Source organism: Buteo buteo, chromosome 1 (genome assembly GCF_964188355.1).
Source record: "Buteo buteo chromosome 1, bButBut1.hap1.1, whole genome shotgun sequence".
NCBI lineage: Eukaryota > Metazoa > Chordata > Aves > Accipitriformes > Accipitridae > Buteo > Buteo buteo.
In genome coordinates this window covers 28,581,261-28,642,208 of record NC_134171.1, presented here as the reverse complement: position 1 = coordinate 28,642,208, position 60,948 = coordinate 28,581,261, and the positions used below count along the sequence as shown (strand labels likewise).

General features: G+C 39.5%; 1 protein-coding gene across 1 annotated transcript; it reads left to right on the top strand.

The window, feature by feature from the left end:
• The first annotated feature begins 1,016 nt into the window (after positions 1-1,016).
• Positions 1,017-59,192, top strand: GABRG1 (gamma-aminobutyric acid type A receptor subunit gamma1). The gene is made up of 9 exons (XM_075041354.1): positions 1,017-1,324; positions 18,504-18,652; positions 27,903-27,970; positions 44,988-45,208; positions 48,045-48,127; positions 49,415-49,552; positions 49,678-49,830; positions 53,733-53,944; positions 58,899-59,192. Exons 1-9 carry the CDS (start codon positions 1,017-1,019, stop codon positions 59,175-59,177), a joined length of 1,611 nt encoding a protein of 536 aa, XP_074897455.1. The 3' UTR covers positions 59,178-59,192.
• The last annotated feature ends 1,756 nt before the right edge of the window (positions 59,193-60,948 follow it).

The following is a 60,948-nucleotide window of genomic DNA, read 5'->3' as shown; positions in this document are numbered from 1 at the left end:
ATTAGGGTGGGCAGAGATTCAGGGGTCATCCAGCCCTGGAGCCGTGCAAAGAAACAACGCTTTATTTAAGCGCTACTCCGGCCGGGACGTTACCGCCTGTCCCCGCGGCCGGCGGAGGGGGCTGCAAAGCGCGGAACCACCGGCGCGTCTCCGCCACCGCGGTCGCTTTTCCTGCCTCAGGTTTGGTTTTGGGGGGAGAGGGGGAGTTGGCTGTTTTCCCCCGGAGATCTCCCGAGAGAGGCAGGAGGAGCGAGCAGCAGAGGGGAGAACGCAGGCGGGAGGGGAAAAAAAAAGCCCAAACCAAAAAACCTCCAAAGCGTTTTTTTGCACGTCGTAGCAAGCCCCGGCGCATTTTATAGCGCAGCACCGCGCATCGCCCGCTTTCCTCCCCCTTCCCCCCCGGGGGCGCTCCGCGGCCGCGCAGAGCCGCCTGCAGCCTCCGGGCTTGCGCGACTCCCGTTTCTTGGGTGCGCGGAGTTCCCGCGGTTGCCCTTGGGCGCCGAGCCTCCGGCACGGCTTTAGGGACCGCGCTCGGAGTGGGGGGGGGCCTTCTCCTGGGGACGGACGAGGGGCCGAAGGACAGCCCCCCCTTCCCCGCGGCTCCCCAAAATCGCGGTCGTGCCGGACGCGGGGCCGCGCAGTCCCCGCGGGTGTCCGCGCACATCCGCCGGCGCTTCTGCTCCCGGCTGCGGGTCTCCGCTTGGCAGGGCCGAGGGGCTGCCTCTCACATTGCAAGCCGCCCTCTGAGTAGCTTTAAAAGGAAAAAGATTTAAATGTATATGTATGTGTAGCTTTAAATATATATTTGGCATTTTATATGTTATGTGTATATATGTGTTATGTGTGTGTGTGTATATATATATATGTAAAATCTATTTTATTTCCCTCTTCGGAGAAAATAGCAAATCACTGCCACCCTTTCTCCCAAGCATGTTTCCCTTCTAGTAAAGGAGGCTCCACCTCTGCTAGGGATTGATTCGCCCAGCAGTTTTTAGGATAATTTATGGAGCAACCTGATGAGCCTATTGGGCGAGTTGCTCGGTCCTTGTAGAGTGGGTTCCTACCTGTTTGGGTGTTTTATTATTTTTTTTTTTCCCCTTTCCTTCCCTTCCCCTCCCCTCCCTCTGCCTGCCGGGTGCCGGGGGGGGGGGAAGCACGGTGGGATTGGCAGGGTCGCTATTCCCCAGCCTCTCCGGAGAAAACTCGGGGAAAGGGAGAGCGCCTTCACGCTCATGGATGCGTGGGGGGGACCCGCGCCCCGCTGGAGCCGCCGCCGCGGGGCCCGCCTGCTGCTGCTGCTGCTGACCGTGCGGCTGGGGAGCGGGTGAGTACGGCGGGGACCCCCGCACCGGACCCGGCCGCCCGCACCCTCCCGCCGGGGCTCGGCTACCGCCGAGCCCCGGCGGGAGGGTGCGGGCGGCCGGGGGGGAGGGGGCGAGGGGGGAAGGCGGCGTGCTACGCGCCGCGAAACTTAGAAAAAGAAAGAAAAAAAAAAAAAAAAAAGAGGTAAGGTCCCGGTGCTGCGGCGGCGGCTCCCGCGGGGGGCTGCGGGGGGAACCGGCACCGGCAAAGTAAAACTTCGGCCGCATCCCACTTGTTCGCTGAGCGAGTTGGTGAGTGCGGGCTCAGCTCGGTGCTGGGAGAAGCGCGGCGTGCCCCCCACCTCCCACCCAGGAGGGCGGCGGGGCCCCGCGGTCCGCTCCGCTCCGGTCCGGTCCGGGGCAGCCCCGCGGCCCGAGGCGGGGCGGCGGTGGGGGCTGCCGCCCGGGGCGAGGAGCTCCCCCGCAGCGCCGGCACCTCCCCGCCGCCGCGCCCACCCGTCCCCGCTCGGTCGCCGGCTGGTGCTGGGAGCGGAGGCTGGAGTTGGGCTGGCGAGCGGCTGAGGCGCTGGTGGCTCCTTTGGAAGAGGCTGGTCCGGCGGTACCGGTTGGTTTTTGACGGTGCTGCCCGCGCAGCGGGGCATCCTGCGCGGCGCCGGCTTGTGCCTCGGCAGCCCTCGGGAGGGGGATCGGGCCCCGGCGTGGGATGATGCCGGGCAGCTGCTCAAGTCCCCGAAGTTGGAAACGTGCGTTTTAAGGGGGAGTTATAAAATTGATCGGAAGGGCTCTGAAGAAACAACAGGTACTGGTACTGCTGGGCAAATGTGTTGTTAGTGCCCGGCACAACTTAACGAAAAGCAGTCTGATCCTTCAACTCCATTAATAATTCGGAGCTAATGCGAACCATTCCACAGGTTATACTCTCATAAAAATCACAAAGCAGTGCTGAAAGGGTGTTCGACTGCTGCCCGGTGTGTCTGTCTTTTTCATGATAGACCGAATCACCATTCTAAGAGGGTATACCAAATGTGTAGTATAAAGGCTGGCACCCCCCCTCCCCTGCCCCCCAAACAACTGTTAGACATTTTTTTAACTCTGTCAGACTCTAGACCCCTTCCCCATACCGAATGATGATTTATCAGTCTGTGTGAAGCGTGTTGATCTCAGCTCATCTCTCATCTTCAGAAGGCTGCTGTGTTATCCTAGTCAGAAACACCCCTGGTTATACTTTTCTTAATCTGTGTCTTTTAAAACCTTGGTATATTATGGAAATATTTTTTCAAAAGCGTCGATGGAAATTATACCAGTGCAGCTGTGCATCTTCAGAGTGTTTCTTAATGAACATATTGTACCTGAGGTATGAAAGAAATTATCAAGTGGTTTGAGAGAAAAGAATATGCATGCTAATTTATCAGTTCAAAGGCTTAGTTACAAAGGAGGAGGACTAGCTAAAAAAATGTATAAATTTTTTTTTGTTTGTCAAAGTGGGGTTGTGATTACAGGACTGGGCGTAGATTATTACATATACATCTCATTAACAGTAGCATTTATAAAAATAAGTTGATAATAAGAAGTCTTCAGTGAGAAAAAGATGTAACTTGCATTATTTTATTTTGTGTTCCAGAACATCTCAGATAAAATGGAACCTTTGGTATAAATATCCATGTATCTGAATCAACTATTTCCAAGCTTGCCTTTCATTCAGAGGCTACAAGGGAAAATTATGATTGAGAGATTTTTCTTTTTTTTTTTTTTTTTTTTTTAAGTGACTACAAATGGACATGTTTTTCAGATTGTGATTCTCTGGTATGTAGTGCATTACAACTCAGGGGTGTTTGCAGAGATCTCAGGAGCTCTGGCGCCCTTTAGCAGCCTGCCGCGAAGTGGGATGGAAATACAGTTTTTCTGCTTCTTTGGATGCCTTTCTGTAGTTTCAGCCCAAGCTTTTCCTTGAAGTTCAAAGTCAAACACAGAAGTAATGCTTTTCTCAAGAATAGACCAGGTTGCACCAATTCTGGCTGTTTTCCTAAAAACATCTTGCAGGAGCCAACCTACATTTTCAACACATACTTGTAGAAGATTGCAAATTGCATCACTTAGAGTATGCATTTATACACAAAGTACTTTGTGTTGAGTGTGAGTAAAGTTACTTCAGGCATAACAAATGGAGCTAAAGCCTAAGCAAGGACACTGGAAGTTGAGTCCAACCAAGAGTTTATCCTTTCACTGTACTGCCCCAAAAGCTGTAGTGTGACATTAGACTGAACTTCCTTCACCAAAGGGATTCATTGCAGTTGAACTCTAACCCATAAAACAGTTGTTTTTCCCCAGTTCTGTACATGCGGCACAAAGAGACAAGAATGGTCAATGCACTTGATGTAGCTTCATGAGTCAGTATTTTGAAGGACTATTTTTGTCAACCACTGACATCTCTTCTGTAGTAGAAATTAGGCTGCGAGCCTTTCTATAAGGTATGTGCAGGAAAAGATTAGTTACCCAGCAGGCACTGCGGTCCTAAATGTTCGGCAAACCCATTATTCTTGTTGAACTCAAATAAATAGATAATTCATAGGGAGAGCATAAGAGCTGACAATATAATTAATATTATTTCCTTTGTTCTAGCCATACAGGTGCAGCATAACTGTAACATTTCTTTTAATTTATACTGCTTTAAATGGTATGTGCTGGTCAGCATCCCTGACAGTATATTGTAAGCTTAACTTAATTTTGGCCATATCTTCCCTTCAGCTTTGTAACCTGATGTTCCAAAAAGCAGTTCTAAATGCTCCATTGCAATGTAACTGTCAGCAGGTGCAAATGTCAACTAATCTTTTCTTTTCCATTTCAAAATATCTCTTAGGAAAACACTTATATAATACGACCTACGTTTTCCTCTCATATAAATTCCTGGATCAGAGTTAAGCCCGTCATAACAACATGGGTTTCTTGATAATAGTGATTTACTGTTTCATTTGAACATCTGTGATGTTTATTCATTATTATCCTCACTCTTATGTGCTTTGTTCATGATGTGACAGTGAAGAACTTGTTATTTAGCAGTCCCAGTGGTTTATTTTGTTAAAATGTGGGAAACGTTTTATTTTATGGTTTATTTTATTAAAAGTTTATTAATATTTTCTTTTGTTACTATAAGTTTAATGAGACATAAATATTGAGAAATACTTGTATTCTTTGCACATAATTTTCTTACAATGGGTTTAAAGAAAACCTTCAAACTATGGCAATCCATTAAAAAAAGAAAGGCTTTCCTAGCAAATTGAAGTACAATTTAAATTACTTTTAACTTTCGGTTTGTTAAATATGCCTGATGTTAAATAAGAGCACCCTTGCTACCAATTGAAGCCTTTCTGAGCTGGATAGAAAAGGTTACAGGTAAGCACCTGTTGACCTTGGTCAACTTTTTTCTGGATCCATAAGTCTGGCCACAGAGTAAATTACAAGGGTGTCAGGGGACCTGTGGTTTTTCTTTGACGCTGTAGAGGAATTGTAATAATCTGGGTTCAATACAACACCTAGTTTCTATGGCCAGTAGGTAGGACTACTTAAATGGACTTGGCATATGCACTATTTGAAAGTGAGTTGCTTTGGTTTGTGCCATTATATATATATACACACACACACATATATATATACACACATATATATATACTAAAAAAGTCATGTATGTTGAACTCGCAGAAAAACAAAGGTGAGTATCTACCAAGATGGGTAAAGAGCCATTTTTGTAGTACCATTTATGAGAGAAGAGTACTAGGGCTTTTTTAATTACCTGCATAGCCCTTTCTTGCACTGCTTATTAAATTGAGTGTGTACTTAGGTAAAATAACAATATCATAACTTATTTGGTAAAGAGCAGCAGAGCGAAGTGATAATTATAAATGACAGTATGTAGCACACTGACAGGAACCTTTCAAAGAGTGGTGGATGACAGTGTCATTAACTTTTATTTCTTAACAATTTCTCTGAATGGTAATAATTTGTAAGGAGTAATTCAGATGCAATTGAATTAACCTGGAGATGACATGGAAGTCCCGATGTTGCATTTTTACACATGTGAACATTTTTAATAAGGCTGAAAATAAGTGTGGTGAGTTCAGTGGCCTACCAGCCCATGTAAAAACTTGCTTCTACGTATCTAAACTTAAAATGGTAAATCATGCAACAACACTGAGCTAATGGAGGTAACTGGAGAGACTAGAAAGGTCATGAGGAGTTGACGTGAACAGAACTTACTTCAAAGAAGAGGGAAATATCAGCGATATGGCAAAGATGGAAAGAAATAGTTTCCAAAATATGCTTTCACTGTTGGATGTTCAAGTCGGTAGGACCTGTTGTGATAATCCAGTCTGATATCAGAATAAACAAAACTGGAGAATCTATCCTGGCTTCTGCATCAGGTTTGCTGCTTCAATGTAACTGTTCTAAGTCCATGCATAAAGATTTGATGAGGAGGAATCCAATGAAGTATTGTACAGTACTTCTAGTCTGATGTTTCTCTGGCTTCCAGCCAGGGGATCTCCTGCCTTCTTCTGCCAGCTGAAAAAGCCTGATTTTTTTCCCAGTACCACCTGCCACAGCTGGCTCAGCCACTGGACCCTACGTCCATGTCTTTGTGGGGAGATCCAGGTTGTGGTTCATCCCTCCAGTTGTGGAGGGCAAGCTCAGGGTGCAGACCCATAGCTGCAACTGCTCTTCAGAAACAGAGTGTGGTCTACAGCCGTCTGCTCTTCAACAGGGAAACCAGATCTCCCTTGCCCTGTGTGCCCAAGTTTTGCCTTGACAAGAACTCAGAGCTCCTCAAATGAATCCTGAAAATTCTTAAAGGAATCAGCATTTTGGTCAGAAAACATCCTGCCATCTTTCTCTTTCCAGCCTAGTCTTTCATGATATGTTGTAGATCATTTGCTGAGAGAAACCTCCTCACCTCTCAGAGATAAGAAGCTGCAGTGCAGTTATATGCCAAGCAGTCGTTGCAGGATGAAGGATCTAGTCCAAAATGAAAGTTTTACACAAATGCGTTGCAATTGGAGATAGGCTACGCGGAGTGGAAATTTCCATTGAATTGGATTTATCCATGCTACAGTCATACTAACTACTGTTAGAAGTATTTCCCTGGTATATGTAGTTTAAGAGACAACTTGATAGCAGCTTACATTTTCCTCTCAGATAAGTAAACTGAGCTACTTACATTTCTTCAGAAAATGTTAAATTGTTTGTTTAACCATTTTGTAAACCCTTTCCATTTTTTCTTTGAAGAACAGACCTCAAAAATGGGTAGATTATATAAATATTAGCCTCATTAATAGCAGATACACACAAACTACTTCATACTGCTGAGATACTCTATCCCAGGATTAGCTCCAGTACTGCTCCGGTGTACCTCATGTTCTTTTTGCTTTCTTCCTTGATCCTCAAATCCTCTTCCCGTGTCACTGCATTCATCTCTGATAAGGTGTGAATGGCTGATTCTGTGTTTCTAAATTCATATGCAGTTACTTTTTTTATTTTCAGGAAGACAGACAGACATAGTGAATAGGAAAGACCTGAGGTAACATAAGATACGTCCCCTTTGGATTAAATTATTTGAGGTCTTAAATAGATTGTTAGTTCTTTCATTTAATATGGTTTTCTTCTTATTTAAGGCAGTGTACCATGAGGGATTAAGTCTTATTATTATTAATGTAATATTATGGTCCAATTTATCTTTCAGAATAAAGTTCAGCTGGATGGAATTTATATTAGGAAAAAGTTGCACTATTAAGTATTAATTTAGGTGGCTAACTCTGTCACTGTAAGTCATGACAAATTTTTTTTCTTCATTGTCTGATGCCATATTTACATGGCAGAATAAATTATGTAGATGTTTTTAAAAATGAAGTACCCTCAGTGTTTTCCCTGAGGGAGAAAGGTACTTGATCTCACCAGCATACAGCCATCGATATGTAGTGGATTGTATCAGACCTGCTGCAGGTGAGCTGTGGACGTGTACCTTAGGTTCTTGCTCTGTCAGTGAGAGCCATCCAGCTGATGATGGCCTGCAGGTTGCATCCAGAAGGGGACAACTCTGACAGCCGTAAATTTTAGTCACCATCTGACAAGAGGTGTAATACTCCTGTTGTAAAAGATATGTGTTATATTCAATATACAGTAAATTACAGTGGAGAAGACATGATTTTGCTTGCAGAGAGAGAGTGCAAACTTTTTATTACATGGTTTAGCTATTTACACTAGCCCTTATGGAATATATTCACCTCTTTGTACATTTATTCATTAATTTCATTGACCTTTGGATTAGTCCATAATTGCCTAATGACAGTTACACTAAAATTTCAGTAGAACCCATTCACTGTATTTCTCTTGGGGACATGTTGTCATTGCCTAGTTATTGTAGTTGTATGGCTTTTTCTATGATGTTAAGCCAGATTCACCTATATGCCACAATTATGGTGCACAGTTCAGTGCAAGTCTCTGGTTCTGTTGCTACTTCAGTCTATACATATTTCTTTACCTCCTGTGGGAGGAGACTGATAGCTGCTCACACGTGTACCAGAACTTGGAAGTATTTCAAATAAGCTTGTTTTTTGTGAAGACTGTAGTAGATTCCTAGTTACCTCAAGATTTTGCAGGAAATATGCAATGAGTTGTGTTAGGGCGAATGTTCACCTGAACATGTTGAAATATCGGCACCTTATGTGACTGAAAATGCCTTAAAAAGGAGAGCTCTTTTTATATATTTCTTAAGATGCTGGTGACATTTTAAAGTAGAAATCTAACAAAGTTGACTTTGCAATTTGATGAATGTTATAGTGGCTGTGTGATGGCATTTAATTAGGGTAACTGCTTCTTATTGAGGTTATGGTTCTCAGCATTCATTTATGTTAGGTTTGTTTTAAGTCTATTTTGACGCTATGGAAAGTGTTTCTTGGATCAAGGCACTTAACCCATCAACAATATATCAGTTCATTCTGAACTTGATGACAATTAACCTTTCATCAGTCAAGCGTAGATGGATATCTGCAGTCTCCTGAACGGGGTGGTGACATGTGGCACATGGATTTATTTGTGTCTGTCTTTGCGTGATGGTTCTAGCCTGAAACTCCCAGGAGATCTGATACTGCTGTGGTTAGTACACGTTTCAGATATCCAAAGAGGTGATGCCTTTTCATCACCATGTCCTTCCTTAGCAGCCTGGGGATATTTTGTCCTTTATTTAACACTATTTGTCCCTTTTCAGTTCTATCTGCTTAAGCTCTGTAATTTACTGTTGTTGTCCTTTTATCTTCTGTTCTCTGAATCTTCATTTATTCCCTGCTGTTTGGTCTGGATGAACAGTAGAATATGGCTGTTTACATTTTAATTATTTGATTGCATGATCTGGCCAAAACCCACAAAGAAGGTAAAACTTACCAGCTGAGAAAGTAAGACTTACCAATTTACATTTCTAGGTTTCATTCAAATCCATCTGAAATAAATGTCCCTAAGAATTTTAGTAGGTTGAGACTTCAGTTTCAGTCAAGGCAGTACAGATTATCCTAAGGCCTACTTTATCTGCCTGATAAATTTTATGTTTTGTTGCATGCAATGGCTGGAAGGCTTTTCTTAGAAGACATTTTGTAGAGGAAGTTGCATATATATTTGTCTAAAAATTTTACAATGACAAAATGCTCTTGATCTCTTAAGTTAAAATATAATTGGCATAAGGGCCCCTACTAATTTTTCAGCTAGCATTAGAAATGTTTGTACTAGAAAAAAAGGAAGGACCTACTTGCTGAAGATAATGGGTACTTTCAAGTACTTTCCTAGGCAAAGAACAGCTTTAAGATATTGTAGTAATGATTTTCTCAGAACAGAGGAAGAAGTGTACTTACACTGCGAGTGGGGGTGTTACGATCAGTAAGTTACCCAGTTTTTGTAAGCCAAAACAAAACACAGAACAGATTCTGAAAGTCTGTAATCAGAAAGTGGAATAATTGATGTGCGGAAGGAGAAGTGACCTTGCTTGTCTGGGGTGGAACAAGAACTGCTCAGAGCATCAGGAATGACGCTATCAGCATAGCCTTTCCTGGAGATAATTTTTTTTTTCCTGTGTTGAAAGATTGTTTTTACCAAATTCATATGTTTGGGGGCAGGGCTGCTGTTCAGAGGGAGCTGGAGAGGCTGGGAGAATGGGTTGACAGGAGCATTATAAAATTCATCAAGGATGAGTGCTAAGTCCTGCACCTGCGTGGGAGGCACCCCTCAGCAGGACAGGCTGGGGACTGGGGGGCTGAGAAGCAGCTCTGCCAAAAAGGACCTGGAGTTCCTGGGGGACAGCATGGCGCCTTGGCCGCAGAGAGGGCCAGCAGCCTCCTGGGCTGCTCAGGAGGTGGGGGAAGTGGTTGTCTCCCTCTGCTCAGCACTTGTGAAACCGCGTCTGGATACTGCATCCCGTTTCGGGTTTAAACTGGAGGAAGCTCAGCAGAGGGATACCAGCCTGGTCGGGCAGGAGCACTTGCCCTGTGAGGAGGGGGCTGTTCAGCCTGGAGAAGAGATGGGTTTGGGGGGACCCAACAGCAGCCCCCCAGAACTTACAGGGAGGTGATCGAGAAGACAGAGGTAGGCTCTTCACAGTGGTGCATGGTAAGAGGATGAGCAACAATGGCAATGAATTGCAACAGGGGAAATCCCAACTAGGTATAAAGAAAAAAATTCACCGTGAGGATAATTAAACAGTGGAACTAGCTGTCCAGTGAGGTTGTGGGATCTCTGTCCATTGAATTTTCAAGGACCCGACCGGGCAAAGTTCTAAGCATCATGGTCTGAATTCAGTATTTGCCCTTCTTTGAGTAGAAGTCAACTTCCAAAGATCCCTTCTAAATGACATGATTCTGTGGAAAATTGCAGGAATCGGCTTGGAGGTTTTTTTTGTTGGTTTGTTTTTTGTTTTTTGTTTAGTATAGTTTGCTATCTTGTGCAAGGTTCTTGCTCTCTATTGTGTAGCGTAAAAGGGAGGGATGCAGAAACAAGTAGTTGTCTCCCTGAGGTCTACAAAACGGAAGACTATTTTTGTGACTGCATATGGAAGTAAAGAGCTATTTTTACTAAGATGGTAAAAGTGAGATTGCTATACTAATCAAGCTGAATATGTTTGAGAATCCAGCAGCTCTGAATTGGCACAGAGAATTACCTGTACTTGGATAGATAGATGTGAGGAAAATTTTCAATTGATTTCTGGACTGCAACTTGGTAAAAGTAGAGGTGGCAGTTATACTGGTCTGAGCATATCAATATTTGGATGACCTTTAAGGTGAGGAATTTAACTCTGTATTGTATGAGAAGACTGACTGATAAAGAATATCTGTGATGCTTTGAGTCCAGATGATAATTTTTTTGAGATCTTTAAAAGCCATTTGAATTAATAACAAATTTGACCAGTGTCATTTCAACTAGTATGTAGCATTATCTGAGAAGTGATTTGGAGGAGAGCAATTTATGTGGATCTCAGAACAAAATTGTTCTTCTGGAACGCATCTTTAATAATACCTGTTGTTCTTAATGTTAAAAATTCACATTTCTATAAATGTTCTTTACAGTCAGATTGTGGCTTTATTAAGTGTTCAGAGTTAAGTCTGGTTGTATTGTTCAGTAATTTCTGTTTGGATTATTTTTTGTTCTATTCGTATCACAGAGATGTTGAAGATCATTTTATAGAAATGTGATAATGCTTTTAAGTGAAGGTCTTGCTGGGACTAAAATTAATTGTACTGAAGTTAGTGTGTGTGGGAGAAAATGTTTCATGTCTTTCAGAGATGTACTTCAAAGCTGTAATGACTCAAAAGAGCTTGATCATCTGATGCTTGTGATATGTATTAAGATATCACAAGTTTGATAGTCTAAACACTCAAATATGTAGGCAACACTTTTCATTACAGGGAATGAACAGCAGAGGTACCTACTTTTATTCTGGTAGTGCTATGATTGTTCTTTTTTTTTTTTTTTTTTCCCAAACAAAGCTTTACTCATTTAGTATGAAGTGAACTTCTTTATGTAGCTTATCCTAAAAATCTAATGTTTATTTCTGTATAATAATTTCTAATATTTTTTTCCCCACACTTTTCCATGATAATTTTACTGCTGACTTAAGGTCCATCCCCTCAATAAAAACTCAGGAAGGAGAAGGGAAGGAAGAAACAGGGCAGGAAATTATAAATAGCCAGGCAAATATGAGATTAGAGAAGGCGAAGAGCACAAGATAGTATGTGTATCCAGAAGAAGAATCAACTTAACAGTATGTGGTAGGTATACCGGAAAAAAGATGTAGGGAATAAGTAAAACGTACTTCAGTGGGAGAGATAAATACATTTTGACACACAAAAGAATATGCCAAAGTCTGACAAGGCAGAAGGAGTGGGAAATAGATTGACAAAAGCTTCTGAAATGGAATGGATGGAGGGAAGAGAAAAGAGATTTTTGTCAAGAGAGTGTCTAAACCAGTTTAGGAAGGTTGAAGATGAAGGAATACAACATCAGTGACTTTATATCCCACAGGATTAACAAGAGCAAGTAAGGCTTTCTGTAGACGTATTTTCAGTAGCTGCATTTCTTTGCTTGCAGTTATGCTTATTTTCCCAGAAATTTTCTGTGATGAATAAAGCATATCAGTGAAGAAGCTGATGATGAAATGCAAAAGAGAGTTCATTTCTGCAGAAATGTGATAGAACTGATGAGTATGAAGCTGTTTCATACTCATCTTGAGAGATGTTTAAGCCATCCACTACTGACAGCTAGCAGTGGAAGTAAGCTTTTAAGAAAATCTTTTGAAGAAAAATGTAATTGTGTCCTATTCTAGCAGTCATGACTATGTGGTTCTGCTGCTATTGCTGCTACTGAAAAGAAGTAATATTTGTGTATGTGTAGGAGTCCTAATCCTTTTTCAGCTTCTGAAGGATACTACAAGTCTGTCTGAGGCCCTTGTTTTATCTTAGGAAGATCCAACAAAATATGTAAATATGTATTTTAAATTGCTGACATAAGAGTAATTACTCATTCCTACCATGTTGAAGTTGCATTTTACTCTCTCTGTCAGGAAGTTTCTTCTGTCTCAGGCACTGCTTAAACTTACCATCCTTGTTCAGTTTTTTATCTATACCTGATCCTATGCCGTGGTCATTCATGTGACACATGCCTAAGTGCTTGCTTTTTTAGCTTCTGAATTAGAATCACCGCCAGCCTCTGTAAAAATGTCTGACTCTGGATGTTGAGGTGTCAGTGACCATGTTTTGTTTTTCAGCCATGTTTTAGGTCTTTTTTCATGTGTGGAATTTGGCTAGGTCAGATGCCCTCTGAACTCTCATTGATGGGGCCATGAAATATACTTCTTTACTACATACAAGTATATCATGTTTGGTGTTCTGGAGTAAGGTGGTGTCTGATTAGATGTCTGATTGGTTGGAAACCTCCCCCGGAAACCTTGTCTGTCTTGACTGACTTCTTATGAAGCATTATCTGGTTAAATGCAGTATTTTTACAAACTTCTGAAGCTGTATTGTTGCTAAGAAAGTAATCTCCCATGTTTACAATTTGGAAACATTACCATTTTGTCTAAAAGTAAAGAGATATAGTTGTTTGTGGTTTTTTTAAAGTACTGGAAAATAAAGGTTAATTTGTATTATACTTAGACAAAGGACATAAATGTAATATGCTGGGAAGAACAGCCAGTGAATAACATCTGTCTTAAGGCATGTTTCGTGATTTACCTAAGTGTCACTGTGCCCTACCCCTGTATTGGTAAAACTCCTGAAGCAACTGCTTTTGGCTGCTGTTGGAGAAGATCCTCAGCTAAATGAACTAACAAACACAACTAGTCTTATTGTTTTCATTTGCATGTGTAAGGCAAAAAGAAAAATGGTATGTTCAGCACAGAAATTATCTGAAACACTGACTTTCGTTCTTATTTATTTATTAAATGATCATCAGAGTATGCCTTGTATGGAAGGATCATTTTATCTCCAGATAGACAAAGCCACTGCGCAGGGTTGTTTAAAACCTCATGGCCACTGAGGGCTTGAGTTGCTTGCACATAGGCATGAAGTGTCAGTGGAGATAACTAAGGTTCCCTGCCCATTCTCTACTGCTTCTCCAGAAGTCTACAGGTTCCCCATAAATCAACCCCGCTTGGAGGACTGGGCACCCTCGGGTGTCTTGGGTGGGAATAGGAGCCTGGGAATGGACAGCTAAATTGATGCTTAGCTGTGTTTAAATACTCCCACCTATGCTGTACGTGTACTTCCATGTGTAATACTTTGATATGCATGATGCAAATAGCAGTAGGAACACTCTCACTATATCAGTTTTTTTCCAGTTCATTACATAAAGTGACAGATATTAATTGCAACTTAAAACTCATCTGATTGGTTTTTCTCATATTTAAAAGAGAACAAAGACCTATAGTATTAATGTCTGAAGATGAGCATGTTGCCTGATGTTGAAAAGACTTATTTAGTCATTAGTCACTTGTGCTCAGGGATTTATTAGTCATGGTAATGTCTCCAATTAGTTGAAGGTCAGAGAGCATAATTAGGGCACTTTTTGCCTAATTACTGTTAACTATATACATGCAGTTTACGGTTGAGTTTATGAGGCTACCTGAAGTGTTATAACAACAAGCACGTTAAGAAGTGAGGTCTCTTTCTTATTTATATAATCATTAAAATCAAGATTAACACCTGCAGTAATAGATGTAAAATACCATCTTGCCATGGAACAGAAATGTTTTAATGTCTGATGTCATATTTTTGTTCTAAATCATCGTCTCTCCAGACATTCTGAAAAAGATGAGCTGAGTGAACTTTGTTGGAAAAAAATATATTTTACAGTAAATGGAGAGGACCAAGTATTATGTTCTGTGTATAGCAAAATAACCTTTAGATGAACTCGGAAAGGAAAAGAATTCCTCTTTAATTAAGTTTGCCTTTCTACCTGGGCTTGTGAGATAGAGGGGAAAGTGCTACCATTGAAGTGAGGGTGGAGTTAATTGACATTAATCTTCATGTGTTTCTTAGATTTATTTTAACTGCAGAGAAGTAAAAAGGTGTTCAGCCCAAGTTAACTGTTACTAAATATTTGAACGGCATACCTGAAATTTACATTTTATTTTCTGGTTTGGAATGAAGTTTGCTGTCTTCTGTCTTTCCTTCTACCCCATTCCAAACCCTGGAGAAAAAGTTGTACTTTGCAATGTGAGACACACACAAACTTGTGTAAAAGGTCAACAGTTTTGACCGATCTTGTTTTCCAAAGTGAATGTTTCTTTAAAGAACATGGTCTAGCAGCCTCGGTTGGATCCTGGTAACACCATCTCAACTGATCCTGCTGACTGTGTAAATCTGAAGGGATTTCTACCTTTGAAACAGAGTAGTTCAAATCTATTTAGTATGACAAAGATCAGTAATTCAGATTCCTAGAAATGAATATGTACACACTGTCTGTCCTGTTGCCTTTGTGTGTCTAGGTGCTCTTTTGGAAGAGTTTTATGCAACTCCCCCAAACTGTCTGGATTGAGAATTCAAGTTGGCAGGTGTTGTATGCTCTGCTTCACTGGAGGGCATACAGAAGACTTTCTATATATTCTGGTCACTTCGTTTTTCCAGCCAGCATCATTCCTTTCATATCTCAGTCCTGTGGCTGTGCGTCAGTGGCTACAATTTAGGAATCAAAAGTGTAGAACTGGGTACCATCAGCACTCGGCATACTGCAGAGACATTATAGTCTTTATTGCATGCTCAGTGGTCTTGGGCACATTTTAAAGAAGAGTTAAAAAGGTGGTATTCTGGTAGCAAGATGGGTTAATCACAGTCAGTCATCTCTGAAAAGGCCAGTAAGATAGGAATAGAAAGAGTAAGAATAGCTCCTTTCACTGTGTAGAACAGTGATAGTCCAGTTCCTCCACATTTGGTTATATTAATTTCTGATTCGTGTTGGTTCCTTTGCTGGTTTAGCTAATGGATTAGTGAGCCACAAGCTCTTGTTAACCTGGTGTATTGGTATGGAAGTCTAGTGTATTTCTTTGCTACAAGTTGGCACTTTTTTTCTAGATAATTCTAGATAATTTTTCTTTTTTTGGGGGGACAATGACATGGCATGATATTTTCTAGATAAATCCAGATAGTTCCATGTAAATAGTAGGAAATGCTCATTTTAAGCCAAGATTCTTGTCAGACACAAAGTAAAGAAATGTTACCTCTAATAAAAGTGCCTCCTTAAATGGATTTACTTAGTAGTGGCTGGAAAAGCTGTCAGATGTTGGGATGCAATTTTTCCCTCTCCCCCTGGAATTGCATTATTAATAGCTTTCTGTAAGCTGTCAGTGTCCTCATCTGTATACCTATTTCTAGTTCAGAGTTTTAAAATTGGAGGAGGACCAGAGGTCCTCCAATCAAGCAAGACAGAAAGTGAAAATCTGAAATGTATTTGTATTTTTATTTCTTGTTAACTTCAAGTTTATTTAAATACAGTAAATAGCCAAAAAGAGAGAAGTGAAGAGCAGGTGGCTCAGAGACTTGTGCAGTCTCCATCCTTGGAGGTCTGCAAGACCCAATGTGATCAACCCCTGAGCAACCTACTGTGACCTCAGAGCTGGCCCTGCTTTGAGCAGGAACCTGGACTAGAGACCTCCCATGATCCCTTCCCACCTGTGTTGTCCCATGAATCTCTAAATAAGATTAAATGCTCTTCAAAATGTCAAGACATTTGAGTGAGTGCGAGGTATCATGGTTGTAACTACTCTTGGGTTTAGGTGGGAATGGTATGACCTTTTGTACTTTTCATCTGGCTAAATCTATGCTGTTCTTAATAGCAATGAGGAAAGAACATTAAAGCAGGCCAAAATTGTGTCACCATCACTTTAAATTCTCTGCAAATAATTGGGCTGATCCTGACAGTCAGGTGCCCTGGTCTATACAGAGCTCTGGTAGTTTCAATGTACTTTTTCCTGTTTGTGGGTTGGAGGACAAAAAGAGGAAGAAGAAAAGGTCAGTTTTGTAGTGGGCTTGTCTCTTACCTTAGAGAGCTGCTTATAAATTAAGTTTTACTCCTCATCATCTTAATGCCCCTGGGGAAAGGCTGGGATTGCCTCTGCACTCTTAGCAACCGTAAGCTAATTTATATAGTAATTAGATGACATAAAGTGCAAGCAGACCAAAAATATGTATGTAAAAAAAAAGCTGCCTGGTAACGAAACATGAAAGAGATGGCAATAGGTAGCTTTGAGGGAAAAAGAGTGTACATTTACAAAACTTAGCTTCCTACTTCTTTTAGTGCTCCCATTAGTGGGATCCTGCTAATGGGAAATGTTAAATATTTAATATCTGACATTTCTATAATGTCTATGTAGTGCAGTAAAGATTAAGCATTTTATGGTGCATTTCAATTTAAAAGAATGAAAGCACTTTTCAGACTGTTACGGTGGAAGTTGTCAGTGAACCTTGTATTTAGATTGCATATTACTTTCAGCTATAATAGACTCTTGTGACTTGTTTGCAGCAAGCTAGGGATGAAAGTCCTGATATCTGAGCAGTGCCTTGTGTTCATCCTCTGGGAAACTACTGAGCTGTGTCAAGCTCTCTGTTGCACCTCCCAGATTAAGCAGGCATGCCAAACCCACTGAGCAGTTTCCACAGCCACGATAGTCTTGATTTTCAGTGAGACTTGCTAGTGGTATCTGAGAGGTGATGCAAGGTCTTACGAATACGGACTGTTTTGGTGCATTCCCACAAAGGAATGCAATAAGCGCCAGGTGTGCCTACTCCATCTCTGTCCTTTCCTGACTTTTTCTGTCCTTTCCCCCTGAAGGTGTAGTGTGGTCTCCATGTGGAACATGCTGGTGGTCTTCATTCCTGTAGGAAATTTACTGAAAAATTCCACCCTTAGTTTTGGGGGCAGCGTATGTTTGTGTAGTTTAGAAGCCCTTAAATCCGTTTCTAATAATATGGCAGTAATATTTTCAGGTTTGGTGTACAATACAAGTTGGTACGAGGACAGTAATTTAATTCCTTTCTTTTACTGGAATATCCTTGCTTATGTTAACATCGGAACTGATTTATATGGATTGCATAGGTTCTGTAATAACTGCTAGCCAGTGTCCGTTTGTGAAGATACATTGTGTGACTGTCAGAGTTACTGCTGTCAGTCTGATGCACTTTGCTTGACTTGAAGCCCATAGCGGTTCCCTGAAATAAGCTGGATGAGTAATACAGATTGCAAGCTTTAGCACTGGAGGAATACTTAAGTCCACACTCATTTGATTCAAATGGAAAGAAAACTACTTCCAGGCATTCTTTGACCTTTTGGTGATATCTGAGTGAATCTGCAGATGCAACCAAGGTATTGCGATTTTTTTCTAACGACTTAGTGATTAACTATATATTTCTGCTTATCTAATTAAAAGATAGGCAATAAATGAATGTGTGTTTCCTTGGTACATTTGTTGCATCTTGATAAAATAGGTAGCTAAAAAATGATCTTCTTAACTGAAAGGAATGGTACAGCATTTTAACTATACCATGCATACATGCAGATACATAATTGACATATGACTGCAGCTTCTGTGAATGTTTAGTCATAGCACACGGATGTGATGTTTGTTTGCTTTCTTAAAATTTGAATGGAGTTGAATAAGTATACAAGTCTTATTTTTTATATCATAGCTAGAACAGAGGCTACTATGAAGGAGATTCTATTAATGTTCTTGACACCAAGATGTATCTATTATCATGATTAAGCATCTCTTAGAAATATTAGTACCATGACTTGAAAATTAAATACATGGGGGAAAAGCCTGGGAATTACATTTTGTGTTTTAAAACAGGAAAAGGCTGGCAGTAAGAAGGTGCCTACTGCTGCTTTTATGGGTTTGACTCATGGCTTGAGTTTTTCTGTATGGGTGATGTGTTAATGCCTCTCTTGACATGTTTATTAGCTTACGCTCTCTACTGCCATAAACCAAAATGTTGGTGTTTTAAATAAGGGCCTGCCTCTTTCTGTTGGCACCAGAACACATTGGATTTTTATAAAGTACTCTAAATAGTGTTCAATATTTTATCAGTTTCTTCTTCACCTCTTGTGTATTTAGTTTCACTGTTTGTTTTATTTTTCCTAACCTAGTTTTTTTTTATTCACACACCATAGAGCTGATAAAGCAGATGATGAGGATGATGAAGATCTAACGGTGAATAAAACATGGGTCCTTGCACCAAAGATTCATGGTGGGGATGTAACTCACATACTGGACTCCTTACTTCAAGGATATGACAATAAGCTTCGGCCAGATATTGGGGGTAAGCCCATAAAATAATTCAGTGTATAGAAGATATGAAACAGAGATGGCATGTGTGTTGTCAAAGATGGCAAAAATCTGCTTAATGCAATTTTTAAAATTTAATTTAGCAAGCTAAATGTAACAGCAATAAAATGCAATGGTTTTCTGGAACTGGTAAAAATAATGTTCTATGCAAGAGTAGATTTTTAATGTTCTGTTTGCATTCTCTCTTTCTTATGTAAAGTATTGCTTTTTGGGGACATCTATAATTTTTGGGGCAATCTATAATAAATCATTAAAAGGCAATTACAGTTTGCTTTGCTTAACTAGGATCTTCTGACAGAAAAAATTGTAGATATAAACCAGCCATGGTTATTTAAAAAATTGTTCTTGAGTCTGTAGGAGTTTATTAAAGAATTATTCCTTGATAGTGTTACTCTTATGGTAGAAAATGCATTTTAAATGTGTATTTTGAGCAAATTTAACTCAACCCAATTCCCTTCTTCCCTCAGTTCAGGTTTTTAAAAGCTTCATAAGAATCTAAAAATATAATTTAGGACTATATCTTTTCTAGAGGAATATAGGAAGGAAGACTGCATTACTATGGATCAAACTTTGCAGCTAATAGGAAGGCAATTTTGTCTTTCAATAGTCAAAGCATCAATTTGCATATAACTATTAAGTGTAAATATTTGGAAGAATCTTGTGTTGAAAACATGGAATACATGAAACCTTGCCAGCTCTTGTCTGCCACATGCGTGCTGGATCAAACTAAGAATTTATTTTCCCTGAGGTTATTTTCTCTGAACTGTGAAGGGAGAGGTGGAGGACATAATTGTTTGTTAAATACTTGGCATTCCCTATCAAAGGAATGCCATGTAAGTCTGTAAGCTGCTTATACCATAAACAATACAACAATCTAGACTTGTTTCATTTATGTAGGAGAACAGAGAGATGCAATCTCAAACAAAGTATTTTCTTTTGAAAGCTTCTGACAAATTGTTTTCTTCCCCAAATTTCTTAGTTCTGTTTTATTGTTGACTGTTACCCTGAAGATGTTGAATGGCAATTTTTCTCTCACTATCATAATATAATCACATGTGAATCTCATGAAGTTTGTTGTAAGTCTTTGCCTTCACGTTCATTTAATTGAATTCCTGCAAACATTTAGACAACAAGAAAGGTCTTCCAGCATATTTTTTCCTTAAATTCTCAATGTGTGACAGATGTATAGCATTACTTTTTTTTCCCCCAACTGCTTGATGCAACATACAGCAAAGGGATTATGAGGGAATAAACTGTCTCCACTAGGATTCCTTCTAATGATTAACTGGTAGATGGGGATGAAAGAAAAGAGAATTCTGTTTCTCTTCTCTCCCCATAAAACTTAGAAATAAATGGAGAGAAAACAAGGGAAGAGGAGTTTATTCTGACATGTCAGATGGATTTAGATGGGCATGGAAGAATATTGGTGTAATCCTTACCTTCATTTTTCTGGTTATGTACTGATCCTTGATAGGGCAAGAACTCTGACTTTTTGTGAGTAACTCAATGTACAACTTTTTGGATTCCAAATATCAGTTCCTGAAAGAGGATACTTGGTTCTACCTTCTCTCACATAAATGCTCCCTTTCTTTTTCTTCTTCACTTCTTGATGCAATACTTCTGTACCAATCTGACCTTTGCTACCTGGGACCTGCCTCCATCCAATACATTAAAACATAATGTTCATGAACAATCAGCCAGAGTAATGAGAACAGGAGACATTTGGGATTATTCACTTTGTTGCTAGGAGAGCAAATGTTAAGACTGACTCTCTTCTGGGTGGAGGGGAAGTTGCAGACTTCTGCCACAAGGCAGAAATTTTGGACAACATAAGGTAAAATTTCCAACGTTGGGTGAAGGCATCGCATTCTGTCCAGCTGCTTGGCAACTGCAGCAGATATGTAACAAATAGAAAAACAAAATCAGACTATAGTGCATTCATTTTAGTCTGCTTCAATTATGTGGATAAAATCTGGTTTCAGATTCCACATCTTCAGAGTATATGTCAGTACTTGTACAACAAGGTTATTGAACTGGAATTCTAATTATCTTTCAAAGCAATAATATCCCACAGAACATTTTTACTATTGAATTACGAGGCTCAGTTACAATAGCAACATTTTTTGTTTTGAACCTGGCCTTTTTAGGTTTGAATACCAGAGCAGATTTTTGTTTTCTTCCTGATGTTGACACAGAATTTCAGCATTTCAGAGTGAGATAAGGGGTTTCATTGTTAAACATGCAGTTAGTTGAGGGAGATGATAAAGGAGACCCAAATGAAAATTGAAACATCAGAGGCGATACTGAAATTTAATAGGAGAATACCACACTGTCATTTTCTTTTTGTCTGATTCAAATATCCACAAGTTGTAGTGATTTCTTGACTGCTACCCTTTGCTATGTTTATTAATCTTACTAGCCTTTAACTCAATTTATGTAATATACTTTGAGGTGTTTGGAGCATAAAGGAACTAGTATTAAAGTATCTTCTGCTCAGTATGAAGTAATAGTAGCTACCAGATGAAGTCTCTTATCTGTAATATAAATCCCTTTAATTACAGATACAACCTTGGAGTGTTGATATAGTAATAAAGCAGTATTATTCTCAATGTAATGTTACCTTTTGGCTACTTGATTTTATAACCACACTATTTTAGCTTCAGTCCCGCATCAAATCAGCTGTTATTTTTCAACTTTCCTTTTTAAAGGAAAGAATTTTGGCTGCATACTGTTCCATCTCTCACACCTTAGGGACACCAATATATTAATATTAGCCTATCAATGTACAGCACATTTTTTCCAGTTATGTCTCATGTCCAGTGTTGTGTATTATATTGGTGAAACACAACTGATCAATCTGAAAGTTTAATTAAAAATAGGGAATAATCATCACGTATCTACAACTCTAATGGAGTGTTTTCAACCAACAGTTTGAGGAAAGTCATCACTGATAGAATTTTTAAGAATAGTGAGCGTGATTGCTCATGGACATAGAGAAATTGGGTACCTAGAGAAATCTGGATAGTTATAATTGCCCTATAAGCAGGGCATGGGTAAGTAATTGCGTCTCAGTGCACTAATGTGAAAAGCCATGTACTCAGGGATATAAAGGATATATGAACAAAAAGTGGGCTTTCAAGAGACTAATAGAAGCAGTAATTCTGAAAAGATAAGGATATTAGGGGGATATTCTGTTGAACAGGTACTCTTAGTGTAGCATTGATGAAAGGATGATATAGGCAGGAAAGTAATAAGCCCAAATAAGCAGGAAAATATCAAGTAAAGGTAGAGCGCTATGTATTCTGAGATGAAGAATATTTTGCAAGAATTGAAGGAAATTGAAATACAAGAGCAAGATGTAGAAGAGCATATGCAGTGACTGTTAAAGGTACTGGATGTGTGCACTGCATAGAAAATGATGGAAATAATAAAAGTGGTGGGGTAGGAGTATTTGCTACAGATGGGTTTCTTTTAAATGAAAAGGTAAAAGAAGTGTAGAGAACGGGGCTCTGCTTTCATCAAAATCACTTTGAAAAAATTCTTCAGAGATGGAGCTGGAAGCCTGCTGTAGACACTTGAGGATGAATTTTCAATATAGATAGCCATATAAGTAATACTCTTAGATAACTGGTAAGGAGAATTGTATTATTCCATTAAAAACTATTACAAATTGAAAGCCTCTGTTATTTCTGAATGTAGTAGTTGCCTAATTTATTTGCTGAATAACTGCTTTATCACCAAGAAGAGATGCTTCTTTAGGCAATTAATGAGGAGTTATAGAAAACATGCTCAAAGAAAATAAGCCTGGATGAAATTATCAAAAGTGGTCTTAGTTTAAATTAAATAGTATGATAAGTAATAATTAAAAAAGGTGATATATCTTAGACCTTCATTCCAAAATGGGGAATTGTGGTAAAGTATGGGAACTAGTTAGTGAATTTAGGTGGACTAACACACTATTGGGTAATACTGAGGATTGGAGTAATGAAAATGGAGCAATATTAAGCAATAAAAAGTAAAAAGTGCAATGTTCTGCCCTTTTACAATAATGATAATAATTTCTGTCAGGAGATGGGCATTTATAAACTGAGAATAACTGATAAGGAGAGCTCTTCAGTGTAGCAGGCAGAGATATTTCAAATATCAAAAGCTGAAAATTGGGCCTGGATAAATACAGACTAAAAAAGAGGCACTTTTGATAGTCAGAGCAATTACTAAAATAATTTTTCAATGACTGAGGTAGATTTTTATCACTATGATTTTTCTAATGGAGAGTAAACAATTTGCAAAATACAGATTTTGAACTCAAACTGCGTTTCAGAATATTCTTGTGTATTGTGTTTGCGTGGCAAGGTTTTGGTAGTGGGAGAGCTACAGGGGTGGCTTCTGTGAGAAGGTGCTAGAAGCTTCCCCCGTGTCTGACAGAGTCAATGCCAGCCGGCTCCAAGACGCCCGCCGCTGGCCAAGGCCGAGCCCGTTAACAGTGGTGGTAGTGCCTCTGGGATAACAGATTTAAGAAAGGGGAAAAGTTGCTGCTCAACAGCAACTGCATCCAGAGAGAGGAGTGAGAATATGTGAAACAACCCTGCAGACCCCAAGGTCAGTGAAGAAGGAGGGGGAGGAGATGCTCCAGGCGCTGGAGAAGAGATTCCCCTGCAGCCCGTGGGGAAGACCCTGGTGAGGCAGGCTGTCCCCCTGCAGCCCAGGGAGGTCCACGGTGGAGCAGATATCCACCTGCAGCCCATGAAGGACCCCACGCCAGAGCAGGTGGATGCCTGAAGGAGGCTGTGACCCCGTGGGAAGCCCGTGCTGGATCAGGCTCCTGGCAGGACCTGTGGCCCCACGGAGAGAAGAGCCCACGCTGGAGCAGGTTTTCTGGCAGGACTTGTGGCCCCATGGGGGACCCACGCTGGAGCAGTCTGTGACTGAAGGACTGCACCCCGTGGAAGGGACCCATGCTGGAGCAGTTCGTGAAGAACGGTAGCCTGTGGGAAGGACCCACATTGGAGAATTTCATGGAGGACTGTCTCTCATGGGACGGACCCCACGCTGGAGCAGGGGAAGAGTGTGAGGAGTCCTGCCCCTGAGGAGGAAGGAGCTGCAGAGACAACGTGTGATGAACTGACCCCAACCCCCATTCCCCATCCCCCTGTGCTGCTGGGGGGAGGAGGTAGAGAAAATTCAGGAGCGAAGCTGTGCCCAGGAAAAAGGGAGGGGTAGGGGAAGGTGTTTTTAAGATTGGGTTTATATTTGTCATTATCCTACTCTGATTTGATTGGTAGTAAATTAAATTAATTTTTTTCCCCAAGTTGAGTCTCTTTTGCCTGTGACGGTAATTGGTTGAGTGATCTCTCCCTGTCCTTATCTTGACCCATGAGCCCGTTGTTATATTATCTCTGCCCTGTCCAGCTGAGGAGGGGAGTGATAGAGTGGCTTTGATGGGCACCTGGCATCCAGCCAGCCAAGGTCAAGCTACCACAGCCCAGGGGTTATGCAGCATCATCACTTACTAGAAAGGTAGTGGTCCCTGCCTGCTGAGAGTGACTTCTTTCCATGTCTTGTTGCTTGTCAGGAAGTTCATTCTTGCTCTTGAATTTCAGGCATAATTGTTGCTTATTTACTATATTTATTGCTTGGGACAAGCCTGTCCTTATCTATGTGCTTGTGTTAGATGATGTTCAATCTCAGTCAAATCTTTTAAACCAGAAGAAAAGTTTAATCTAGTGAAGAAAAGTTGTCAAAGCAGGACATCAGAAAGTGTGAGTAGATGTCTCTAGACCGGGCTTAGCAAACAGGTTCCCTGGGTGCTTCAGCTACATTAGGAGCTGATGAACTACCCCTTGGGGGCAGCTGCCCTTTGCTGCTCTTTTCTCTCTCTCTTTCTCTTGAGTATGCAGTCTGCTGTCCTCTCACCTTCTTACTTTACTGTAACCTGGCTCATATTGTCTTCCAGTGTAAATATTTAAAGCATACAAGTCCTTTCTCCCCTTCCTTAGAAGCTTCCTTAAGTTTACATTGTTTTGCACTTCACGCAGGATGTGTTAAATAGCCCTTTTCCTACTCATAGTGTTTTCAAGGCTGATACCAAATTTTTGAAGTAAAATAAGAAGCATTCACAGAAAAGTCTTCTCAAACCATCTTTCACTGTTAGCTCTTTCTGGAGAGTAAATGAACAGTAGTAATTATATGGATGTCAAATTAGGGTCAAGAATGTATTTTCCTCCAGCATTTGTCATTTCCATGGACTCATATCACTTCTAGATCAAGAACACGAGAAGAACGAATTCTTTTTTCTAATTCACAGAAGTATTTTGTTCTGTACCATACAGAAGAACTAAGGTAACAAAACAGCTTCTTCCAGACTTCTTGAATTGGATCTCTTTCTCTGGATCATTTGGGTCAATTAAAATAATTTCAACAGAGGCAGATTATCAGACTCTTCACTGGTTCTTAATAGCTCTAATAATCTTACTCAGAACAGTATGGAAAAGGCAAATTGAACTCCGTGGCACATTACAGGAGAGCCCTTGTGGCAGATCAAGTACTGCTTGCTGCAAGCTGGAATTTCATAAAATTGACACAGCCCCCATTAAAAACTGGCTTGCTGACAGATCTCAAAATTTAGTTGTTAATAAGGAAATTTCCATGGCTCACTGTCTATAGTAGGGGTCTCATAGGAAAGTCTTGGTCAAGAACAATGATATTTTGAATGATTTCAGCAATGAATTTTTGTAGCAAAGTTGGCAGATGACACAAAGACTGTTGGAAAGGGAGAGGCTGTATCTGCAGAGTAATCAGCTCCTTCAGTAAAACCGGAGATACAGAAATTGAGAGGGGGAAAAAAAGGAAGTGAGGGGAAGGAAGCCTGTGGGTCATATTTCAAGGTGAGAGATTCTGCATAGTAAAGCAGTGATTTATGGGAAAACTTAGATATTTTGTGTAGTATAAGCTATGTATCCCCTGAGCATTGTCCTGAGGTAAGTCCCCTCTTGAAAAGGAATACAACAAGTAGAAATTTCAAAATGTTCAAGCAGCACTGACAGCACTGTTACAAAAATTTCCAGTTCCAGTGCCCACATTTCAAGATGGATCTGGAAACAATGGAGCAAGTTTAGAAGTTAAAGCTGAACTGATTATCTGTAGGTTGCATTTACAGTATGTGGTGTGAACTGTTCAGCATACTGAATGCAAGTTTCAGAGGTGACCTTAATCACTGAGTGTAGGTACTTGTGTCTGAAGAAGAGGTTTGATATGTGGCTAGGCAGTGCTGAAAGTTGGAGTCAAAGACTTGAACCTCAGAACAAAACAAGATTTTGTAACACTAAGGAGAATTAAACATTTCCTACTAATATGGGGAAAAATAGTGTATTCAACATTGCTTGAGTAATGAGGCAAGATACACTTTTGATCCACCTCCTTGTGTTCTAGTATAGCATTGGGGTTGCTGCTATATAGATAAATAGGGTTGCAAAACTAAAGGAAGAAGATATCTGTTTGTGAGATGTGTATGTAAAATACGTTATATTATACATATGTGTATATACACACATGCATTATATACTTCTTTTACTCTGCTTTTTCAGTCTGTATATATGAGTTCTTGTGTTGCCCTCCTTCCTTTATGAGCCCTGCAGATACTGAAAACATTTGCAGCTCAGGAAGTACTTACTTTTTTTCCCCCAGGAAATAAATTGGTTTCCAGAATCTGCTTAAACTTTCTGTGAAGCATGCTGTGGACAGGATAGTGATCAAGTGACTCTGTGCTCTGTGGTTGTACAGAAAATCCTTTGTGCAGCCTCACTGGTGTGTCTTTCTGTCAGGCTCAGGGTCACACCAGTAATCGGATTTGGAATCAGGGAGAATTTCCTCCCAAGTGAGATTGGCAGGCAGAAGGTATCTGAGGATATGTAGGAAAAGTATCTTGCCTGTCATTGTAGCTGGCAAGGCTGTTAATGACACTCTGTTTCTTTCTGTGTGTCTGTTAGAGGTTTAGATTTTTGAGATTTGAAAAATCCTCTTATTTAAGATTTTAGGTTTGTTATAGGGCACTTGGGCAATCTCTGATGGTTTGCAGTATAAAGAAATCAAATCTGATGACCTAGAGTCCCAATCCTATGAAATCAAAGTGCCTTTTTGTTTGTACCTTCCCCCTTTTCCATCTGCAGATGGACAGAGATGCTTCATTTTAATGTGCCAGATCATGAAAGAAATACCATCAGAGCTTTATTATTAACCCTCTTCATTCCACTGGGGACTAGGAAATATGCCCTTGTGTCCACGTTCTGGCTCTCCAGTACAAGCTAGAAGAAAATGCTTGGTAGACTGATGAAGTTAAAATGCATCCTGACCTCTTCAGTTTGTACCTTTTTCCCCTATAAACCAGTTAGGAGGAAAAAACTGAATTATCAGTGCCACCTGTACTTCAGATGTGGCTTTCATGGGAAGTCACTTAGAGTTTGTGCCCTTCTGTAAGTGCACAAAGAGAGTATATTCTGTAAGAGAATATATTTTTAAAACAGTTAATTTTTGTCTGCCCGGTAAGAGTGGTTTCCCTGTGTTTTTAAAGAAAAATAATTTTTGAAATGTTTAGCTTTTAAATGACTTTCGCTTGAGGAGCTTTCAATTTGGTGTTTGAAGCGGTGTATTAATCAAGCTGATGAAAGGATATTAGTAATCCTTAGGTGTGCTATAGTTGCATGATTTGAAGAAATCTGTGATGAAAAATTATTTTTTTTTTGTTACACATTTTATGTAGGAATTGACAGAAAGCACTGCATATTGATTCCTTACAGCTGATAAACACAGCTGCGCCCAGACCTTATGGTTTGTTGTACTAGCAATTTTTTCCAAAGCTTTTTTTTCTGTTCACAATTAAATTTTTACATTGCAAGACAGGTTTTGATTTTGGTTTTGATTTTTTTCTTTCCTTTACCTTTTTTACCTTTTATATCTATCTTATATCTGTTCACAAAGTACAGGTGGGGATTGCATTATGAAGTAAAAAATCCTAACAATTTGTTGTTGATAATTCTAACAATTCATATGGAATAAGGGAGCTGAATCATGTATGATCCTTTGGAAAATGAACAATCCAGAGGTTTAATTGTTCTGAATCTGATAAAAGAATATCAGGTTTGTTGTTGTTTTAGTAAATAGGTTAAATTACACTAACAATGTGGAAAGTTAATTAAATATGTAATTATTATGGTTACTGTTTTGTTTAGTGAGAACTACGGTAATTGAAACAGATGTCTATGTTAACAGCATTGGCCCAGTTGACCCAATCAATATGGTAAGTTCTGATTATTGACAGAAAACATTGTCTGAATGATGCTATGGGTTAATATTATGAAATAATTCTAATCTCATTCCAATAAGTTTCTTTATTTCTTACTGTGTATTCTTATGCTGTTGAATATGATTGTGATTATTGCAAAAACACGTTTAGACTCTCTCTATTTGAAATTGTTGTAATTTTAAAAATATATTTCTTCTTTATAAAAAATAAGGCCACACAGAGGACATTGTATCAGGTCCTTATTTTGGTTTGTGTTGAACATTTTCACTACGTTTGCTTATACCTGGTTTATCTCTGGCCCAGTGTAATTTCCTGGCGCTACTCTTCAGAGGTTAAGAAAAATAACAGTTGACCCAGCATTTGTAAATAAAACTATTTTCAGTGCAGTGATTTATTATTATTTTTCAAATTCATAAAAAGAAAAATTTGAAATTAACTCTTCTGTCCTCCTTTTTCATTGTCTTATTTAGCCTTATGGGTCTTCTTCAGTGTGTCTATGTGTGTACACATAGCTGGTTTTTCAGAAGTTAAGCAATGAAGTTAAGCAATGCATCTTATCTAGGTTCCGCTAGACCTGTTGAGATCTGACCTATCTATTTGGTACCAACACTGAAGTAACAGCATTTATGAGGAAGTTGAGTCTGTGGCGTTTTCTTAAATCGCTTAGATTTTCTGTGCGTTGTATGAAATGGTGTGTTGGAGGCCTTAGAAAGGCCTTGTTGCATGACTTCTCCTGGGGACCGCTGCCCAGGCCTAAGACTGGGACTGGCCCTTGGGCAAGTGTGAGCTCAGCCCTCTCCTTCCTTTTTCCTTTTCCTCCTCCCTACAGAATTGCTGACAGTGTTGAATTTGCATGGCAGAGAAGAGTTTTGTTCAAACTGAGGCTGGAGTATGCCACTGCAGGGGGCTTCTGAGCGTTTGGTGAAAGCACAGTAGTTCTTGATTAAGTATCTTGCGGTTTACATGTATGTCATCATGCTTGGGTGGCGAATATCGACTTTCAGTGATGGGAAGCCAAGCAGGAAAAAACAGTGGTACTTAGATACTATGGATAGAGGTGCCAAAAGTAAATGATGCAGATGGATATTCATTCCAGCATAATGGTCTGACAGGCTTAGGGTTGTCATTACCTGGGGCTGTGGCAGGGAAGTCCATGTCTCAGGCCAGGGCTGTATGTAAAGAAATGCGTGAAAGAGCAGAAGAGTGGTGTGGTGGGGGAAGCTTTCCAATGTCCATGTCTGGTATAAGTGGTGTCTTTGATTTTGTCTGTCTTCCTACTGCAGTCGTTCTCTTTTGCTTCTCTCCATTCTATCCTCTTCTGAAGGAACTTATTGTGGGAGAAAATGTGTGGCGGACAGGCAACTACCTGTAAGGAGGATATAGCAAATGGTAGAGGCTTCCTTTTCCAGTAACCAATGTAAGTCCTTCAGCCTGTGGCCAGTAGGTATTGCATACACTGGAACTCAAAATGAGAAATGCTTACAGCTTCGGTTTTCCAGTTTTAAAGAACCAGCATGTGACTGGCTTTGCAGGGTAGGCCTGCCCCATCTCCTCTGCCCTCTTTTTGTCTCTGCAGCCCCGGGCAATCTCCCCACTGTGATGTACCATGGCCTCTCCGGTGCCCACAGCTGCCTTCAGCTTGCTCAGCCCAGAGCCTGGGAGGCAGAATTATCACGTGCCACACTTGCAACAATGACAGTATCAGCCATGGGACTATTTCATGTCACTTGTTTAGAGGTCTCTCCACATCTGCTAGAGCTGTCCTAGAGCTGGGAGGTGATGCTTTTGCCATGGTGCTAATAAAAGCCAGTCATATTGGCTTTTAGTCCAAGGCGTAAGGATAGCACCATATTGAAAAGGCATATTATTTCATTAGAGAGCAGGATCCTAATGGTTATAATGTATATCAACTGAATGTTTATCCCTCTCACCTTCTGATTTCTGTTAACAAAAAAAGAAAACAATGAAGCGTGCCACCATAGGGTAATAAGGTAAATATCATTAAGACATAGAACTTTAAAAACAATTTTATGGTTTTTAAAAATGGGCAGAGAACTACTTAACAATTTAAATTATAGTCTAAGGGCACTATGGCCTTCATAGAAGAGCAATTTCTTTCACTGGGCTTGGACTTCAGGAACCTGGATCATATGAGCATCTAACATCACTACAAAAATCAAATGTTTGTGAAAGTAAATAAAACCATAAATACGCAAATAATTTGATTAAGGTTTCAAAAAAAAGATGTTTTAAATCTGGGAAATGACATTCTCAGCAAAAAAAAAAAAAAATTACAGATTTGACCCTGTAAGATCTCTTTATGTGAGCTGTTGGTTTCATTAGGAAGGCACTTTCCCTGGAGTCAATATTGTTTGAGATTGTTAACCAATAATCCAAAAATTGCTTCCATTTCAAGGGCTGTCCTTAGCCCTTCATTTCATCACTTAATGTGAGAACACATATCTGTGATTCCCCATTGAATTACTCATTTGCCAGATATGTTAATTCACTCTGGCAAATGATGTCCTTTAACTATTTAGTTTGGATACAATATGGCATGATGTAGAGAGCATTTTTTCTAACAATGATGCTGAAGCAGCATATCAAGGGAATTTGTTTGTCTGAAAGCTTCAGAGGACACATATTATGAGAGAAAATGGATTTCTTTTTATAATTCAGTCTATTTTCCTCTTGCTATCTGATAGACTTTTACCTTCATAAAAAGGATGCTTTAAGTGTATGTCTAATATTCATTAGAATTTGTTTTTGAAGGCTGTTGTGTTTTGACTTTCACTATTTAACAAAGATCTACACAAAATTCTAGATGGTATAGACAATCCATGCTTAAGAGATGTTTTTCTACAGCATGTGATCTCTTTAGGCATCCACAACCTGAGTAAACATTTTTAACGAGTGTCTGGATCAGTGGAGTATTTAGGCTTCTAATACTCATTAAGTCTAAAGATTTTTGAATCTGTCTTTTAGAGCTAACCTGTGCTATGCATCATGCAACAATCATGTAAAATGCAGCTAAGTGCATTTTTATGGCCAAAGTCTTGATCCTGAATAGCTCTGCAGTGGTTTAGGGATTTCTTAGCAGAATTTAGACATGCGTTGAATATTTAGAGCCTGGTTTTCCTCTGTATGGAAGCTCATTCAGTTGAGCACTTAATGTAGATGTACTAGGCTCTTACTACCTTTCTCTTTCCTTCCAAACTAGGGCCAAGATGAAAAAACCCCATTCTGGTGATACAAGTAGCAGAGTCTGATAAATGGTCCCTGTGTAGAAATGCATGTTGATCTACGTTGCTTGCGGGCCTCATTAGCTTTCTCTGTCCTGTATTCATCCCCCAAACCCTATGTTTTCATAAATACATAACGTTTTGTGCTACTGGTGCCCCAAGGGTTCCAGGGCAGAGCCATGCCAGCACCACAGCTTTTGTGGTTTGACAAGACCATGCAAGTGTGCAATTCCGTGGGTTGGGAGAGGCATGGCAGCCCTCCAAGACATTTTTACCTTCCTTTAACTAAGAGAATACCTGATCTTGTAATTTCTGTTTGATGAAAACTGTCATGACAATACAAGACTGCTACCCCAAATGAGAGAAATTTTTGGAGAAGGAATACAGGAGCAGTTCCTTAAGTAAGAAGCAGTATTGCATCATTGTGTTAAAAATTAAGAGCAAAGAGAAAAGTTTATACTTTCCCTGTTCTTAATGTCTATTTAATCAAGTTTCATATAGTAAATAGCTGAGCAATATCCAAGTAACAAAAATGGGGAAAGGGTTAGGAAGAGGGAGATAATGTCTATAGAGAAGCATAGAGATCATGACTGATAGATAAAAACTATCCAAAAGAAAATGCTCTACCTATCTGTCTATATCTGTCTGTAAGTATATATATAAAAAAAGGTATGTTTACAGAAAAAAATTTATGTTTTAAAATTCCTTTGCTTTTTCATGTGTTTCTAAGTCATGATTTAATATTTTGAAATATTATGGTATCATTGCCCTTTTAGTGTGTTTGAGGACTACATATTCCTTTCTTCCCTTGATGTGGATGCAGATGATGCTCTCTATTCAGCTTTTGTATTTATTAATGGAACTTACTATTAGAAGGTCCAGGCTGAAAATGCCAGGATAAATTTCTAGGACTGCACTTCACTGAAGCAGTTCAGTTTCCTTGTTATTTTCCAACATTTCTGTCTCTTCTGTGGATGATTTAGCTTTTGTTGCATGATCTTTGCTAGTTACCCTTTGAAGGCTACTGTGACTGCAAGCTGAAGGCCATACTTTGAAGCCTAGCACTCTTATTTTTAACAAGACAGCTAAACCACTGAGCAGATCAGATATTCACAGAATATACAATGTACTACTTTGGTACACAGACTGCATGGCCTAGACACTGTTAGGATACAATTTTTCCTGTCATATTGTACCATTTATGACTTTGTGTAGAATGTGTTGATGGTGAATTGTAAGTATCCTTTGATTTCTGAATTCCATTTCATTCTCAAGTTGCAGTAAAAAGCAGCAGATTTTTTTTTTTTTAAATTCAAGTGTATTCAAGTGTCAATGTGATCAGTATCCTAATACAGATTGCTCAATGTTGTTGTATTTGTGGAGGATGCTTTGTGGTCAGGTGTGTCACTGCGCATATTCTACTAGTCACTAGATTTGTATTGAAGGTTTGAAGGTTTTGTACTCTTACTTTACAGTGCCAGGTAATTTACATTAAGCACAATATAAGTAATTGTGACCCAGAGATACATTATCTGAAGCTACCTCGAAATCCAGTACTCAAAGGTTTACATGCTTTGTGTGCATTATTCTGTAAATTGATGTATTTTTAATGCTGTTTTTGAATTATATTGAATGTTTTGTTACTGAATGAACAGTAACTACCATAAAGGAAAGATGAGGCTTAGAAAGAGACAGAAATAGATACCGGAATTAGCAAGGCCCTGATCCTGCAGATACCTACGCATGTACATCAGTTTACATGTGTGAACCATGTCACGTTGACTTAAGAATTTAACAAACACAATAGGAAAAAAAATCTAAAGTAAGAAGTATATAAAAGGAAAGATATGAACTCTCTCCCTCTCTCGCTCCCCCTTCCTGTCTGTCTGTTACAGAGAGCTGTGTGTCTAAGTGAACATGGTTCCGTACAAGAAGCGTAAACATTATAAATCACAGTGCTATCCAAATGCTGCAGTGTATAGTAATAGTTCAGGACTGGGTGAACACTGCTTGATAGGGCATGTCGTGGTTTGCAAACTGCATGTGAAGTTTTTCCTGGAGGTTGGAATTGCTTTCATGTTTGAAGAAGACTGTTTTGAGGACAACCATTGTCTCTATGTCCAAGGCTGCAGGCTTTTTGCACTGCGGTTTGTTTTTGTCTCTATGTCTTTATGATGACAGACTGAAAGGAAGAGCATGAGGGATGCACTTCTGCCCATATCTGAGAATTTATGAGATTTCGTAAGGTTGTGTGGGTTCAGCGTGCAAGCACTGCAATTTTTTGGAGAGTCAAGTGTGTGGATTTTATGCAAACTGGTTCCATTCTCTTTCAAATATCCGATATAGTTGTTCATAAATCAGGACAGAAGTACCAAGAAGTCTTTGAATATTACCTGTTTCTTGTTGTACAGCATCTTCTTTGGAGTAAGCTAGAATAATAATTTTTTTCCCAACTTACTCTTTTATTTTGATTAGGAAAGATAGATTCCAATCATTTTGGTGCCTGTCAGCACTGCAAGTGATCAGAGTTAATTGACTGTTACTCAGATGGGTGTTTGAGATTGATGGACACAGTGTTCATTTACAGCTGCTGAGTAAATATTCCTTCAGTAGGCTTGAACGTTGTTTTTTCTTTGTTATGAAATACATTTAAGTGTCAAAAACCATATGTCTGTTAGTATTTCTTATTTTACCAGCTCTAGGAACTTGAGTAATACTTCACAAATACAATTTCATGAATGTTCTCTGTTTTTTTCTGAAAAAAATTAGCTTAAATTGATTAGTCCGGCTCTTGCAGGCAGCTAGAGTGCCTACTGCTTGCCCTGTTCGGTTTCAGGGGAATTGGCCAAGTACAGGCAATATTATGCTCATAGTGGCTCAGCACAGCAGTTCCTGTATTGCTCCCAATTTCTGTGATCATTTTGAGGGGAGTGGTGAGGGGTAAGGGAAAAGGCAGCCGTTGTAAGACAGACAAATATTGCAGTGGCTTTCTGAAACCAAATGAGAGTACAGGCATCTTTTCAGTGCCCACTTTAAACAGCATTCAGTACTTGTGCCATTTTCAGCTGCAGGTTACCAGTTGTCCCTTGATAGATATGAAGTCAGGACAGATAATTATGGTTTTACACGAGACACCAGAAAAATTTAAGCTCTTTGCTGTAAAATACAGCCTGATTTCTGCGTGCCATTTAGCAATGCGATACTCCAAGGCTGCAGGCTTTTTGCACTGCGGTTTGTTTTTAAATCTTATGTTAGAATAGTTCATGCTTTAGGAAACACTGGTTTTGTATAGTGCTATTGTATCACTTAAGCCACAATTGGCATGGTTTTAATAATAATAATAATAATAATAATAATAATAACAATAATAATAATAATAATAATAATAATTTACTTTGACTTAACTCCCTGACTTCAGTAGAGTGTGCCAGTGTACTGGTTGGAAGTCCAGTTTATACCATCTCAGATTCTTAGCATCCACAGCCAGAGCAATAACCAAACTGCTTTTGAAGTATCTGAGATTTCAGATGTTAGTGCTCTGTATTTGCATAAGGCTAATTTGTTAAAGAAATAGCAGAAGTGCTGAGCTGTGGACATGGTTGGGGCTAGAAGACAATTCTGAAAAGCTTTTTCCTTTTTATCTGTGGTCAGTCTGTCAATGTGTTGTGAGGAAGTCCCTTGATTTCTTTTCTGTTCCTAGTACTTGATCTATTTAAGCGTTGATGTGAATGTACTTCTTAAAGCTCTTCCTTTGGTACTTCTTTGCAGGATGTCTTCCATGGTCATCTTCTTTCTCCTGCTCTCAACTACTTCTTGGCAGTTTCATGCACAAATTCAGCAACCTTTCTGTGCTAGTTGCCTGCTATTCTGTGTACCTCCTCTTGTCCAATCTAAGATACCTCCTTGTGTCCGTCATATCTGTTCACAGGTGTTTAGTTAGCTCAATATGGCTAAATTGTAACTTTAAATCTTCCCACTTTTCACCACTTCGACACTCTCAGTTGCTGTGCATAATCACTACTCTGTGTGTCATCAAGGCCTGAAATCTAAAAACCTTCTATGACATGATGGATCTTAGAACCAGGAGTACTGTCTCAGTTGTAGTCTTTCAAATTCTGAGTGCAAAAGGGGTTTATTTTTCTTTATTTTTTAATATGTCACATGGAAACTCTCGTCCAGACTCCCATTGTTACACTAACATATTTTTGTAATCTTTCCAGTTGCAGCCTTGCTTTATTCATACCTGTGGTGGGTTGACCTTGGCTGAACGTCAGGTGCCCACCAAAGCTGCTATATCGCTCCCCTCCTCAGCTGGACAGAGGAGAGAAAATATAACAAAAGGCTCGTGGGTCAAGATAAGGACAGGGAGAGATCACTTAGCAACTACCATCATGGGCAAAACAGACTCGACCTGGGGAAAAATTAATTTAATTTATTACCAATCAAATCAGAGTAGGATAATGAGAAATATAAACCAAGTCTTAAAAACACCTTCCCCCCACCCCTCCCTTCTTCTTGGGCTCAACTCCACTCCCAGTTTTCTCTACTTCTTCCCCCCCCAGCAGCACAGGGGGATGGGGAATGGGGGTTGTGGTCAGTTCATCACATGTTGTCTTTGCCACTCCTTCCTCCTCAGGGGGAGGAGTCCTCACACTCTTCCCCTGCTCCAGCGTGGGGGCCCTCCAATGGGAGACAGTCCTCCATGAACTTTTCCCAACATGAGTCCTTCCCACGGGCTGTAGTTCTTTACTAACTGCTCCAGCGTGGGCCCCTTCCACGGGCTGCAGTCCTTCAGTCACAGACTGCTCCAGCATGGGTCCCCCGTGGGGCCACAAGTCCTGCCAGAAAACCTGCTCCAGCGTGGGCTCATCTCTACGTGGGGTCCACAGGTCCTGCCAGGAGCCTGCTCCAGTGCGGTCTTCCCACAGGGTTACAGCCTCCTTCAGGCATCCATCTGCTCCGGCGTGGGGTCCTCCATGGGCTGCAGGTGGAGATCTGCTCCACCGTGGACCTCCCTGGGCTGCAGGGGACAGCCTGCCTCACCAGGGTCTTCACCACGGGCTGCAGGGGAATCTCTTCTCCAGCACCTGGAGCACCTCCTGCCCCTCCTTCTTCACTGACCTGGGTGTCTGCAGGGTTGTTTCTCTCACATTCCAATCCCCCTAACTCACTGCAGGTTTCCCTTCTTAAATCTGTTATCCCAGAGGCACTACCACTGTGGCTGATGGGCTCAGCCTTGGCCAGTGGTGGGTCCATCTTGGAGCCAGCTGGTATTGACTCTGTTGGACACAGGGGAAGCTTCTAGCAGCTTCTCACAGAAGCCACCCCTGTAGCCCTCCCTGCTGCCAAAACCTTTCTACGGAAACCATATACAAAACCTTCTAGAGATGTCCTACAGAGAGAATTTTCCACTGTTTCTACTGAGTCATTTCTTGCTCAGGTTCTTCCTCCGTCTCCTCTTTCACTGTATATCACACATAAACAGTTTCCTTTCACTTTCAAGGCACTTCAAAGTCTATCCCCAGCCCATTTTTTGTTGTTTTTTTTTCCCCAAGAGGCCATTTTCTATCTCAGATCTCACTAGTTTTTGCTCCCATCCTTTCAACTTTTCATACCACTTTCTACCAAGCTGCTCTTTATGTTTGAAAAATTTTCTATAAATGTATGAAAGCTTCTTCATTGTTTCTCATCATGTTCCTGTTTAAACTTACTTTTCTTTTTTTTTCTTTTTTTTTTTTTCCCCTTTTTTTCCTTCTTTCTGTGGAGACTACAAAATAACACAAACAATTAAGCTTTTGTTGTGCTAAAATCACTCCCTGTAATTCTGACTGGTATTGGGTTCTTTGTTTTGTGTTACTTATGCCCCTGTTGTCTTTCCAAATCTTGTCTTTTATGTTTAATTCTAAACCATAAGCTCCTTGCAGAGGATGTATATCCTGTATAAGCAGTATTGAGTGCCTGCACAATTCAGTTCTGATCTGAGATAATCTAAACCAAGAATAATGGTAATATAAGTATCCACTGAGAAGGTAAAGGTACAGTGCTAAAGCTAAGCCAAACAGTGCTTGACTCCTGCTTTTCCCCCCAAAACTGCACAGATTGCTTGGCTGCTCTGTTGTACACTTTATTGTTACTACTGATACCTTAATATCCTCTCCAAATACTTTGTGTCTGCTTCTGCTGTGGTTGTCTCCCTTGTGTCTGCAGCTGAGACAAGCTACATTTAGTTCTTTGTCTTGTACCTCTTGTCTTTGTGTCAAATGGATGATAAATATTTTGAAGAACATTACACACCTGTTCTTTGTTATTGATTCCTAATCTGTCTGTCTGTATGGAAATTTGTGATGCTGCATTCCAGTTGTGGGAATAATTCTGCTGGCCTAGATTTGAACTGGGTTTCGGGAAAAAAGGCAGAGGATGCGCTTTGATTGTTACGATAGCTTGTAACAGCTTGTTGCAATAGAAACTGTCCTTGGCGATGGCTCCTACCTACAGGTTTTCATTGCCTCCTTTGCTGCTGCATTCCAGAGGAAAGCTGCTGTCATGCACTGGCCCCTACAACGGCCAGTGCCAGGATCTGTGCTGACACTACAAACCCCCATCCTCTGTTAAAAGCTGGGAAGCTACAGGAACAGGATTTTTCTCCTCATCGTGCATGCTACGGGAGGTTCACTTTACAAAGCAGGGGAGCGCTCTGGCTGCCCTTTCCTGCAGCAGCACCTCCAAGCTGTTTACTGAGGAAGCAGACCCACTCCTGGAAAGAGTGTTGCCCTGCTTCCTTGTTACGAGGGGTGACAGCACTGACAAAGCAGCTCTTAAGAAATGCAGTGATGTGGTTTAGTTAGTGGGTGAATGTAACTTCCCTGCCTGTTGATCTTGGCCTTCATTATTTGTATTCTGTTGTATAATTTAAATTTCATCAAGTCTTATACACTCTGGATGGTTATTTTGGCCACCACGGAAAATGCACATCTAAAACGCTTTTTGTTGGACTGTTTTGGAGTTTGTCATTTGCTGGCATACAGTAGTGCTGCATGAGATTTCACCTTCTTCAATAACAGTAGTGTCTCTACTGTAGAGGGTTATCCCCACAAAGGGTTATGCCCTTGGGGCCAGTAAGTAAATAGAGGCTCTTTTAGGAAGTTCTTAACAGTTGTCCGTGCTCTTATATCTTCGGTGTAGCAAATGACTGATATTTGGAGTTGCATGACTGCCTCATCAGCCAGAAAGCTAAACTGATAGGAGTGCTGTATTTCATGTAGGATCCATGTATCTTACAGGAGTTGCAAGGTAGAAACCAGAGAAGTGTCCTTGCCATATTGGGATTTTGAAGCATGGCAGGAAGTCCATGGAAATAAAAGACCTAACAGTAACTGTGCAATTAATCTTGCTTTAAAAACAGCTGAATGGTGAAGTATTGTGTTTGAGACTTTATAGCTTATTAATGAAAGGAAACTGTAGTAAATCATGTATGCTTGAGTAGTGTGCAGCTTTGTTGCTGAAGTTGTTTGTGGGACCAATTTTGACTACTTGGGTCTCTCTAGTTACAGGAAAGTAGATGTAGCTGCTGAATTTAAAAAGTACAGTTAATGGAGCTGATAAAACACTACTGACAACCTCAAAGCTGAACCCTTAATCCATACCAGCATCCACTCCTGGTTTTTTAATATATATGTATGTATTTATGTCTGGGTTTTGGGGTTTTTTTGTTGTTGTTGTTCCGAGTTGTCTTCTCCGGTTCTTTTTATAGTTTAATGTTTGTTTATGGGTGGCAGTGGCTGAAATATTCAAGTTTCAATTGAAAAGAAAACCAAAACTTTTTGTATTACTTTTCAGTGTGGGAATGTATATAGATGATATCATCTACTTCCTCTCCTTATGCTCTCTTCAAATGGCCAAAATCTACAGTGATCAAATAAAAGCAGAGATTTTGCTGAAGTGCTTTAGTAACTTTTCTAGCTAATCTTTTGACTATTGGCAAGATTTTAATCATAGTTTCTAATCTACAAAGCATTGAAACATATCTTGCCTTTTATTCATATTGTTGTTTGCATCTGTCATTTTGCATGTTCAAAATAAGAACTGGATAAGCACAGATGCCAAATTATGATGTGAAGAGTGATAGATTTTTCCTATATTGTGACTATGTAGGTCTTGCTGTACTCCCTCACCTTCTGTAGATATGATTTGCCATATTTCCATTTACCCTGTGCATATGTTTTCATAGCATCCTCCAGTGTGATTATCTGTACAGTTATAACAATCTGACTGGTTAAAAGACTCTGGGAGCAGATGCTGTGCACTTCTGTTCAGAGTATTTCCTGCAGCCCCCACGACTTCCACCACTGCAGACTCATTAATGTAATATTACAGGTACATGTCAGAATCACCGTGATTTGTTGGACCATTTAGATCTCACCCTAAGGTTACCAGGTTTAGATTGCTATAGTGAGCAAACTAAAATGGTTTATCAAAACAAGAAATTTTACTTTTACTTCAGTCCCAGCCATGGGAATCAAGCTTTGAAACCATTGTTGGCCCTGAAGCAGCTCAAAAATATTTTTAAAGGGTTTGTAAAGTAAAGCACCAGGGAGAGCAACCACATTTTAGACCTTTTGTTAAGAGGAGTTATACATCAAAGATAGGTTAAGTATTTTAATAAATTACTTAATAGCCCCTTATTGATGTCCAGAGATATTTGGGTGAGGGAAACGGTAAAGGTTACAAGTGTTTATTGGCAGCACACTGACAAGATGAAGATAAATTGGCTCATGCTTGATGCTTTATTTGGTGCTTACCTCTTAGGAAAGCATGTGGTTACCAGTTTTGTCTATGGCTTTCTTTGTTCTTTAAGCCTCTTAATTAGCATATTAAACTGAGTCTTAATATTAAATCACATCTCTTAATGTTGAAACGTATAGGTTGGTAGAATGCTTTCTTTATTTTCCCCTTCTTAATTTTTTTTCTGAAAAATTCCCTGCCTCCTTCACATTGAGTTCCAGTTTAAGGAATTAGAACGCTGGATAGAATGAAGAAACATGGGGAAAATACCTTGAAGATGAAGTCATGTCACACTTGGTAATGGAACTGAGTTCAGGGGCTCCCTATGAAACAGATCTCTGAATTAGCTTGTTGCACTCTAGAAAACTCCAGGTGCCCTTCAGGTGAAATTTTGAATCCGGGAGAAAAGCTGGCGTGGCTTTCTGAGCAAAGGTGAAATGACAGGAGTATGTTTTTATTCATTTTTCTCTGAAATTCATTAGTCATGAACTGTATTGCAGGCCTGTAGTTTGCTAACACATTTTTTCAGTTGTGAGTTTGGTTTTGGGACTTTTCATTGCTTTTGTGTTTGGCCCCAGAAAACTAGGCCTCAAACAAAATGTGTTGCCATTAACATAATGCAGCCAACGATTTAGCTACTCACTTCTTGACTTCTCCATGCTTTTTACTGTGGAATATCAAATCAGTTGCAAGACTGCCAGACAAAATATCCAAGAAAAATAGGGTTTTTTTCTTTGTGAGATATTTTCCATCCTTACTGATATTATGTTGGAATTTGTGTGATGCAGTTTGCACTGAGAAACAATCATGTAGGATGGTATCTGCCCCTTTCTTTCACAGCTTTCCAATAAAAAACCCAATCCACTGGCCCATTTTCATGTCTGACTGTAATTGAACTGTGCATGACAATGAAACTGATGTTGAGGATTCCATTTATTCCCATACAGTAGCTGTTCCTACTTTATTTGAAGTAATTGCTTTTATTTATTTAATGATTTTCTCTCACACTATACACCTGCTTGTCAATATTCACAGTTTGTTCACTGCCTGGCCCCTTAATGGTAATCTCTGATTAGTCACTGTGTTCCCAGCCTTTGGAGTTTGTTATGATCTTTTAGAGAGGAAAGAGATGGAGGAGGATTGCACTTATCTGTAAATAATTAGGCAGGTGGGCTCTTTATGCCAGCTGTGCAAAAAAGAGTTCAGTGATCTAATCAAATGCCAAATATGAGCTAACGTGTGCCATGGTTATTGAACCCTGTGAGGCTAAATATGAATAAGCATGCATTTTGCTATAGCTGTGACTAACACAGCCATAGATTGATTCCATTTTATTTTGCATGGCTATTTTATCATTAGTTTCATTTCAAAGAGAGAGTAGTAAACCAATTTTTATGGGTACACAGTGGCATCGAATGGTGAGCTTTATGAAAGACTAATAGAAGTAGTGATAAGAGTGTTAACTTTTTGAAAGAACACAAGGAAAACAAAAAAGTTGCTCAGAAAGATTTGTTGCACTAAAAGAATATTGTATAAATCTGGCTGCTGCTGTGCTTGCTCATTCGGTGTCTGAACAAAGATAGGGCTTTTGTTCATCTAGTTTTGGAAACAAAGTACTCACAGAAAAGACAGCATAGTGATTTTTCTACCTCATTTTCAGCAAATTTTGGGGACCCAGATTTCTCCATCTTAAAAGGAAATATGGAATATTTTTCAGGAGATGCAAATTTAAGGGAATCCATAAAACCTGAAAATTTCAAGCCCATTTCAAACCTAGATTTTGAGAAATAATCCAACTTTCTTGATAATGCCTGTAGCATAGTTTCCCTTTCAGATTATTGCTCTCAAGCATCTATACTGTCACAGCTGCATGCTGCCAGTCTATTAGTTGTCTGATCATCCTATATGTTTGCCTGTGTTTGGTGTCTGCTTGGCGTCCATTTGGACCTATGCCACCTGGCCTCTTCTGTGGGGAAGCTTGTGTTCAGAAAGGAGGCTAGTATGCATTTGGGTCCCATTTTTATATGCCTTGCACCTCTACAATGTGAGTACATGCATGTGCTTGCACATTACACTGAAGTTCACTTGAGTGAAAAATAGTATAGATAGAATGGGTTGAAAATGTGATGCCATGTGAGATGAGTTATGTGAAGAATATATGCAGCCTCAGGATGTATTATGGACCCTCAAAGACAGAGAGGTCTCAGGGAGGCATAGCACAAATAGATATGCTAACGAAGTAGGTAGTAATGTCCACCAAGACAGATGTCAGAAGTGGAATAAATGTTCTTGGGAGAAATCAGAGAGCACTGACTTGGGGTCCCTACTGAAGAGGGGGGTGAACTGCTGCTGCCACCCACCATGAAGCTGCAAGTCCACATCTTTCATATGGGATGAATAGTAAGATTATGCCTTTCGTTGGCTGACTCCTGAGGGAGATGTCTGTGTGCTGAAGTGTCAGCTTACAAATGGAGGATCACCCTCTGCAGGTATGTGACAAGAGGCTAGCAGCAATTGGATCTCTAATTATACATTCAGCAAGATATGTGGAAACAAGTAGTTACTAATTTTGTGATATTAAACTATTATGTATTAGATTCTTTTTGAACAGTTATAAATGTATCATGAAGGATTTTAAGAAAGTTTCTTTCTTTTTTTCCCCCCAAAAGTTCTTTAAACAGCTCCTGTAATACATGGGTGTGATAAAAACTTGTACATTTAATACTGAAAGGTAAGAGAATACAAGCATCTGGGTCCACTGAGGCTGTTCCTTTGCTTTGTGTGTTCAAAATAATCTGTGAGCTCCTCTTCCTTTTTTATCTTAATTTGTTAGGGTGGTTGGTATTCTATGATAACCTGAGTTTTCTTGCTCTGGGTGGATTTGACTGTAATGACACTTTGATAAATTTCTTTTTCTCAGAAAATGCAGTGCTACTGTGAAGTGGCTGCTTAGAGTAGCACCTTCAAACTCAGACAGTCTGCTTTCTTCATACATTTGGTCATGTCTGTTGATTTCGCTCACTGACTTCTTTTTTTGTCCTATTTGTACTGTAAAGGCAACACATAAATCTTTGTTCATTCTGTTCCATTTAAGCCCATTAAAACACTTCTCTGGTGTACTGCCTCGGGTTCTCATTTACACTACAACAAGGAAAGTTTCCTTTCCAGCTCTAACCACTATAGAGGAGCACAGAAAGCTGAATTTTAAGGTTAAACAGGCCCTTAAAACAGGGTTTTCACAGGTGTCTTGAGTGTTGTTTATAGAAACAAAATGATCAAGGACTTGTTTTGACCTGCAGAATCTTCCCTTGATGGCTGTGCCTCTCAAGGAATAAGCAGAGTTTTAGAACAAAGTCACCTCTAAAATGCATTTTTGATTAGTCCTTTTGTTCCTTCTGTCCCTCCACTGTTTGCCTCACACACTAGTTATTCATAACCTTTGAGAGTCACTGAGTTACCACAGTCCAGGTGGTAATTCATCTGCCATACATCACAGAGCAAGGGCAAGCCTCCCTCTTGCGTATCTATTTCCTGAACCTGTTCTTCTCCCACCTGGAGAGGTGGGAAAATTGAGAGAGATTTAAGTAGTCCCAGAATATCTGCCTTGGCACTTCTCAAGGATTGAGTGCCAAATTTCACAAACTTTCCTGGGAGATGGGTGGCATCAGCTGAAGAAATGAGTGAGGAGTCTGTAACTCGTACAGTTGGCTGCTGCAATTATTTAAAAGTAAAATGAACAAAAACCCCCACCTCAACCAGCAAAGCCTTCCACTTTTATTTTATTTAAAACCAGAATTGACTGTCAGCACTGTGCATTTTTATTGACCAGATAAACTAGTAGTGACCCCTTTGGCTCTACGCAAGCGTTTGAACCACTGCCTCCTTCTGCCTTCCCCTTGCACACTCATCCTGTAACTGAGAGGTGAACAACCAGCACCAGGTGTCTAAGTCTGGTCTCCAGCTCTTTTTCCCTGCAGAGGAGCTGCTGAGTTGCTCATTGGAGCCCTCATGGGGCAGCCGTGCAGGAAAGATCACATCTGCCATCAGGTAGAGGGAGAGACTGTTTGCTCTTAAGGTTAGAGTCGTGGTCTGGAGCTGTGACAAAAACACAGCAGAGAAGAGGCTGCTGCTTTGCTCCTTTGGAGTGCAGTAACAACTGGCTGGATTCTTTGAAAAACAGTATTTCATTGCATCTGTAACGTTTATCTCCCTCAAATTTTACTATCAAGAATTGTCTTGTTAAAAGGCTGTGGGTTTTCCTTTTGTTTATTTATTTATATATGTATTTATTTATTTATGTTTCACCTTTCTTTTCTGGCCATAGGTCTACTGAGGAATTTGACTTTCTGTCACAAAAGGAGTGTTCTTGAGGCTTTAATAAGTAAAGTGGAATTGCTTTAGGGACATTTTCTTCCTGATTATGACTATGTATACCTTTGCGTGTATGTAGGTAGATATATGAGGCAGATGGTAACAGATAGTTCTGCAAACTGTGATGTTTACTTCCCGCATATTCATGAATTTTTTGAAATCTTAAATTTCTTGAAGGATCTTAAATTGCATATTGCAAAGTTTGGGGGAAAAACATAGAAAGTTTATTTGGTTTGCTGTTTAAGAGATGTAGAATCTTTGTCTTAACAAACAGAGTCTAGCCCTGAAGTATTAAGGTTGCCCTTAAATTTCTGTGTAGGGCCCCCAGAGGTGGTTGCACTGTGTGGGAACCTCCAAGTTACAGCAAACTCCCATCACATCTCCTCTTCCTTAACTAACCAGTGAGTGTCAGGGGCGAGGAGTTAGGGACAGAAGGCTATGTGCATCTTTTGTCAGCCTCTAATTTCTCAGTTTGGGGTTACAGGCTGCTGAGTGCTATGCAAATGGTAGTACAAAAGAGAATAGAAGGGGCCTTGGATTTATATATGAATTAAAAATTGTTGGCTTGCAGACTTTGATAAACGTATACATAGATATGGTTGTTTCTCTGTTTTTAGGAATACACTATAGATATAATTTTTGCCCAGACTTGGTATGACAGTCGTCTAAAATTTAACAGCTCAATGAAGGTGCTTATGCTTAATAGCAATATGGTTGGAAAAATTTGGATTCCAGACACTTTCTTCCGGAACTCAAGGAAATCTGATGCTCACTGGATTACAACTCCAAATCGTTTACTTCGAATCTGGAGTGATGGAAGAGTATTATACACTCTAAGGTGGGTTTTTATTAACTGGCTAGAAAACAAAAAAAGTTATGACCAGGAATATGAAAATAATGAATGTGAATCAAATCCTTGGCATCTCTTTTGTTGTGGACCACAGGAATTTGTAAGGAGTTTACTAAAGGAGGGGAAAAAAAAAAGATTATTTGATCATGAAACCCATGAAATTAATAGTATTGAAATATATTGCCTAGATAATTGGGTAAAGACAATTGAAGGGGATAACAAATTTTAATCTCATTTAGGTACAGGCAAGATTAAAAAAAAAGGAGTTATGTAGCATGTAGTGCCATGGTTGTTTCTCACTAACATATTGCAGATCCTGTCATAAATTGTTTTTCAGACTTTCTGTTCTAAACAGTTCAGTATCTAATTTCCACCAAATTATATTTTGTAAGTAAAATATTAAATGCTTCAGATAATAGAAATCGTAAGAAGTTTGATTAAAGCTAAGGTCCCAGTTCTGCATGTACTTCTTAACATGTTTACCCTTGCAAGCTATTAAAATCAACGAATCTTTTCGTCCAAATTAGGCATAAGCAAACATGTTGGTGATAGTTCTTCTTGGCAAATGGCGGATGCTTGGGCTGGTTTTAAGCTTACTATCTAGGCTATATGTACTGATCTTTGAGTCACTTTTCAAACAGTTCTTGAAAGACTGTGGTGTGGTCTACTGAAAGCGTTTTAGCGTTATCTCAGTTTTATTTTTTAAGTATGCCTAAAAAATCTTACAATAAATTAGGAGCTGATCAAGAAGCAGTCCATGCAGAGGATGCCATAAATCTGATTCTACCTTTAAGAGTTTATTTATTTATTTTAAAGAAAAAGTAGCACCTTTTAATTACCTTTTTTTCAGTCATTTATGCTGTTTTCACATGCAAGCTAGTTGTGCTGGATGAACAATTTATAGAAGTCTTCTGTATCAGAAGTAAGAAGAATTAGAATGGTTTAAAAAGATTCTCTTCACTGAATATTTTCTTAGTACGCTTCATTTGAGAGCACACAAATATCTCTGAAGAGTACTTTTTAAACAGTTTATTATGCTGGTGTTTATAAAAACCTCTAGAGATCCTCTTCTGCTGACATGCTAATATATTTTTTTTTCTTTTTGTAGCTAACAATTCTAGAGTCATACTTGGACTTTACCCTTCCATTGTCCATTCAGTTTCAATGTCCAATTTTTTTTTTAAACAGGGTCTGAGTAACACAAAGAAACAAACGCACGCAACCGATAAAACCATGTGAGCTCTCCCAGAGCAATAGGTTAGAATTATTGTGCTAGAGTATGAGCTATGAAGTGCAATGAGCTAGTAATAAAACAGCAGAACAGGTATTCACCCAGCACTGCAACATGCAAACATCTGTATAGCTGAGGATATGGCCTGAATTTGGCCTAAGGTGGAATAACATTGAGAGGTTCATATGTTGGTTATTGAAGGAACAATAATAGGATCTGACAGTGCTCCAAGTTCATGGGCTCACCTGTACCACCACTCTTTGCCTGTTGGTAATTCAGGGAGAAGAAGTGGTGATTCTGTTAGTCAGGCTTCCTGAGTCTCTTTCTGAGGATACTCCTTGGTCTGTCCATTGCAGCCACCAGTGATTCCAGATATAGTTTTGTTGCCATTAATAAGTTTTTTTCTTTTTCTTTTAGTGTTTGACTACCCAAAGGTTGAAAATGGAAAACAAAGGCAATAAACGTATATACCATAGTTGGCAAATTTGAGAAGCATCTTCAGAGGGATGCAAGTGTTTTACTTGGAAATGTGTGTGTGGGGTTTCTTTTTTTTCCCCTCCATTTTATGACAAGAAATATACTTTCTCTTATAAGCCTCTCTCTTGCTCAGGACAAATCTCCAGAAAAGTCGTAGTGACACTTTGTGTAGAATAAATACTTTGTTTAAAGACTTACAGAGCTTTCTGGCAGCGTGTGGCAGAATCTTCCTTTCCCCATCCCTTTTTGTCTAGTACGTAAGTATTGCATACAGTCAAGCATGTAAGCATTATGCTAATTTTCAAAGTTGATTTTAGAAGACATTCTGACTTTCTTCACAATGTTACCAACAAGGGAGGAGGTATTTTAAGTAGAAAGAAGGCAGTTTGGAGTCTAGCCCCTTATTCTAACTTGCTAGTGAAAGTTAGCAGAACTGAGTTTTGCATTGGTTGCTTGGAAGCTCTTTGGAAATCTGTGATAGTATTTTCAAAAGCATCAAGTGATTCAGCTGATACCATTATGAGTCCTAAACTACTTCTAAAATGTATATTAGTTGCATGAATTACCTGAATGCCTTAGACATTCAGTGAATAGAAATATCAAGTCTGCTCTTTCCTACCCAAGCTGCTATCTTCACCAGAGCTGCTTCCATGAGTATAAAGTAAGCCCAAGAGTGTCCCCACTTTCTCCCTTGTGTCTGTAGCCACCAGATACAATCATGCCAAATGCAATTTGACTTGACAAATGCATTCTTCAGAAACTTCCTTTATTTGCTATCATAAACTCCCCTCCTTGCCCTGCCTTCAGTCCCTCCCTTTTATCCCCTATTTGTGGTAGAAAGCTGAGAGATCCCCCTAAATCAATTAAAATTTTTGAAATGGCTTGAAATGCCTATTGAAACAATGCAGGTCCTCAGGTTCCATATGATCATAGTTTTTGGTCTTTGGCAGTGATGCTGGATGTTTTTTGCAGATACACAGTTGGCTATGTGTAACATCCATTAATTGGCAAAATTGATTTCTGTGCATGTTCTTTACTATCTAGTCTGAGGTGTTTGGATGCTTGAATATAATCTTTTTTCTTTTTTTATTTTTTTTCCCTTCCTTTTCCAATTAGGCTGACAATTAATGCTGAATGTTATCTTCAGCTTCATAACTTTCCTATGGATGAACACTCCTGTCCACTGGAGTTTTCAAGCTGTAGGTGGTAAAATGCTTATTTTTTTTTCTCTTTACATTCAGGCTTTAAATTTCCTTAAATTTTGGCAGCAAAAGACCAAGTGTTTACTTTTTAAAGCCTTGTAGTGAAGGAAAGAACTGACCTGTTTATGTTTTGATTAGATTTATTGCATTATTTAATGCATTATTAAATGCACTAATGAATGAGTTGAATTACATGCATTTCATTTAGGTGAGACTTCAAAAATAGTCTTACTGCTTAGGATTCTGATACAATGCCCATTCCAGTTAATGGAAATCTATTGCCCTGGAAGAACTTTATTTTTTATGCCTGCCAGACTTGCCAGCTTTGAATTAGTTCCATGTGGTATACTTAAAAGGAAAAATAGGAACTGTCTTCTTCAACCTATTCCTGTAAATGCTTAATCAGTGTAAGAAGTCCTTCTCCTTTCAGTGGGACTTACTTATTTGAGCAAGAAACACAACTTTGAGGCTTCATTTCTTTATTGTAAACTATATTTGAAAAAATAAATATATATTCCTAAGGAAATTGTGCTATTACTGGCAAAAGAAACCCAAACCACCTGAACACAGCTGAATGACTTATTCCTAAATGTGAAACCTAATAGGCAATGAAATCAAACTTCAGTGATTCTTTTTAAATTAATGTTTTCATTTAATACTTCCTTCTTGAGCGCTTCCAGCTAAATGAGCTTTGGTAGCTCCATTGATGAAATAGTTGTGCCACACAAGCAAGTCTTGCTTAATTTCATTTCTGCCTTTGTGCAGTATAATATGGGGCAACATGTGAGGCACATGAAAATCAAGAAAGTTGCACTTCCTTTAAGTTGAAGTACTGGACAGTGAATCAGGCCACAAAAATCCATTCTGTGAATAATAGGCAAAGAAATTTTCAATAACCCTCAATAGGAATTTTATCAAATTATGTACTAATAAGTGTCTGTCCTTTTAAGCTCTTTGTGGTCTTTTAGTGATAACACGTATCACATTTGTGTATTAACTCATAGTGATGATTCTGAGTCACTTTTTCATATCTGAGTTCCAGAATATTGTGTAGGTTTTTCATAAATGTTTGTATTTACATAGTTCTTGATCGAGCATACATTTATCTAGGTTTAAAACTGAGGCTAGATATTTTGTGGTTAAATTTTAAGTGTATCAGGTGGACTATAGATTGGCTTTCCCTCTGATCCACCCTGGTTTAGTTTATAAACAACTTCAGAGATCACAAAACCTGCTTTGATATATACTGGAGCTGAACATTTGATTTTCTCTATTTTCTTCTAGATGGATATCCCAGAAATGAAATTGAATACAAATGGAAGAAAACCTCTGTTGAAGTGGCAGATCCAAAATACTGGAGATTGTATCAGTTTGCATTTGTAGGGTTACGAAATACAACTGAAATCTCTCATACCTTGTCTGGTAAGGCAAAGTGTCAAGTTTTATTTCATTTCATATCTATGCAGAACAAGACTAATAGATGAAAATACAACTGAAAGCTGTTTCCAATGTTGTGTAAGTATTTTTTTCTTTTTTTTAATTTGTAGGTGATTATATTATTATGACAATTTTCTTTGATCTCAGCAGACGTATGGGATATTTTACTATTCAGACATACATTCCTTGTATTCTCACAGTTGTTCTTTCATGGGTGTCATTTTGGATCAATAAGGATGCAGTTCCTGCAAGGACTTCTCTGGGTAAGAATGTCTTTTTTCAATCTTGAAGGGTCTGGTACTCCCCAGGAATACCAATCTGCAACAGGGAGTAAATTAACCACAGTTTATTCCCCTTCAGATTGTGACCATTGGTCACCCTTTCTCTTGAACTGCAAGATTAAGGGCAGGAGGATCCTGCTGTGGTTACACAGCAGGGCTTACGGAGGGATTGTTGAGAATGGAAATCTGGAAATCCTGATCCAAGCCTTGAGAGCCTGGTGTTGTTCACATAAATACTTTTTTTTTTTCTCCTTTATGTTCTTTTTGTCATATGCAGGGACAGCAATGTGGCAATCATTAGTCTGAAAGTATGATTAAACTTCACTTAGCATCATGGAACATCTTGGCTGACCTGTTTAGCATGGTGTCAGTCTCCTGTGTTTGACAGTTTAAGGTTTCATGTGCTGCCTTGCAGAAGAGCTGTAGTCCCCACATAAAGCACGATAGACATGTGTGGTGGGTTGACCCTGGCTGGACAACAGGTGCCCACCAAAGTGGCTCTATCACTCCCTTCCTCAGCTGGACAGGGGAGAGAAAATATAACAAAAGGCTCGTGGGTCGAGATAAGGGCAGGGAGAGATCATTCACCAGCTACTCTCACGGGTAAAACAGACTTGACTTGGGGAAAAAAATTAATTTAATGTATTACCAATCAAATCAGAGTATAATAATGAGAAATATAAACCCAATCTTAAAAACACCTTCCCCCACTCCTCCCTTCTTCTTCGGTTCAACTCCACTCCCGATTTTCTCTACCTCCTCCTCCCAGCAGCACAGGGGGACGGGGAATGGAGGTTGGGGTCAGTTCGTCACACGTTATCTCTGCCGCTCCTTCCTCCTCAGGGGGAGGACTCCTCACACTCTTCCCCTGCTCCAGTGTGGGGTCCCTCCCATGGGAGACAGTCCTCCATGAACTTCTCCAACGTGGGTCCTTCCCATGGGCTGCAGTTCTTCACGAACTGCTCCAGCGTGGGTCCCTTCCACAGGCTGCAGTCCTTCAGTCACAGACTGCTCCAGCGTGGGTCCCCCACGGGGTCACAAGTCCTGCCAGAAAACCTGCTCCAGCGTGGGCTTCTCTCTCCACGGGTCCACAGGTCCTGCCAGGAGCCTGCTCCAGCGCGGTCTTCCCACAGGGTCACAGCCTCCTTCGGGCACCCACCTGCTCCAGCGTGGGGTCCTCTCTGGGCTGCAGGGGGACAGCCTGCCTCACCATGGTCTTCCCCATGGGCTGCAGGGGAACCTCTGCTCCAGCGCCTGGAGCACCTCCTCCCCTCCTTCTTCACTGACCTGGGGGTCTGCAGGGTTGTTTCTCTCACATATTTTCACTCCCATCTCTGGCTGCAGTTGCTGTTGCACAGCAACTTTTCCCCTTCTTAAATCTGTTATCCTAGAGGTGCTACCACCATCGCTGATGGGCTCGGCCTTGGCCAGCGGCGGGTCCATCTTGGAGCCGACTGGCATTGGCTGTCAGATATAGGGGAAGCTTCTGGCAGCTTCTCACAGAAGCCACCCCTGTAGCCGCCCCACTGTCAAAACCTTGCCACACAAACCCAGTACAACAGGGATGTGTGGAGTGCATAGGATACAGACTAGCAACTTTGAGCTTAGCAGTGACAGATGCTTTTAGTAAAACCAGTGACAGCAGTATGACCTACTTTGGGCGAAAGACCAAGAGCTGAGAGTGCATCTTAGGAAGAGGGAGATGTGAGTTAATTTTCCTCATCAGCTTATGGGATTGTGAACACACCATTCCCATGTTATAGGAGTATTTCCTACCAGAAGGGTGAGTTCAGGCTTCAACTCCCTACCTTTCCCACTGAAACTGGACCACTGGGCAGTCAAGCCTGCAAGACTAATGAGTGAAGAAAGTAAGCAAAAATGAGCATGGCTCAGTAGCCTAATGAAAAGTAATGGAAGAAAAACTGAGTCTTGGATCTTAACTTTATGCTATTTAAAAGTACTGCAAAGTTTAGCGAAGAGAGCCTAAAATCTTCAATAAATAAGTGAAACTATCTCTCAGTAGTTTCAAATCTTGATTTAGAAATTTATTATAACATTTCTTTGGCTGACTAATCATTGGACATCATTGTGGGTACCATCTGGAAAGACACTAGCTATAACAAGAAAAACTGTTGTATTGGTATCCTGCTAGTTCTGTATCCAGTTTGTTCTTTTTACAGAGTACTTTTTCTGTGCCATAAACCTAGCAAGTTTGGCTTTGATCTCATGGTTAAGCTAGAGTTTTCATGCTCCCACTTCAGCAGTACTAACCTTCACCTACTTGAGATGTACTATAAATGTTTGCTATATCAAACTTAGAGCTCCCTGCAGTTCTGAGCTCCTTTTGTATGAACATGCAGAAGCCATTGTTTGACAGATTGTAGGATGACTTTTCTCACATGCAGATGTTCCTGTGAAGAAGAAAGAGAATACCAGTCAAATAGACTGAATTTTATAGAAAAAAGACTGAGAAGTTAAGACGAGAAAGCCAAAACTAAGCAAGGTCCATCATGGCAAGTAGTCGGGATGCTGTGGAAGGTTTGCTTCTTGTGGCCGCCCCCTGTATGCCTTTCGCATAGTGGAGGGGACTGGGAAAGTCCACCTCTCCTTTTGTCCTCTCTGAACAGAAGTCAGTAGGGGGAATGGTGGGTGTGACTTCCCAACTAGAGGTGGTGCTGGGGTCTGGTACACTGAAAAGGCTTGGGCCTTCTTCTTCCTTATATGTTGAAAGAGCCTGGCAGATTGTGGTTTCCTAAAGCAAAAGGTTTGGATGATTAAAGTTATTTAGATATTTAACTATGCAGAGAAATGCCTAATTGATTTTCAAAAGCACCTAGTGGGAGCAAAGCACTTTTGAAAACCTCTGTGGTTGTCTGTTTTCCCTTTTAGGCATGTAATTTCCTTGGGAAATCTGTTGCAAAATCACTGCTGCTTTCCTGCTTCAGTCCATAGTGACCCTTGATTCCATGCTTTGGTTTAAAAGCCAGAGACAGCCTTAGACTGGTGTAACACATTTTTTGCAATAAGCCTGTGCACGTAAATAACAAATTATTTGTGTCTTCAAATATTGCTCTCCAAAGGAAAGGTCACATCTTAATTTTGGACTACTATGAAAAAGGCTTTGCATCTCCCTGAAGCATCAAATATAAGAAGAAAGTGTTAACACGTTCTAAATGTTAAACCAGTGAAGAGTGGTATGCTTGAGATTCTGAACACACCGCTATTAAGACCAGCTTGTTCTTTTAATTAACTTGTATGTAAGTGAATCAAGGGAAACATTTTCTATTACTTAAGACACAGTATTGAAAAAATACCTAGTAAAAAGGCCATGAAGGTCATCTAGTTTGATCTGCTACATGTCAGAAGCAAACAATCGAAAACATTATTCCTTTTTCTCATGTTTTCTGAAAGTTTGAAATAATTGATAAATAACACACCTTTTTTTCTGAATGCATCCTTTTGTACATTTTAATCTTTCAAGAGCCAAAGGACTTTTTTTGTGTTTATAAAATTTTTGTGCTTATTTGTACCCGTTTGTCTATTGTATTTGTTTTATGTGTTCATTCTATAATAGATTTATAAAATTACACAAACCTTCTTGGTGTCATTGTTTATTCAGTGTGTGTTGAAAATGGGAGGGATTTAAACTGAAGGTGAAATGTGCTGCATTCCGTATGGTCCCACAGTGTCCACTGAATCCATAGGGATGGCTTCTTGCAGTAGCACCAGTGTGCGTGGGTGTGATCAGCGGTGAACCCTGCTGTGGCTCTGTTCTTGTATGCCTCATGAATGAAGGGCTAATTTTGAGGATTTTTTTGTGACAATATGATTGGGTTACTTACACACTTCCCTCTTCCTGTCTTTTTTCTTTCTTTCTCAAACAGGCATTACAACGGTGCTGACCATGACAACATTGAGTACAATTGCTAGGAAGTCACTCCCAAAGGTTTCCTACGTGACAGCAATGGACCTTTTTGTCTCAGTTTGCTTCATTTTTGTGTTTGCTGCCTTGATGGAATATGGCACCTTGCATTACTTTACCAGCAACAGAAAAGGGGACAAAGGAAAAGAAAAGAAGGCAAAATCTAAGCCATCAGTAAGTTTAGCCAACCAAGAAGAAAAAGAAATACAGAATACTCTTTACTGTGGCATTAATTTCAAGAGACTGGTTCTTAAGTAGAAGGGCTAATGTTCTAAGATAATTAACACTAATAGTTACTTTATAATTTTTTTACAGCTGGGAGCTTGTACTAATTTTCTGTAAATACTACTAATGAACAAAGGTTTTAGATCATTTCACTCATCTGTGAATGAGAACACATGAGCCTAAGCTAGAGAGTGGTTTGGTATAACATTCCATGCTTACATGCCATGCCCAAGCCCTTGGTGCTTCTGGAGGTGCCCATGGAGTGTGTGCCCATGGAGAGAGTTATGTCTCGGCACAGTGCTTCTGAAAACAGCACCTGGCAGAGAACCATAGATAAGACTGTAGCAATAGAGATAATCTAAATGGATGGAAGGTATGAGGATTTGTTTGGATCTGCATAACCTAACTTGGGTCTTACCTCGCTAGCTTTGCAAAGGAAAAAGTACTCATTATTTGTCTGTATTCTGACTCTCTTCCTCTTCAGAAATTTTACTTTGACTCTTTTTTTTAATTTACTTCCATATTTCTTGCTGGTAAAATGAACCTTCTGCTTTTACAAGTTGATGTTTGTTTGGCGTGAATCCCCACATATCCCAGGAACAAGTATTATTCAATTTTAAGAGGCTTTCTGCTTGTGTAATAAGAATACTGGAACTTCTGAAGAATCTATTGTTGGAAGCCAGTACAAATATTTAAAGCTAATCTTTAAACTAATAAAACATTGAGGTAAAGGCATTAAATAGCTTATTCATTCGAACACTAGTCTTAATATCTGAGGTATATTGTAGTCATCTTTTGGAGAGAATAAGAGGAAGGACAATGTATAAAGTCCCCTTCCAGATCATTTTGTCAAAGGAAGCTGGAGCATAGCTGAATCATAACGTCAGTTGTCTTTTCTGGGTGAAGGCTGAATACTGCATGTGTAAGATCAAACAGAAATTGAAATGAAATTACAGAAGCCCAGATATGGAAATGCAGAACTCCTGTTATGAACCATATCTGTTCTGTGACTAGTGTGGGAAAGCACTGACGCACCCATTTTGAGCAGAGCTGCTGTGGGAGACTGTCTTATGGGGGCACTGCGGAGCTGTTATGGCTTGATACCAGGGAAATGGAAGCCCTTACAGTTCATATGGTGAGCTGGTCTGAGTGGATCAGCTGTGTATTTAGGACAAGGCTAATGGTGAAGGGTTAATACTGCCCTGCGCTGCCTTGGTTGGACATCACTGTGATCCTCAGGGAATCCAGCACAGCCAAGAGAACTGGAAAATGGATGCCTCAAACCCCTTTCCTGTTAGTGGTAGAAGCAAATGTAGGATCAATGGAAGGGATGGAAAACAGGCTTTGGCAAGGGCCGCAACTGAGCAATGAGGGTAAAAGGTAACAGAGGCCGCAGAATTTGGGGGACTTCCCAGTGTTAGCATAGCAGATTCAATTTTAGGTTGTTGTTGCAATGAGCTCTCAACAACACTTAGGGAACAGAGAGCTGAAACAGGTCTGCTCTCAGTGTGCACCACAAGGAGAAAAGGAAGAGGGGAGGAAATACTGCTTATTCAAACCAGGGAGATATTGAAGATCAGCTGCTGGCAGATCAAAAGCCATTGAAGTGGTTTGCAAGTATACTCCATTGAATGGAGGAATGAGACTTTCCAGAATCTGTCCATACATCAGCCATTTGTGCAATAATCTGCCAAATGCTTTGAGATTTTCAGTGCATATGACAATTTAAAATGTACAATAATTGTGAGATAGAAATTATGACATTTATTGAATAAATAGCTGGAGTTTGGACTAAGATTAAAATTAGCAATATAATGCTCAAAACACTGTTCGGTTGTGTTTTACTATGTTCTTAAAGCATGCTTTTTGTTTTTAAGTAGTTGAAAACCAACCATCTTTTCACACAGAATTCTTTAAACATGTTTCAGCATGTTATGGCTATAAGACCATACTAGATAAGAGATTACTCCAAAAAAAGGGGGATTAAATTTAATACTTAGATGCAAGGATTCTAATTTGATAAATAGGGTTTTTCTGGTGATGTTTTATAAAAAGCTATAAATTTTCTTGTTCCAAATAGAACAGTTAAAGAAGCCATCTTATTAATTAATGGGAAGTTGTACAATTACAAATCCATATTTTATTTTATTTTTTCTCTTTTTATCTTTGTCAAAGACTTCTATTCATTCTGTTTCTCTTGTAGTTATATATATGTAACTCAAAAAACCAATTTAATTAAAATAGTCAGTTTAATTTATTCTGAAAAGTTCTCATTTACAGGTGTTTTTTCCTTGTAAAACTTGCTTTGCATAGGTCTTCTATTTCTATTGCAAAATGCAATAAAAGCTTATTATTCCAGGAACTAATGCCAATAAGATGCAATAAATGATCTTGTGAAAAAATGGTGAGTTTTTACAAATGATTACAGCAGTTTTACCTTAAAAAATATGTGCTGGCATCATTCAAGAAAGGTAGTATGAATTGGCTAATGTAAATCCACATTAGTAAGGATAATGAGTTTGGGTAGGAAAGATTAAACTTAATTAGTTGTGGATCTTGTTCTGATCATTATTCCACCTGATGTAAATGCTTCACCTGTGCTATGATCTCCACAGATGATGGCTTTCTTTTGTACATGTATTAGTGTTAATGCAGAGTAATTTGGTTTTGGTCCTATCAGAGTATATTATAAATGCTTCCCACTCTACGTGGAGTTTTATCTACAATATCAGTAGGCATGTACGTGAACAATCGGCATATAGTCCTGTATGTACACATTACTTTTTTTTTTTTTTAAGTCTCTGCCAACTGATACAAGGTCATTTTCTTGTGAGGTGTTGGTCTTTTTTCCCCTTTTCCTTCATGTTGTCTCTCTTACACACATTTTATGCATTCCCTGTAGGTAGTTAGGCCTATAAGATGGTACTGTCTTTCTGCCTCTCCCAGGCCACCTCTTCAAACCTGTAATTCAGTAGCCAGCTTCAGTCTGTGCTGGTGATATGAGCAGTGAAAAGCAGTACTGTTATTTTTTCCTCCTCCCATGGTGTTTCTGAGTTGGGGATTCCTGTTTTACTCCACTAGTAGAAACGAATCATTCCATGAATCTTACATTGACAGAACCAACAGTCAGAAAATTCTTGTAAAGCCAGATTAGGCATGAATCAGAAATAAGCATCTTTCCCTATGTATCTTCAACAAAATAATAATTTTGTAAGTTAAAAAAAAAATTTGAACTTACTTTTTATGTTTCATAAAAATAAGCCCTGTTTGTAGTGCCTCAAATTAGGGCAAGAAGTATGTAACTACTGTTTGTTAGTATTGCCAGTATATTATCATAACTGGGAAGAATAATGAGGTCCTTTAGGATGATAATTAGCTCCCTAGGTCGTCATGTCTAAAAAGTATTGAAACAGCAGTCTGTGTGAAATTTCCTCTGGTAAAGACACTTATTAAATAAAGCTTTTTGAAAACGTGGTGGATGCTGCACTGCTTTAACATCACCCCTTGGGACATTGGGTAAAATGTCCCTGCAGCAATAAGAGTGCCTCCTTAACGATGTATAGAGATCTGTGTACTGGCCAAAGTAATTCCCTGGAAGTGGGACAACAAGACTCTAAAACATAACAAGAATCTGATGTGGCTTCCTGCTTTACATATTTTTTTCATATTTTTTCATTGCCTATCATGTATAATTGTTTAAGAGAGATTCTTCTCTACACTTCCAATTAGTTCCTCTGACTGCATCCTTTCCTGCTGCACTTATTCCTTACATGACAAATTACGGAGAAGGTAGAAAAAAGAGAAGACGATGTAAGAGTAGTATTGGTATAACCCCTGTCTTCAGTCTGAAGATTCTAGAGGAGATGCTAAAGGTGGGGGGGCTGTTGAAAGAAAGAGGATTGTGGAGTAGTTTAAAAAGGCTATGAGATTTAGAAAGATAAAAAAGGACAGATAGAGAAAGAGACTGTCTTTTGAAATATTCAGGAAAACAAGGATGAAGAGTGAAGAACTGCTTGGAAACAAAATAATAAAAGGGGGAAAGACAGGCTGTGGTAGCACAAGTAACAGGAAGGCGAAAAGGCAAAAGTCGCAAGAAAGGGAATAGCAAACAGTATATGTAATAGGCAATAAGGCACCCAGATTTTTTCTATGAAAATTATGTATGAACCCTAACATCTGTTACACTGAGTTTTTACCAGATTGCAAAGTGTTGAGTTATGCCCATGGAAAGTAAAATTAAGAATTAAGAGCTGAATTAATCAGTTTCACTGGCTTGAATGGCATTGTCCTAAAAAGTCTTGTGTCTTGGTTTCTAAAGGCAGAGCATATTGTGTAGGGATTGAACATCAGAAGGTTAGATGATGTAGCCTGGCCCTATGTGTCTCAGTCTCTTAAACTTCACCAGTGACACTGTGCTAATCCCATTAGCTCTTTTTTTGGTGAAAATGTAGCTTCCAGAAAAACATCCAGTCTTATTCTAAAGACTCCAAATGATGGGAGAACCATCATTCCCTTGGTAGTCATGCTCATAGCCTGCTTGTGGACTTGCTTGTGACCCAGTTGTCAAGCTGTGACTGACTTCAAAATGTTCGTTTGTGTTGTGTAGATGGGATCAGCTAACCCTGTCTGTGTAACTAATTATCCACTATTCCCAAATCCCAGCACAGCCCAGTTTTCACTGTGGCAGGTGAAAATAATTCATGATCTTTTGCCTGCATGAGCTAATTATATGCATCAGTTCATAATTCACAAAGCTCCCCAAACTGTTTTCTTTAATAGTAGAATTTCTGTATATTGTACTGAAGGTGCTAATACTGGCCTTTGCTAAGAAAGCCTATGGAATTGTTTAACATGAGGATAAAAACCCCACAAATCTATATTTTTCTTTTTTGTTTTTCTTAAGAAACCACCTGCCATTGCTGTTCGACCTGGATCAACACTAATTCCAATTAATAACATTAATCATCTCCCTGAACGTGATGATGATTATGGATATGAGTGCCTAGAAGGGAAAGACTGTGCTAGCTTCTTTTGTTGTTTTGAAGACTGCCGCACAGGATCTTGGAGAGAAGGAAGAATACACATCCGCATTGCAAAAATTGACTCCTATTCTCGAATCTTCTTTCCAACTGCCTTTGCATTGTTCAATCTTGTTTACTGGATTGGCTATCTTTATCTATAAATTTCAGAGATTTGACAAACTCAGAAAAAAATGCTAATTGAACAGTCATTAACACTTTTCAGTGAGCAGTCAAAGATTAGAGCTGGTCCAAAATGACTCAGATTGTTCGGATGCTTTGAAAATTTGAAACAATGAGAGGAAATATGGTGATGTAGTCTCCCTCTTGTGATCAACTATAGAACTGATATTGGTATTTCAAAAGAAATTTTAAAAATAAATATCCCTAACATTTAACTTGCCTGAATATACACTTTTTTTGTCCAGCTCTAACAAAATGCAGAGTCAAGAGGCTATGTTATTTAACTGGACAGTTCTACATAAGCTTTCAATTTTAGTCCTAAAGATAATGCAGATTAATTTTGTAGCATCTCTTACACCTTTACAAAGAAAGCCTTAATAAAATGGGATTAGTTATTCTCATCCATTTCATCCATAAGGTGATGATTTTATTAATCCCTGATTTAAAAAAGTTGAAATGGAACATTTCTATTTTTCAACCAGCCATTTGTTCTCTGCAGTATGTTAAAAAGAGTGATTAAGTCATAATTAATCACATTCAGATTCATACAGAATGCAGAGATTAGAGCAGCAAGAAATGGATATATCACAAAAAACCCAAGGGTAATTCTGAGCTTGTCTTATCCTGACCATTGATACAGGCTTTTGGCTTTCAACCTTAGATTACATTTATGTCTGTGCTCTATCTGCTGTTACTTCACTGTTGTGAGTTCCCCAAAGTTCTCCAAGAGGGCTACAACTTTCAAAAATTCCTACCCAGCTGCCGTTGCTTGCTCATTTCATGGAAACCAGACTGATGTTGGCTGAGATTCTGGCCACTAAACTTACTGCTCTTCACATCCTCCCCATTCCCCTGTCCTTTGTCTGATTCATACTCAGGGCCACAGAAAAAGTTGTAGCTCTACATTTGGTAGAATTTGTACCATCAGAGTTTGGAAAACCTGTAACAGTGCTATAGTCATTGTATTCAAAGCCGCTATATTAAATCTCCAGCCCTAAGAGTGTAGTGTGTGACCTGCTCCACTCTGCATACAGTACGATTTTGCAGATTCTGCTTGTTACTGCATATGCTACTCACTGAGCCAGAGCCAAATGGTATGAATTTACTGAACCTGTGTTATGGATTGCTGTGTAATTACCACCTTGATATTTATTTGTTTCTAATGGAAAAGCCCTGTTATGAGGGGGGAGGGGAATTACAATAATCTTTATGCATTGCAGATCCTTCTCCAAGATGGGATGTGGCACCACAAAAATCATAGGACCAGTTCTCCAGCCTTTCTGTGGTCAGAGCTTCTGTTCACTTTGGTAGCAATTCTTCAGTAGTAGCCTTTCTGGACTGACTTCTCTGTGTTGACTATTGCTGGCTGGCAGCATTTAGTATCTCATTTCTATTTTTAAATCCATTGTCTTCATTATGGAAAAGTACAGTCTTTCCTCCTTTCTTAAAAAGAAACTGGTCTCAAGTGAGCTTGCAAAAATCACTGTAAAATTAAGATATGCATTAAGTAAAAGTCAGAATTACTCAGAAGACCTTACAGATCTTTAAAGAGGATTAATGGGATTAGTATTTGTCTGTAGGTAAGGATGTTCAGTACTGGAGATAAAGACATGATTAATAGCTAATAATAGAAAATGATACATGACAGACCCCCCCAATATTTCTGTTGAATGTGCTCCCTCCTCTGAGTTTCTCAGAAAAGATTAATGTATTTTTATATTCTAGTTGGTACCAGACATAATAAGATATGAT

What these genes read in the sequence shown, in the direction of transcription:
- GABRG1 (XM_075041354.1), top strand. Translation starts at nt 1,017, where the DNA reads ATGAGCCTATTGGGCGAGTTGCTCGGTCCTTGTAGAGTGGGTTCCTAC. An exon ending in TCCACTGGAGTTTTCAAGCT is followed by an intron (nt 48,128 to 49,414) that starts GTAGGTGGTAAA and finishes ATTTTCTTCTAG; the next exon opens with ATGGATATCCCAGAAATGAA. An exon ending in AGGCAAAATCTAAGCCATCA is followed by an intron (nt 53,945 to 58,898) that starts GTAAGTTTAGCC and finishes GTTTTTCTTAAG; the next exon opens with AAACCACCTGCCATTGCTGT.